The sequence below is a fragment of the Rutidosis leptorrhynchoides genome, chromosome 10, assembly GCF_046630445.1.
Source record: "Rutidosis leptorrhynchoides isolate AG116_Rl617_1_P2 chromosome 10, CSIRO_AGI_Rlap_v1, whole genome shotgun sequence".
NCBI classification, from domain to species: domain Eukaryota; kingdom Viridiplantae; phylum Streptophyta; class Magnoliopsida; order Asterales; family Asteraceae; genus Rutidosis; species Rutidosis leptorrhynchoides.
Window position 1 is genome coordinate 144035132 of NC_092342.1, and position 72089 is coordinate 144107220.

Consider the following 72089-nt stretch of genomic DNA (forward strand, 5'->3'; position numbering starts at 1 on the left):
ACTATAAAACCAAGAGTATAGTAGAAGTAAATAGATTCTTCCTGAGACATATGAAAAAGAAGAGCTACAGATATGAAAGTGAGGAGTATATCAAGAATCAGCACTGGATGAAGCATATTGACAAATACTTTAAAATATGAGTTGAGAAGGTGTGAGTTGTAAGAAAATAAATGAAGTGGATTTATAGTGAAATATCCGACAGAGAAATCAAAATGGATTCTCGCATTAATTCGAAGAGGATCATAATTTCCTTAATCGCCGAATAATCAAATCCAATATAGATTACAAAGATTTTCCTTTCGAAGATCAATCGTGATGACGTCAAAAGATACGACGAATCACTATTATCTTATTTTATTCATTTACGATAACTTCACTCACACGCTTCGAGTAATCGAATTATTTTATCCATTCTTCTTAAACATGATAAAACTCTATAATCGTTATAATAATATTCTCATTGTTAGTCATGACGACCTCTATCAAATTTCGGGGACGAAATTTCTTTAACGGGTAGGTACTGTGACGACCCGGAAATTTCTGACCAAATTTAAACTTTAATCTTTATATTATTCCGACACGATAAGAAAAGTTTGTTAAGTTAAATCTCAAGAATTTTAAACTGTGTTCATACATTCATTATAACCTCGACCAAATTCCGACGATTCATGAACCGTTATATATAAATAGATATGTATATGTGTGTATATATATATATATATATATATATATATATATATATATATATATATATATATTATAACTTGAGAATATTAATAAAGTATTAAACGTATAATACTTTACACGAACGTATTTGTTTCAATATGATTTTTGACGAAATTAAAAAAAATATATTAAATGATTGAATTATCAGAAACATTGAATTATGATTACAAGTCTCTGTTGAGAGGTCCACTATGATTTGAGAAAATCTATTCCTCTTAACGATATTCAGAATAATTTGTAAAGCTATTTATAAAAACAAAAAGTGTCATTTACGAAAGTTAGACAAAATTTGTGGAGAATTGGTTTTCATAATATTCTATTAATCTATTTTCAAACGTACAAAGACGTTTTCAGTTTAAAAAAGAACTTTATTATTAAAACGTATATAACTTTTATAAATATCTAGAATCACTTTTGACAACTCATTACTTAACCAGTATAATAAATATAACGATATTTATATTTTATTTCATTAAATATATATAACGATTTAAATTAATATTATATATATTTATACGCGTATTATACATACATAGTTTTTATACTTTTACTATACTTTTACTTTACTTTAACTTTAATAATTCACTTTAATAATTCATACTTTAATAATTCACTTTAATAATTCATACTTTAATAATTCATACTTTAATAATTCACTTTAATAATTCATACTTTAATAATTCACTTTAATAATTCATACTTTAATAATTCACTTTAATAATTCATACTTTAATAATTCACTTTAATAATTCATACTTTAATAATTCACTTTAATAATTCATACTTTAATAATTCACTTTAATAATTCAAAAATCTATTATAAATAGAATTCAATAGGTTTCATTATTTCATAGAAACTTGAAAATATATTTCTCTAAACTCTCTCAATCGATTTATATATATATATATATATTTGCTCTGTATTATTTCAAGATATTATTAGTATATATAAAATATTACGACGGAGTGCTGTCCGAGTGATTTCAAAATAGTTTTTTTGAATGAGTCGAAGCTAAGAAAATTATGGGTTATAGCTATGGAGGTGATGGGTATGGTTCATGGGTATGCTCGTGAGGTCAATCTAGTGTTTATCATCTCCGTTGCATCTACGTACTTTCCTGCAATATTGAATCTCAATATTGATACGTTCGTGAATCCGAGGCCAACCTTGCACTTGTTAAATGTCGTTATATGTATTTTTACTACGAAATACAGTATTGTGAGTTTCATTTGCTCCCTTTTATATATATTTTTGGGACTGAGAATACATGCGCTATTTTTATAAATGTTTTACGAAATAGGCACAAGTACTAAAACTAATTCTATGTGGGTTTAAACCAGAAATATACCCTTAGCTTGGTAACATTAAACTACTTGTCTATGTACGGTAGGCTCGAATCCTAAAGATAGATCTATTGGGCCTGACAAACCCCATCCTGACTATGGGATGCTTTAGTACTTCGAGGTTATTTTAAACACACCTGATCTGGTGTACTTCAGAGGGTAAAACATGAACGTTAAGGCTTGTTACCGAGTGCCTACAACTTATAGAATACTTTTATACACTTGCGAGTGTACATATATTTATAAACGGAAATCTTGTGGTCTATTAATATATTGAAATGATTGTTATGATAAACATATGAACTCACCAACCTTTTGGTTGACACTTTAAAGCATGTTTATTCTCAGGTATTAAAGAAATCTTCCGCTGTGCATTAGCTCATTTTAAGGATATTACTTGGAGTCATTCATGGCATATTTTGAAAGACGTTGCATTCGAGTCATTGAGTTCATCAAGATTATTATTAAGCCAAATTATAATTGGATGTATTATGAAATGGTGTGCATGCCGTCAACTTTTGTTGTAAAGAAAGTTTTCTTTTAAAAACGAATGCAATGTTTGTAAAATGTATCATATAGAGGTCAAATACCTCGCGATGTAATCAACTATTGTGAATCGTTTATAATGTATATGAACGGGTCATTTCATTATGATTCCTTATCGATCACTCAAGCTATATGAAGCTTCAAATCCGATTGAGAAACAACACAGAAGTACAGATTTCGAAGTCAAACTTTTGTTCTTCGTGGTCAACAATGTGATTCGAACGATTCGTGATGTTTCTGTTTAATCAATTGATTTGAGAGTGATAAGATGATGATATGGAGCGATTTTCATGAAGGATTCATGGTCTAAAACAGTCCAAAAATTGAGTTTGATTTTTTTGAAGATCATCTTCATGTTCATGACTGTTCATCGATTTAATTTGCAGATGTTGTTTATGATCGAAGTTTGTTACAGGAACATCTTAATCGCTGCTGTTGGAACTCATCTCAATCAGTTGCAGTTCCTTATTCAAACTATTGATGATATTGATAACGTGTAAAGAGATAGAGATATATACCCAGTATAAATACAGAGATAGATATATACCTGGTATATATGTATGTACAGAAAAAAGAGGGTTGTCAAAATAAAGACTTTTTTGCTCCGTTGGTCCTTCAATTATACACGAAATTGCAATCCGAGTCCCTCAAGTTTTTTTTGAATTTTCGAGTCCTTAAAATTGCAAAATTTTGCAATCCGAGTCCCTCCGTCAGTTTGCCGTCTAAATTAGCCGTTAACCCTTGACATGTGCCATGCATGTGAGGGAAAAATCATCTTTTTACTCTTTTGTTCAACTTTTTTGCTCCGTTGGTCCTTCGTTTATAGACAAAATTGCAATCCGAGTCCCTCGAGGTTTTTTTTTTTTTTTGGTTAAAAGGCCAAGCATAATATATTATATATATATAAATTAAAGGTACAAAGAGGACTCGTACTTGAGAATAGTATGAGTCAAAATAAACACAAAGTTTTTCATCTAATTGGATCAAGAATCTTGTTTTAACATACAATAATAAATAATAATTGACACTTCACCACAAACAGGTATGATTTAAGAGACGATCAGAAGCTTCTTGAAAATGTAATATTACATATTTTTTCTTATTAGTGGAATTCTACCCGTTTTCTACAATAATAATAATATTCAGGTGAGAGACAAGTTTCTTCATATACAAGGTTTTACTGGCAAACTGATGTGCTCATCGATTTTATTCAGTTACAATGAGGTAATATGACCAAAAACTCCAAGATTTGCATTTATATGGTTTTAACTTCGGATTACACGTTCTCTTACCATCGTTATATATCGGTTAATTAAATATTAGTAACTTCTTCTTTAGTTTGATGTATTTGTATTCAGCTTTAATGATCAAATTCAAGATGCCATTCTTGGTGGTTTCTTCACAGGATTATCTTTGCAAGTAATGTGAATGTAACATTTTTATTTCCATTCTATGTGAATTTGAATTATTCAATCACATTGTTATGTTTTACTGTTTCAAAAGTAAGATTTTACCCTCATCAGTGGTAACTTTTTTACAGCAAAAAGTAATGACCGTGATACTGAGGCGGATACAGCAGATATGTTAGCTTTACCCAAGGGTCATATTAAGCTGAAGTACCCTTCTTTAGTTAATAACAAAATAAAAGAATAAATGTTTCTAGATAATTATATCTTTATATCTTGATATGCTTTCTTATCCAGTCTTTACAAGTTCAAATATTTAGGTTGGGAAGTGAAGAAATGCATACAAAACATCGGATTAACACTTTAACCAAAATTATAGACGATCCTTGAATATTATAATTGAATCAGTAGAACCAAATAAAGATTAGCACACACGATTGAACCCAATAAGGATTGCAATCTATCACAATTACAAAGATAAACACTAAGAAGAATAAGACAGCAATAACACGATAGATCAGCTGATCAACTTAACATGAAGATGATGAAGATGATAACTATTGTGAATGTATGAGAGGAGCGTATTATCAATTGTGTCTGCAACAGAACCCTAGCCTCCCTTTTTATACATAATGCCAGCTAATAACCTTGAGGATCCATAAGTGCACCTTTAGCCCCTCAAACTCTAGACATTGACAGAAGGCACCAAACTCTTGTTTATTCCAAAAGAGATAAAAACTACAAAAAAAGAAGTAATAAGAAAAAAGGAAATAAAGATAAGATTGCAAAGTGGATATAAATTTAACACCCTCCCTCAATCTTATCTTTGTACACATTGATAATGCCCAGCTGTTCACTCAAATATTTATGTTGAGTTTTATTTAAAGCTTTTGCGAAGATGTCTGCTACTTGTTTAGTAGTATCTATATATTCAGTTTTGATAGTGCCTGCCATACATTTTTCTCTAATAATATGAACATCAGTTTCAAAATGTTTGGACCTTTCATGAAACACTGGATTAGCAGCCAAAAGAAGGGCAGACTTGTTATCACAAAAAAGCTTAACAGGTAGCAGAGTATTTACTTTAAGATCAGATAGCAATTTCACAACCCACAAAATTTCACAGGTTGTCAAAGCTAAGGATCTATATTCAGACTCAGTTGAGGACCTTGAGACTGTGGGTTGTTTTTTACTTTTCCAGCTAACCAATGACCCTCCCAAGTAAAGGCAATAACCAGAAACAGACCTTCTTGAGGCCAAACATTTTCCCCAGTCAGCATCAGAGTAAGCAATGAGATTTAACATACCAGATTGTTTTGTAATGTGAATGCCAGCACCTGGACTGCCCTTTAAATACCTCAGTACTCTAAATGCAGCTTTAGCATGAGATTCAAGGGGATCATGCATGTATTGACTAAGACATTGAACAGAATAAGAGATGTCTGGTCTGGTCAGGGTCAAGTAGATTAACTTTCCAATTAACTTTTGATATTTAGAAATGTCATCAAGCCTCTTGACATTTTCAGATTCATCAGATGCAAGAACAGAATTAGGTTCCAAGGGTGTAACCATAGGCTTGGATCCTAGCATGCCAAATTCACTTAACAACTCAAGACAATATTTTCTTTGGTTTAAACACAAGCCATCTTTGGTTTTCACCAACTCAATGCCAAGAAAATATTTTAATTCCCCCACATCCTTTATTTTAAATTTAGACTTAAGAAAAGTCTTAACCTTTTCAATCTCAGAGTTATTGTTCCCAGTAATAATAATATCATCAACATACACAAGTAATGCTATAAAGATATCATTTTTTGAGAAAGTATAGAGGGAATAATCATTAGCACTCTGCACAAAGCCATACTCATTCAGAAAAGAGGTCAACTTTTCATTCCATTGCCTTGGTGCTTGTTTTAGACCATATAATGACTTGATCAACTTACACACTCTATTATCAGATTTATCAAAGTAACCATCAGGTAAAGTCATGTAAACATCTTCAACAAGATCACCATAAAGAAAGGCATTATTAATATCAAGTTGAAACAGAGACCACTCATTTTTCACAGCTAAACTTAGAATACATCTAATGGTAACCATTTTAACAACAGGAGAAAATGTCTCCTCATAGTCAATACCCTCCCTTTGGCTGTACCCCTTTGCAACTAACCTGGATTTATATCTTTCTATTTCTCCATTTGATTTATATTTTATTTTATAAATCCACTTACACCCAATGGGTTTTCTTCCAGGTGGAAGATCAGAGATAACCCAAGTGTTATTTCTGTTTAATGCCTCTATCTCATCATTCATTGCATTGACCAAACATTCATGTTGAGAAGCTTCATAATAAGAAGAGGGTTCAACAGATTTATCAAGATTAGAAACAAAGCTCTTAGCAACAGGGTCCAGATTGTCATAGCAGACATAATTGCTTAAGGGATACAAACACTTAAAAGAAGCATAGTTATTTTGAGGATAGTTGACTTTAGTTTTAACTTCAAAGTCTTTAAGTTTAGCTGGAAAGGTTCTGGCTCTTTCTGACCTTCTTAGGGTTCCCTCATCATTGATATTGTCAGTATGTTCATTAAAATTCCCACTAGTCATGCCCTCAGGTATAGATGTTTCTTCTTCTTGTGCAGAGATGGTATCACTACCTCCAGATGAAGACTCTTCATCTTGTACAGGGGTGGTATCACTACCTCCAGATGAAGAGTCTTCATGGCTGCTGTGATCAGTGCCATCTCCTGCACCTTCATGTGTTCTCTCATCATCATTGGGGCTTACAGACTTGGGGTTTTCAGAAAATATTTCAAAAAAATTTAAGTGATTCAAAACATTTTGACTCTCAGAGGTACTTTGACCTTTAGACTTTATATGAAGAGGGAAAACAGTTTCATAAAATTTGACATCTCTTGAAAACAAAATGCTATTTGACTCTAAGCTAAGCAACTTGTAACCCTTCTTAAAACTTGAATAACCAATCAAAATACATTTTTCAGATCTTTTTTCAAACTTATCACTATTATTTAAAATAGTTGCAAAACAAAGACATCCAAAAGCCTTTAAGTGAGAAAAACTTGGTTTTTTTTCATATATGATTTCAAAAGGAGATTTGCCACCTAGAACAGATGAGGGAAGCCTGTTGATTAAATAAGCAGCAGTTAAAATACACTCAGTCCACAGATTAAGAGAAATGCCACTTTGAAAAAGTAAAGCCCTAGCAACATTAAGTAAATGTCTATGCTTTCTCTCAGCAATGCCATTTTGCTGAGCAGTATAAGCACAACTAGTTTGATGGACAATCCCTTTGTTTTTACAGAATGTGTCAAACTTGCTATTTACAAATTCAGTCCCATTATCAGACCTTATTATCTTCACATGTTTATCAAACTGATTTAAAAGCAAGTTAGAAAACATTTTAAACACATCAAATACATCACTTTTGGACTTAAGCAGGTAAACCCACACAGCCCTAGAGTAGTCATCCACCACAGTGAGAAAATACTTATACCCATCTCTAGAAGTGATCTTATATGGCCCCCACAAATCCAAATGTATTAGGTCCCCTAAAGTAGTGGATTTGTGATCACTTAAGGGAAAAGGCTCCCTGGTTTGCTTTGCCTTATGGCATGTGTCACAAATGTGATCATCAGAATCACCACTCCACTCAAGATCAGGTTTTAAAAGGTCAAGAACAGGCTTGGCAGGGTGTCCAAGCCTGCAGTGCCACAGATTAAAAGACACATAGCACTTAGTCACATAGTTGGAATAATCACCTTCACGCACATCAAATAGGTATAATCCATTCTTCACACTACCAGTCCCTACAATCCTCTTTTCCAATAAGTCCTGAATGTAGCATTTAGAGTCATTAAAACCAACAAATATTCTTTTATTTTTTGAAAGCTGATGAACAAAAAGAAGATTAACACAGTATCCAGGAATAACCAACACATTTGATAAGGTAATGTTTTTATTTAGAGTTAAATCGCCAATTTTGGTAATCAAGGCTTGAGTACCATTAGGATGACCAACAGTCATTCCTAAGGTTGAAACATCAAAAACATTTTTCATGTTAGACACACTACCAGTCATATGTTGAGTTGCCCCAGAATCAATGATCCAACCAACACACTCATTAAGATTGTTACCAGAACTGTTGGATTTAAAAAAACTTTCAAAGTTGTTATTGAAGATAACATTCATATTTTTAAAAGTACCTGCAACATTAGCTTGGGCACTTCCAGAGACAGACGTATCATTTATCAAACTCATAAGCTTGTTGATTTGATCAGAGGTAAAGGGTGTTCCCTGGTTATTAGTAGTAGACACAACATTGTTACTAGTAACATTCCTATTTGTGTTATTATTTCTTTTAACCCAACCAGGAGGATAACCCACTATTTCATAACACCTGCCAATAGTATGCCCTGTCATATCACACTTAGTGCACTTCAGATTGGTGTTAGGACCTCTACCAAATTTCTTTTTGTTGTCAAAAGTTTTTGACACAAGAAAGCAGACTGTTGTGGCTTTAAGGTAATGCCAGAAGAAGAATTTCTGTGAGATTCTTCTCTGGACACAATAGGAAAAGCAGTTTGAACAGAAGGAAGAGTCTCTCTGGTCAAAATATTACTCCTAACAGCTTGATAACAATCATCCAGACCCATTAAAAATTGCATAAGTTTAATTAAATCATTATGATTTTTAAACTCAGTATTAGAACAACCACAAGAAGGCAATTTAACAAGGGCATCAAACTGTTTCCACAAAGCATTTAACTTATGATAGTAGTCAGATAAAGAATCTCCATTTTGAGAAATAATGTTAATCTTTTTATGCAGATTAAAAGTGATTGACCCATCTATCTTGTCATAAGTTTCTTTTAACTCATCCCATACAGTTTTAGCAAATTTAGAAAAAACTTGACCAGAGAACAATTTTTCACTTATAGAGTTTAGTATCCAAGAAAGTACCACAGAATTGCATCTATCCCATTGTGAGGCAAGAACTTCATCAGTAGTACTTTTAATTTTAGACCCATCAATAAAACCAGTTTTATTTTTAGTTTGTAGAGCTAATAGCATAGCTCTACTCCAGATATTGTAGTTTTCGGTTCCCTTTAATTTCATGGAAATAAGGGCATTAATACTAGTATCACTACTATGCAGGTAGAGTGGGTTACCAAAGTCAAGGTCACTCACTTGAGTGACCTTGGTTCCACTAGAATCATCACCAGCCATAAGGAAATAACCACAATAGCAGGCAACGGAAAAGAGAACCAGAAAAAGATACAAAACAACTTCAAGTAATGAGAAAAAAAGGCAACAAAGCAAGACAAGTAGCACAGACAAAAAAACAGATACCACAGTACAGACACCTGTAAGGTAGAAAACAACTTACAGAACTCCAAAAGTAACAAGGTTATAAACCAAGTGAGCCCTGCAAGTTAGTATAAATTCAAGACACAAAACGGGTCAAGAATCAAACTATGTGCTTGATCAGGTATTCATGGATCTCATGGATCCAGATCAAGAGTTGGGCACAGAGGATTCAGTCAAGGGTAAAAAGGAAAAACACGAATAAATACGAGACTCCCCTTTGTAGATAGAAGAGGCAATGAAAAGGAACAGCGGAAGACTATGATCAGAACAGCCCCAAGCAATAAGAACCCTAACCCTAATTTTAAAGAATTAGGATTTCTTCAATACACCTTCAGAGAAGGAAATCAGAAGCCACAGGTCCACGACGAACCCAATAAACACAGGAAGACAAGCAAGAATTGAAAGGACCCGTCCTAATCCATCCGGACAAAGTCCACATCGATTATAAACGATTCACAACAGTTGATTACATCGCGAGGTACTTGACCTCTATATGATACATTTTACAAACATTGCATTCATTTTTGAAAAGACAATCTTTCATTACATCTACGGTTGACGACATGCATACCATTTCATAATATATCTTACTATAATTGACTTAATAATAATCTTGATGAACTCAACGACTCGAATGCAACGTCTTTTGAAATATGTCATGAACGACTCCAATTAATATCTCTAAGATGAGCAAAAGCATAGCGGAAGATTTCTTTCATACCTGAGAATAAACATGCTTTAAAGTGTCAACCAAAAGGTTGGTGAGTTCATTAGTTTAACATAAATAATCATTTCATAATTTTAATAGACCACAAGATTTCATATTCAGTTCTCATAAATATACGTCCCATGCATAGAGACAAAATATCATTCATATGGATTGAACACCTGGTAATCGACATTCACAATATGAATATTAGAATATCCACATTATTCCGGGATCCTCCTTCGGACATGATATAAATTTTGAAGTACTAAAGCATCCGGTACTTTGGATGGGGCTTGTTGGGCCCGATAGATCTATCTATAGAGTTCGCGTCAATTAGGGTGTCTGTTCCCTAATTCTTAGATTACCAGACTAATAAGGGGCATATTCGGTTTAATAATCCAACCATAGAATGTAGTTTCGATCACTTGTGTCTATTTCGTAAAGCATTTATAAAAGCAGCGCATGTATTCTTAGTCCCAAAAATATATTACAAAAGCATTTAAAAAGGGAGCAAATGAAACTCACCTAATGTATTTTGTAGTAAAAATACATACGACTATATTGAACAATGCAGAGTTGGCCTCGGATTCACGAACCTATATCATTTGTATATATATTAAAACGTATTCTTGTAATCGAACAATTTATATATATATATATATATATATATATATATATATATATATATATATATATATATATATATATATATATTATTTTTAATGATATAGTTTTTATATTAGAAACTTATGTATTTCGTCATTAATATATATATTCATTTTTATATGTGAAAATATAGATTTTTGTTAAGTTACTTATATTAATTATCTTATTTATATACTTTATTTATATTACTATAACTTAAATTTTTATGTTATATATCTATTATGTATATATATATATATATATATATATATATATATTCATTAAAAATGATTTTTATATTCGTTTTGTTATATTAGTATATTTATAAATATATGTTTAGTTCTTTATTTAGAACCGATAGTTTGTTATAAGTAAATATTTTTATAAGTAATGTTCATAATAATAATATTAATGGTAATAACTTAATACTAACACTATACTAATACTAATGAAAATAATAATAACCGGTATTATTTTCATAATAATAATAAAAATATAATATTTACTACTTATATTAGTAACAATACCAATAATAATACTAATAATAATAATAATAATAATAATAATAATATTAATAATAATGATAATTATAATAGTAATACTAATCGAATTGATAATAATAATAATAATAATTCTATTTCTAATATCATAATAACATAACTAACCTGATTTATAACAACAACAACAACAACAACAACAACAACAACAACAACAACAACAACAACAACAATAATAATAATAATAATAATAATAATAATAATAATAATAATAATAATAATAATAATAATAATAATAATAATAATAATAATAATAATAATTGAAATAAAGAAAATAAAAGTGTATACCATTTGAAAAGTTTTCTAAAAAGAATTGTCCCATTCGAGACTCGAACCCATGACCTCCTGCTAATCACCAACACCACTAACCACCCGATCTATCTCGTTTTGTGTTGTATCTCCAATCGTAAATCAATATAACCGTTTATTGGCCTAACGAAAAATAAGACACGACCCAGCAACCAATTAAGTTCACGGCCCATTGGAACTTATAAACTCTCAGCCCATCAGATAGCTTAGTTTCATCCCAACCACACAAAAGAAGTATGGCCCAACAGATTCTTATTACAAAAAAAAAAAATTAATGACGTGGGATAGTTTCGAACCTAGGACCTCTCTTCTAAACAAACAGCCCGTAACCATTACTCTGCTAATCCTTTTCTGTTTAAACATACAGATTAAATCTTTGTATCCTATACGTCCATGTTCTTGTTTATACCCACCGTCCTTCTTCATTGTCATCCTCATCATCATCGTAGTCTCTACACAGGATCATCATCATCGTGATCATCATCACGTTCATCATCATATATATCATCTAGTTTTATCATCATCTTCGTGTAATGTTCATCGTTATTTCGATCATCAACACCGTTAACATCATCACCATAAAACATCGTTAACATAATCATATAGAACATGTATTCATCAAGTAATCATCATCATATAATCTATCACGTTTTCACCTATGACACTATTCATCTTCTTCTTCATACGTTATCATCCTCAAACTCAGTCATCACCGTTTTCATCCTCTCTCACATCTTCCCGTCTCACCATACAATCATTCATCATCATTCGATATCATTATATCGTCATCAACATAATTGAAATCACCTCGTCATCTCATCATCTTCTTCATCACTGTAAGAGTAGAACTCGAAGAAAATAGCAGGGTTTAACAGCGGTCTGTGGTGGTAGATGATGTAATTGTTTCACGATGGTAAGAAAGAAATAGAGAAGAGAACAAGGCGAAGGTGGGTGTGGTTGTACCCGGTGATGATTAGGGTGGTTCTCGGCGATGATGGGTGGTGCCAGTGGTGGCTTGGTGTCGAAAGTGGTGATGGATCATGGAGTCGATGGTGGTGGCGGTATAACATGCTGAATCCCACGTCCCCTCTCTATATATATACATCTATCTAATATATATTATATATTATATATTTATATATATACATAATATCAAAGAAAAAAATTACAAATAAAACAACTTTAAACGAATCAAAAATGAACAAAAGAAACATTTAGGAGACAATGACAAAAGCATCTGGCCACAAAAAAACGTATATCTATAATGACATAATTTAATAATTAATAATAATTATTATTATATATTTAATTTAATAGAACGTGGGGAAACACTAGCCGCCTCCAATTATTGCTTAAAATTCTAATTTACGGACTGGATCTCGTGTTCCGATGTTAATCAGTAGCGGATAAAAGTCCTCGGAAAAATTCCAAATTTTTACAGTATCTGTAATTAATTATTCCAGTCATAATGGTATAAAATTTATTCACTAATTTTTAAATAAAAATTACATTAATTGTTCACTCCCAATCCTTAATAGAATATAAAAAGTTTTTAATATTTAACATACTTTATGTAACTCATTTTCGGATCACCGTTTATAATATAAGTTCCTTTTTAATTCGTTTACTTACAATTGAATGAAAAATGAGCGTTTCCGTTGTTTACTAAATAACTTTGAAATTACTTATATATATATATAACATACTTTATATATTCACTTTTATAATAAATTTTATTATATCTTATCTTAATTTACATATTTATTTATAACAATTTGTATATAGTAGTTTATTAATATTCTTATGCATAACTATTTATATTTACTTATTTGTATATATTTATCTATTTACACATACAGGTTCGTGAATCGTCAGAAATGGTCATTGGTAATTTAATAAATGAAAAAAAAATAGTTTCAAAATTGTTAAGACTTCAGCATAAAAGACTTTGCTTATCGTGTCGATTCATAATAAGATTAAGTTTAAATTTCGTCGGAAATTTTCGAGTCGTCACAGTACCTACCCGTTAAAGAAATTTCGTCCCAAAATTTGAGTGAGGTGGTCATGGCTAACAATAAAAATGTTTTCATGACGAATATAAGTTGATAAATAGAGTTTTATCATTATTGATAAATATAGATAAAACAATTCGATTATTCGAAGAGCACAAGTGAAGCTATCACAAAAGAGTGAAATAAAGAAGTAAAGATTTGTCTTAGCTTTTGACGTAGTCAGAGTTGAATTTAGAAAATAAAGTTGATCTTAACTTTTGACTTCGTCTTGATTAAATTCCAGAATTCAAGGGATTTTAAGAAAAATTTCGAAATCTAAAAGATTTGATTCTTCGGCGAATAAGGGAATTGAGATCTCTATAATTAAATACGATGATCTGCCTCAATTACTCTGTCTGATATTTCCATTATAAATTTACTTTTTCCGTTCCATTAGTTTCCACCACTTCTATACCTTCTTTCTCAGTTCATATATCCAAAAGATTATAATAATGCTTAATCCGGTTCTAATCCTTGTTCTTATTCTGACTATCGCAATGATCGTTCTTCTTTTCCAACTCCCACCGGAAGAATCTGTTTATTTTTACTATGCTCTAGGGATTATTGTATTTATAATCCTCCCGTGTCTTTATATTGCTATACGCGCTGATATCCACGGTTTGTGATTTCTGTGTTGTTATTGGGCTTCATATCTTCCCTTACATTTCGATGTCTTTGTTTCTGTAATTCTGTAATTATTGACATCCACAGTTAATACTCTCTCCAATTTACTGTGATTTATACTCCCATTTTTATTTCAGATCTGCATTCTTTTGTTTTCTCTTCCTGACTTTAAATCAAGCGAATAATGATCCAGAATTCGTAAGTACGGAATTTCAAATGAACTTAATGTTCTAAACAAGAAAAAACGTACTAGCATGATTGGATTTGTCAATTTACCAGAATCATTGAGAATAGAACTATCAAGAATATATTTTCTTGATATGTTTAGAAGTTAAGCAAAATGAAAGAGTTATGTAACATGACACATGATGACGGTATGGTCTGTGAATCATCACGTTCCATTAGAAACTCAGAATGACTTACTGTAATATAATCACATTGATCAAGTGTCATTATATTATACTAACTCATGCATCAGTTCCCAACATTACTTCAATAACGTTCATATTTTAAATTCAAGGGTTCGCAGAATATACAAACTAAAACAGTTTCCTTTTATGATATTATACGGGTAGCGCAGAGAGATAATTAATATCGAACAAGAATATTTATAAAGATATCTTCAGAAATATTGAGTATATTAATAAAGAAAGGTACGATGATATCTTAGGATTTTAGAATCAAATTGTGATGAAGAAATTCATTCACGATAATTTAGAGTGGTTAATATATGTAAATTTAAGTTATAGTACACACACACATATATATATATATATATATATATATATATATATATATATATATATATATATATATATATATATATATATATATATATATATATATATATATATACTATAACTTAAATTTACATATATTAACCACTCTAAATTATCGTGAATGAATTTCTTCATCACAATTTGATTCTAAAATCCTAAGATATCATCGTACCTTTCTTTATTAATATCCTCAATATTTCTGAAGATATCTTTATAAATATTCTCGTTCGATATTAATTATCTCTCTGCGCTACCCGTATAATATCATAAAAGGAAACTGTTTTAGTTTCTATATTCTGCGAACCCTTGAATTTAAAATATGAACATTATTGAAGTAATGTTGGGAACTGATGCATGAGTTAGTATAATATAATGACACTTGATCAACGTGATTATATTACAGTAAGTCATGCAGAGTTTCTAATGGAACGTGATGATTCACAGACCATACCGTCATCATGTGTCATGTTACAAAACTCTTTCATTTTGCTTAACTTCTGAACATATCAAGAAAATATATTCTTGATAGTTCTATTCTCAGTGATTCTGGTAAATTGACAAATCCAATCATGCTAGTATGTTCTTTCTTGTTTAGAACATTAAGTTCATTTGAAATTCCGTACTTACGAATTCTGGATCATTATTCGCTTGATTTAAAGTCAGGAAGAGAAAACAAAAGAATGAAGATCTGAAATAAAAATGGGAGTATAAATCACAGTAAATTGGAGAGAGTATTAACTGTGGATGTCAATAATTACAGAATTACAGAAACAAAGACATCGAAATGTAAGGGAAGATATAAAGCCCAATAACAACACAGAAATCACAAACCGTGGATATCAGCGCGTATAGCAATATAAAGATGCGGGAGGATTATAAATACAATAATCCCTAAAGCATAGTAAAAATAAACAGATTCTTCCGGTGGGAGTTGGAAAAGAAGAACGATCATTGCGATAGTCAGAATAAGAACAAGGATTAGAACCGGATTAAGCATTATTATAATCTTTTGGATATATGAACTGAGAAAGAAGGTATAGAAGTGGTGGAAACTAATGGAACGGAAAAAGTAAATTTATAATGGAAATATCAGACAGAGTAATTGAGACAGATTATCGTATTTAATTATAGAGATCTCAATTCCCTTATTCGCTGAAGAATCAAATCTTTTAGATTTCGAAAATTTTCTTAAAATCCCTTGAATTCCGGAATTTAATCAAGACGAAGTCAAAAGTTAAGATCAACTTTATTTTATAAATTCAACTCTGACTACGTCAAAAGCTAAGATAAATCTTTACTTCTTTATTTCATTCTTTTGTGATAGCTTCACTTGTGCTCTTCGAATAATCGAATTGTTTTATCTATATTTATCAATAATGATAAAACTCTATTTATCAACTTATATTCGTCATGAAAACATTTTTATTGTTAGCCATGACCACCTCACTCAAATTTCGGGACGAAATTTCTTTAACGGGTAGGTACTGTGACGACCCGAAAATTTTCGACGAAATTTAAACTTAATCTTATTATGAATCGACACGATAAGCAAAGTCTATTATGTGGAAGTCTTAACAATTTTGAAACTATTTTTTATTTATTTATTAAATTACCAATGACCATTTCTGACGATTCACGAACCTGTATGTGTAAATAGATAAATATATATAAATAAGTAAATATAAATAGTTATGCATAAGAATATTAATAAACTACTATATACAAATTGTTATAAATAAATATGTAAATTAAGATAAGATATAATAAAATTTATTATAAAATTGAATATATAAAGTATGTTATATATATATAAGTAATTTCAAAGTTATTTAGTAAACAACGGAAACGCTCATTTTTCATTCAATTGTAAGTAAACGAATTAAAAAGGAACTTATATTATAAACGGTGATCCGAAAATGAGTTACATAAATTATAGGCTGGGTTTAACAGTGGTCTGTGGTGGTAGATGATGTAATTGTTTCACGATGGTAAGAAAGAAATAGAGAAGAGAACAAGGCGAAGGTGGGTTTGGTTGTACCCGGTGATGATTAGGGTGGTTCTCGGCGATGATGGGTGGTGCCGGTGGTGTCTTGGTGTCGGAAGTGGTGATGGATCATGGAGTCGATGGTGGTGGCGGTATAACATGTTGTATCCCACGTCTCCTCTCTATATATATACATCTATCTAATATATATTATATATTATATATTTATATATATACATAATATCAAAGAAAAAAAAAATTGCAAATAAAACAAGTTTAAACGAATCAAAAATGAACAAAAGAAACATTTAGGAGACAATGACAAAAGCATCTGGCCACAAAAAAAACATATATCTATAATGACATAATTTAATAATTAATAATAATTATTATTATATATTTAATTTAATAGAACGTGGGGAAACACTAGCCGCCTCCAATTATTGCTTAAAATTCTAATTTACGGACTGGATCTCGTGTTCCGATGTTAATCAGTAGCGGATAAAAGTCCTCGGAAAAATTCCAAATTTTTACAGTATCTGTAATTAATTATTCCAGTCATAATGGTATAAAATTTATTCACTAATTTTTAAATAAAAATTACATTAATTGTTCACTCCCAATCCTTAATAAAATATAAAAAGTTTTTAATATTTAACAAACAGCTTCTAAATATATTTTTAATAAGCCTATAATTTATGTAACTCATTTTCGGATCACCGTTTATAATATAAGTTCCTTTTTAATTCGTTTACTTACAATTGAATGTAAAATGAGCGTTTCCGTTGTTTACTAAATAACTTTGACAGTACTTGTATATATATAACATACTTTATATACTCACTTTTATAATAAATTTTATTATATCTTATCTTAATTTACATATTTATTTATAACAATTTGTATATAGTAGTTTATTAATATTCTTATGCATAACTATTTATATTTACTTATTTATATATATTTATCTATTTACGCATACAGGTTCGTGAATCGTCAGAAATGGTCATTGGTAATTTAATAAATGAAAAAAAATAGTTTCAAAATTGTTAAGACTTCAACATAATAGACTTTGCTTATCGTGTCGATTCATAATAAGATTAAGTTTAAATTTCGTCGGAAATTTTCGGGTCGTCACAAGAATTGTGTTAAGCGAATCAGCCACAAAAAACCCTAAAAAATTAGGGTTTCAAAATCTTCAACCGAGATCACGAATCGGTACCAATCAGCTCTGATACCATGAAGAAATGCATACAGAACATCGGATTAACACTTTAACCAAAATTATAGACGATCCTTGAATATTACAATTGAATCAGTAGAACCAAATAAAGACTAGCACACACGATTGAACCCAATAAGGATTGCAATCTATCACAATTACAAAGATAAACACTAAGAAGAATAAGACAGCAATAACACGATAGATCAGCAGATCAACTTAACATGAAGATGATGAAGATGATAACTATTGTGAATGTATGAGAGGAGAGTATTATCAATTGTGTCTGCAACAGAACCCTAGCCTCCCTTTTTATACATAATGCCAGCTAATAACCTTTAGGAGCCATAAGTGCACATTTAGCCCCTCAAACTCTAGACATTGATAGAAGGCACCAAACTCTTGTTTATTCCAAAAGAGATAAAAACTACAAAAAAAGAAGTAATAAGAAAAAAGGAAATAAAGATAAGATTGCAAAGTGGATATAAATTTAACAGGAAGGCTGCTTACTTAAAGGAGTTTGTTCTTACACAATTTTGAAGGTTAAGATGTACAATATATATATACATCGTTACACAATACTCATTTCTATCATCTCAAATTCTAACGTAGTTGTGCATCTTTTATCTTTGGTTTATAGTTAAAGGATCAGATATTTCAACTTATTGTCGACTACACTTTGTTTCTCTTCATATCTGTCTATTTCAAGTATGAGTCCTCTTTGTACCTATAACTCATATATATAATATATTATGCTTGGCCTTTCAAAAAAAAAAAAAAAACCTTGTGGGACTCGGATTGCAATTTTGTCTATAAACGAAGGACCAACGGAGCAAAAAAGTCGAACAAAAGAGTAAAAAGACGATTTTACCCTCGGATGCATGGCACATGTCAAGGGTCAACGGCTAATTTAGACGGCAAACTGACGGAGGGACTCGGATTGCAAAATTTTGCAATTTTAAGGACTCGAAAATCCAAAAAAAAAAACTTGAGGGACTCGTATTGCAATTTCGTGTATAATTGAAGGACCAACGGGGCAAAAAAAGTCCAAAATAAATATAAAAATAAATTATATTTATATAGTTATTATTATTATTATTATTATATATAATAAAGTATTTAAATTTTTTTTATTTTTTTTTAGAAATTAAAAATATATAAATTATAAAAAAAAAATTGCGTCAGTGGTCCCTCTATTTAAGTGAAGAAGATGAAGAAGAAGTAAAAAGGACGATTTTACCCTCACATGCAAGTCACATGACAAGGGTTAACGGACTTTTTTAACGAAAAGTTGACGGATGGACTAGGTATGCTTAAATGTGATAATGGAGGGATGCTGTAAGCAGAAAAAAAAACGAGCTGTCCACTTTTTGAAGTCTAATCGAGGGGCCGGCAAAAAAAAGTCATCAATTTAAGTACAAAACATGCATTTGTCTTGTTGACGTGTTCATTTGCATAAACAGAGTTGTTTCTTTACTAATTTTAAACAACTCAACAGGTCACAGCTGGAATCTTCTTTTCAACCCAACACTGCCTCTTCTAGGTCGTTCACATATGATGTTTTCCTTAGTTTTAGAGGAGAAGACAGTCGCAAGAATTTTGTGGATCATCTGTATGCGAATCTTCTACAACAACAAATCTTCACATACAAGGACGATAAAGTACTTCTTCGAGGTGAATCAGTCGGTTCAGCTCTCGTCCAAGCAATAAAAGAATCACGGATTGTTGTGATCATTTTCTCCAAAAACTACGCCGGTTCTAGATGGTGTTTGGACGAACTTGTTGAAATTATGAAAGCCAGGGATGAGAGAGGGCTAATTGTGATCCCCGTATTCTATCATGTGCAACCATCTGATGTACGAAAACAAAAAGGGGAGTTTGGTGAAGAGTTTGCCAAACATGAGTTGAAAAACAACATCAAAGTTGAATCATGGAGAAAAGCACTTGTTGATGCAAGTAACATTGCTGGATGGGAGTACAACGAATATGTTATCAACGGGTAATTTTCTTCATTCAGTTTTTAGGTATTGGTCGTTACCTATAACATATATATGATGACATATATTGACGGGTAAACTAATAAGATTTTTCTGGTTAGGCTAGCTACCAGGAAATGATAATATTTTACACAATTGTACGCGACCTAATCAAGTTATACCATAACCGTTAGTTGTCCATTTTTCTTAATCATTTCAAGCTATGATACTAATGTGGTTTTAACCTTTCATATCAAGACCCTAATGACTAGTGACATATTATTCAATCAAATATAATTACTACCAGTCGATCTATAACAACATTCTCTGGCTCCATCCTCATAATAAATAATTAAAGATAAAGATATATAAGCTATTCGATATTGTCTTGGCAATTAGTATTTCCATCGAGATGGTGATAATTTTGAAGTACTTGTCTTATTATTATTACTATTTCTGTTTTTATTCCCATACAACACGTCTTCTTTATTAAATCTGGATTGCGTTTATTCCGTATTAAAGGGAAAGTAACTAAGGTATTTACACATGATACTTTTAGTCACTTCTTCGTATAGACTATACATGGCAATTGAGACTCATACTCTCAAATTTAAGTCAAATGGGTCAAGCTTTCGGGTTAATTGGGTCCTGAAAAAAAATTAGGCCTGACAATGTAAACCAAAACTTCAAAAAGGTTCAGTGAGTTTTCCTTTAACCTATTAGGTCTTATACAAAATATAAAAGAACGGGTGAAATGAGCATCAAATCCTAAAGATCAATAAATAGATAAATATGTCTAATGGGTCTTGTGAATGTGTCAAATGGGTCAAGCATAACAATCACTTTATGAAAGCATTAATGGTTATATCAATTATTATCTATATTAATAATATTTTCTTATATAATTATAATAAATAATAATAACTAAAACAATATAATACATGTAAAAAAATAAAATGTAAACGTATATTACCCGTTTTGACCCATTTGATCCATTACCCGTTTCGACGTGTTACCCAGACCGACCCAACCTGACCCATTGTGACCCGTTTGAAACTTTACCCATTTGACCCATGACTCATTTCAACCCAAAACCATTTTGACCCATTACGCAAACGGACCCAACCTGACCCGTTTTCCAGGTATAGTATACACATACAGGTATGCTACAACACAATATTTACATAATAACTTTCACACAGTAATTAACATGACATGATCGTAATAACATAATAAAATTTATTTTCATTTCATCTCATCATTCTGTTCCCTCTTTTATATATATATATATATATATATATATATATATATATATATATATATATATATATATATATATATATATCGGTTCACATCATTGTGCGGACAACTTTATGTAAATATTCAGTGAACATATCATTTTTCTAGATAGATACATGTTACATTTAGTGTAAATGAGCTAACTATATTATAATGTCCACAGATCTGAGTGGGTATTTATCAAGAAGATTGTTGACGATATATCAGAGATATTGCGTAGCTTAATGCCAAGTGTTGAAGAAAGTGGTGGAACAAGCGCGATTCCCCATCAAATTGGGATTGAAACCCGCATGAAAGAGTTGATACCACTTTTAAAAGTTGGATCAGGTGGTGTTCATATGGTTGGAATATGTGGGATGTGGGGTAGTGGTAAGTCTACTCTTGCATTTTCAGTTTACGACGAAATAAAGCATGAATTTGAAGGTTGCTGCTTGGTCAAAAATATTCGAACCGAAACAAGAATGCATGGCTTAAAAATGCTACAAGAGAAAATTCTATCAAGTGTTTTGAAATTGAATGTGAAGCTAGATAGCATTGAACAAGGTATGCACATGATGGGGAAAAGATTACGTTATAATAATTTTCTAATCGTCCTTGATGACATTGACCACATTGATTACCTAAAGAAGTTAGCTGGATCGCCCGACTGGTTTGGTGATGGAAGTCGGATAATATTCACAACCAGAAACCAAAATCTTTTAGATGCTCATAATGTGAATATGATACATAATGTCAGGGAGTTAGATGTTGAAGAAAGTGTTAAGCTCTTTAGTATGCATGCATTTAAAGCTCGTAGACTTGTAAAAGGTTTCGAGGAGGGTTCGCGAAATATGGTTTATAAATTACACGGGCATCCGTTAGCACTAAAAGTCTGGGTGTTGCTCTTTCTCTTAAAAGTCTGCCAAGAAGAAGTCGTGAATTATGACGGGGAAGAAGAAAAAGGGCCGTCCATCTCTTCAGACCTAAAAAGACGAGCAGCACTTGAACAAGACCAACAACAACTACATACTCAAAACCGTAAATTAACTCGTCGGAACCCTAATTCACCCCCCGAAGTTGATTATGATGACGATGATGATGAAAGACAAGAGAAAAAAGTAAAATTAGTTGCTCGGTTACCTCAATTGGACCATTTAATTCGATCTTCAGCAGTTAACTCGGTATCCGATTCGAATGTTGACGTTGATAAGCATAAAATTAACTCTGGAGCTGGTGGTATAGTTACTAATTCTGAGGCTAGTGAGGATGAGCTGAATGTGGACAATGATGGTACAGAGAAAGAAGTTGAATCCTTTCCAGTTGTTAACCCTAATCCTACCACTGTTAGTGATGATTCAATGCAGGGTGACATAGAAGATAAGGAAAAAGATAATACGGTCTCCCACAATGATGATGAGAACAGTGTTCATACGGCTACTGATTCATCTGGTGAATCCGATGATGAACCTATCCGTGATGAATATACCATTACCAATCTTAATGATAAGAACATGTTGAATGGGCATGGAAAGGAGAACAACACTGGTTCGCAAAAAGGGGGTGCTACTGACTTGCATATTGGGTCTACACATACTGTTAACATGGAAGGTCAGGGTCCAAAAAGTGATGATGGTTCCCAGCATAAGGTGGATCAAATCAATGTTCCAAAGGTATCTTATCTTGCAGCTGCTGGTCCCGCACAATCCCGTAAGGTTAACTTTCGTTTCATAACACCCACCAATGTCTTGGAGGATGGAGTGGATGTGGAATTGCCGATTGCTTCAGTTAAAGAAGCTTTTGCTCGGTATAGTAATACTTTATTTGGCTACTTTATTGGTAAACGTATTGCCTTTCCTGTCGTTCAAAATTATGTGACAAATGTTTGGAGAAAGTATGGTCTAGAAAAAGTTATGATGAATTTTAAGGGATTTTTTTTCTTTAAATTCTCAACCGAAAAAGGAATGATTGATGTTATGGAAAATGGACCATGGATTATTCGCACGGTTCCTATTATTTTGAACAAATGGTCTCCCAACGTTTCAATGACCAAAGAGGATTTATCGAAAGTACCCGTATGGGTTAAATTGTATGAGGTTCCATTAACAGGGTTCACGGAAGATGGTTTAAGTATGATTGCTTCAAAAATTGGTAGACCATTGATGTTAGACTCTTATACTAGCACAATGCGTTTAGAATCTTGGGGACGGCCAAATTTTGCACGGGCCATGATTGAAGTCTCAGCTCATTCCGAGCTTAGGGAGAATATACGGGTAGCTACTCCTAGCTTGGATGGTAGTAGGAAAATTGTGGACACTGTTAAAGTTGAGTACGAATGGAAACCGCCACGATGTTCGTGTTGTCAAGTTTTCGGGCACAAAGATGATCAATGTCCTAAAGTAATTGTGGTTGCGACTAATGATCATATGGACCTGAATGACGGGTTCAAGCAGGTGAACAATAAACAATCCAAACAGCCCACTGCTGGTGCAAACCATAATAATAAGCAGGGTGTGCATGTTGGTAAGCCAAAGCAAGTGCTTGTGTATAGAAATGTTCGGAAAGAGAAGGGGGTAGTTAACGTAGTGAATGGAAACAATACTGATGCTGGTCCTAGTAATACAGTGGGTGAGGATCAAGTGCCCACCCATAACACCTTTAGAATTCTCACTGATGTTGAGAGTACAATTGATGGCGGGCTCATTGATGAAGATACTGACATTGAAGAGGATGAATCTGAGATGTCTAAGTTTATTACCGAAAAGTCAATTCCTGAGGGGGCAAGCACTCCCGGTCATCTTGGTTTCCAATGATTAGTCTGGCTTCGTGGAATATCAGGGGTTTTAACCGCATCCCCAAACAAAAAGAGGTTCAAGAGGTGGTTTTAGGAAATAACTTGAGTGTATGTGCCATTTTAGAATCTCATGTTGAGATTTCTAAACTTAGCAACATTTTGTAGCGACCCGACCAAATCGTCATTGACGGCGCCGTCTACTTAGGTCCCGTTACGTGGTCATAAGTCTTTAAAACAACGTTTAACTAAAAGATATGTCGCATTCATTTCAAATGTAAAGGTTGTTCAAGTTTACAAGAATAGTTCCACCACAAGTTACGATACAAAGTTTTAAGTACAAATGAAACTTATGCGACACAATTTAAAAGTATCCAAAAGACGCTCCATGTATGCATATATATACTCGACATCCAATGCAAGTATCAAAATAATGAGCGGAAGCATGTATCATGTATCGTTCAAGGACCTGAGAAAAACATAGAAATCTGTCAACGAAAACGTTGGTGAAATCATAGGTTTAAGTAAGTAAGTACAAGTGAACCACAAGATTTGCATCAATGAAATAATAGTAATACATTCCAAAAGTTTGTTTCACGAGCACCCAATTATCAATGCTTAACATTTCCTTCCATTGAACCCCATCACTTAGTGCTAGAACATACACTGTTTCTCGAAAATATATTTCATTCGTAAACGGTAGCGAACCGTTTGAATGAGGGTTTGTCAAACCCATATGGATCCATACAACATAAGTTCTCGCTTACACCCGGCAAGTGTAACTAATGATAATCGAATTGAGGATTTTGTTCTAAACTCGTATGTAGAATGTTTGTTTTCCTGTACTTGTGTTCACTTAGTAAAAGAAATGTTTATGCTTTCTCATCCCAAATGTAAGTTCAAAAAGAGTAAAAGTGGGACTATGATCTCACCTTGAGTGCACGTACGAAAAGTACTTCACAAAATAGCGTGTGTGAAGGATAGTGCTAGTCTTGACCTAAACAAATAGGTCGTATCAATAACGGTAAACACGATAGGTCAAAGATGTTCAATTAGTCCTATGGCTCGTTACGACTCGATTATTTAGCATGTGAAATCAAATTGTCAAGTTTCATGCAAGATACAAGTATATAAACAAGTTAGGAAGGTTGCAAAATCATTTGGTTAAGTTTGACAAAAAGTCAAACTTTGGTCGGTCAAAGTCAACGAAAAAGTCAACACGTTCGGGTCGTGTCCCGAACTATTTTTCTGATGTTTTTAATCATGTATGAGCATGCTAGGACAAGTTACATGTGAATCGGAGGTGCGTAGCATAGCAAACATTATTCGAAAATTGACCAAGTTGGACAGACCCAAACGGCGCGCCGCGCGGGTATATGGCGCGCCGCGCCAATACCTGTGCAGAGAATTCTGGCAGTTTTTAAGTTTTATGCACGAACCTAACTTCAAACAATCACCATTTATGATCCGCAAACAATCAAGACAAGTATCTTATACCGTTGGGAAGGTAATTTGACGAGGAAAACAACTAAACACATTTCATCAATCAATCTACCTATTACAACAACCAAAACCGCATCTAATGCTTAACATTAACCGCATACAAGTTCATAAATGTAATTCAATGATTCGGGCAACCAATTTACATGAATGATATGCCGTTTCGAAGGTAATCAAGCATACAATCCAACTAAACACTTTCCAATAATAATCCATGGCATTCAATGCATCAAAAGTCCATTTCAAGTTCATCAAACCCTAACCCAAATTCACCAAAATCCATAATCAAGTTCATGAAGTTTTCTAAGGCAACCTACACATCAAATTGAAGCTAGTGATGCTAGTAACACAATTAAAACATCAACTTTTAACATATAACAACATATGATCATCCAAAATTCAAGAACAACACACCAAAATTCAAGTTCATGCTAGTTACACTAAAACAACGAGATCGAGCATATAAATCATATATTCATGTTAGACTTGAGCCATAGACACTAATTAACACTTTTATAAGTTAAAAACATCAAGAACACAAAATCTAGTGATTTTAGAAAGTTACCCAAACGAGATGAAGTTGGTACCAAAATGAAGAGGATGAAGAGAGGATCACGAATATGTAATTTATTTTGTTGTAAGCCTCCTAGATCGAATTTAGATGATGATTGAATGATTTTGGAAAATTGGGTGTGTGTTCTTGCTAGAGAGAAAGAGAGAGATGGAGATGAAAGTGAATGGGTGAAAGGGGTTTGACCCTTTGACCTAGTCAAGGGTTTGATCCCTTGTCAAGTTTAGTCCCTCAACTTTCGTTCAGGTGCGGGAATTACCTAAACGAGATAATTTAAAACGCGTATCAACGGGAGATGTTATAAACATATAACGGACTTTATATTAGTATAACGGAAAAGTAAATGGAAAAAGGCGGGATGTTACACATTTGTAATCTTGTTTTTCCAAATTGGTATTGGTCTTCTAATAATAGCGTTTGCGATAAGGGTACGCGTATTATTTTGGGTTGGAATCCAGATGTTGTCAACCTAATGATTATTACTATTTCGGACCAGGTTGTGCATTGTTTGGTTACTACTGTTGCTGATGGTAGTCATTTCTATATTTCGTTTGTTTATGCAGCTAATCTCTATACTCAAAGGAGGTTGTTATGGAGGGATCTCAGTATGCATAAGCAATTCGTGGGTCAGCATCCATGGGTCATCATAGGTGACTTTAATGTTGCTCTTTCTCTTGAAGATTCTACTGCTAGCACATCTTGAGTCACTTTAGCCATGCGCGAATTCAGAGAATGTGTTGAGTGTATTGGTGTTTCGGACATTAATCATACCGGGTTACACTTTACTTGGAATCAACGTCCGAATGCAGACACGGGTTTTTTAAAGAAGGTTGATCGTATTATGGCTAATAATGAATTTGTAAGTGCATTTATTAATTCTTATGCCATTTTTCAGCCTTACCGTATTTCTGATCATTGTCCAGCGGCGCTTAAAGTTCCCTCTAAAGTGGTGACGAAACCTAAACCGTTTAGGTTTAGTAACTTTATTGTCGAGCATGAGCTGTTTCAATCGACTATCAAAGACGGGTGGAATGTAGAAGTGAAGGGCCATAAGATGTATTGTTTGGTGAAAAAGCTTCGCATTTTAAAGAAACCTCTTCGGAAACTCATGTGGTCGAAGGGCAATATTCATACTCGTGTGATCACAATGCGTGCAGAACTGGACAATGCACAAATTAACTTGGATAAGGACCCGTTGAACACTGATCTTCGCCAAGTACACTCCAGGATCTTAAAAGAATTTAATGACGCGTCGCTTGATGAAGAAAAATTTTTGAAGCAAAAAAAGCTAAAGTTGATTGGTTGCGTGTTGGGGACAATAACTCTAGCTACTTCCATAAAGTTGTAAAGGGTAGGAAGAATAACAATAGAATTCAGGCTGTAGTTGATGGGAATGGTGGATTCGTTGAAGGTCCTGATGTGACAAATATTTTCGTGTAACACTATGATAACTTCCTCGGCACACCTGGTCTTAGTGATACTATTTCTGATCCCAACGGGTTGTTTGTGGATCGTATTCCGTCTGATATATAGCATATAAAATGGTCAAGACTGTTTCCTATAGTGAAATTAAATCGACCATATTTGATGTAGGTGATAACAAGTCTGCTGGCTCGGCCGGCTACTCCTCGGCTTTCATTAAACACGCATGGGACACCATTGGTAATGATGTTGTTGGGGTTGTTCAAGATTTCTTTGCTAATGCGCAGATGCTTAAAGAGATTAATCACACGATTATAACTCTTTTACCTAAAGTGCCGTCGCCTAACAAGGTTACCGATTTTCGTCCTATATCTTGTTGCAATGTAATTTATATATGCATTAGTAAGATTCTAACGAATCAAATCAAGCCGTGTTTGGATATCCTTGTTAGTGAGAACCAATCCGCCTTTATTCCGGGGAGACGGATTTCGGATAACATTTTGCTTACTCAGGAGATTATGAGAAATTACCACTTGACTAACGGTACACCTAGATGTGCCTTTAAAGTCAATATTCAAAAGGCGTATGACACTATTGATTGGTGTTTTCTGGAATCGGTCTTGGTGAACTTTGGTTTTCATCCGACTATGGTTAAATGGGTGATGAAGTGTGTTTCTACTACCTCTTATTCCTTGAATTTTAATGGAAACCTACATGGTTTTTTTAAAGGAAAGAGGGGCCTTCGCCAAGTCTCCCAAAGAGCACGGTTGTTTATTGCAACGTCCCTCAATCAATCAATCAAGAGTCAGATTCAAGGGTTTATGCCTTTCGAGGAAGGTGTTCTATCAGTCAGATACTTAGGTGTTCCCCTGGTTTCTTCTAGATTGTATGTTCGAGATTGCAAGTTGTTGGTGGATAAAGTGAGAAGTCGTATAGAACACATACGCCAGTTTTTAGGACTAGCTGGTTACTACAGAAGGTTCATCCAAGACTTTTCCAGAATAGCAAAACCCTTGACTACATTAACGCATAAAGGGAAGAAATTTGAATGGAAGGATGAACAAGAGAAAGCGTTTCAGTTATTGAAGAAAAAGCTAACTACGGCACCTATATTGTCATTGCCTGAAGGGAATGATGATTTTGTGATTTATTGTGACGCATCAAAGCAAGGTCTCGGTTGTGTATTAATGCAACGAACGAAGGTGATTGCTTATGCGTCTAGACAATTGAAGATTCACGAGCAAAATTATACGACGCATGATTTGGAATTAGGCGCGGTTGTTTTTGCATTAAAGACTTGGAGGCACTACTTATATGGGGTCAAAAGTATTATATATACCGACCACAAAAGTCTTCAACACATATTTAATCAGAAACAACTGACTATGAGGCAGCGTCGATGGATTGAATTATTGAATGATTATGACTTTGAGATTCGTTATCACCTGGGGAAGGCAAATGTGGTAGCCGACGCCTTGAGCAGGAAGGACAGAGAACCCATTCGAGTAAAATCTATGAATATAATGATTCACAATAACCTTACTACTCAAATAAAGGAGGCGCAACAAGGAGTTTTAAAAGAGGGAAATTTAAAGGATGAAATACCCAAAGGATCGGAGAAGCATCTTAATATTTGGGAAGACGGAACCCGGTATAGGGCTGAAAGGATTTGGGTACCAAAATTTGGAGATATGAGAGAAATGGTACTTAGAGAAGCTCATAAAACCAGATACTCAATACATCCTGGAACGGGGAAGATGTACAAGGATCTCAAGAAACATTTTTGGTGGCCGGGTATGAAAGCCGATGCTGCTAAATACGTAGGAGAATATTTGACGTGTTCTAAGGTCAAAGCTGAGCATCAGAAACCATCAGGTCTACTTCAACAACCCGAAATCCCGGAATGGAAATGGGAAAACATTACCATGGATTTCATCACTAAATTGCCAAGGACTGCAAGTGGTTTTGATACTATTTGGGTAATAGTTTATCGTCTCACCAAATCAGCACACTTCCTGCTAATAAGAGAAGATGACAAGATGGAGAAGTTAGCACGACTGTATTTGAAGGAAGTCGTCTCCAGACATTGAATACCAATCTCTATTATCTCTGATAGGGATGGCAGATTTATTTCAAGATTCTGGCAGACATTACAGCAAGCATTAGGAACTCGTCTAGACATGAGTACTGCCTATCATCCACAAACTGATGGGCAGAGTGAAAGGACGATACAAACGCTTGAAGACATGCTACGAGCATGTGTTATTGATTTCGAAAATAGTTGGGATCGACATCTACCGTTAGCAGAATTTTCCTACAACAACAGCTACCATTCAAGCATTGAGATGGAGCCGTTTGAAGCACTTTATGGTAGAAAGTGCAGGTCTCCGATTTGTTGGAGTGAAGTGGGGGATAGACAGATTACGGGTCCGAAGATTATACAAGAAACTACCGAGAAGATAATCCAAATTCAACAACGGTTGAAAACAGCCCAAAGTCGACAAAAGAGCTACGCTGACATTAAAAGAAAAGATATAGAATTTGAAATTGGAGAGATGGTCATGATTAAAGTTGCACCTTGGAAAGGCGTTGTTCGATTTGGTAAACGAGGGAAATTAAATCCAAGGTATATTGGACCATTCAAGATTATTGATCGTGTCGGACCAGTAGCTTACCGACTTGAGTTACCTCAACAACTCGCGGCTGTACATAACACTTTCCACGTATCGAATTTGAAGAAATTTTTTGCTAAAGAAGATCTCACTATTCCGTTAGATGAAATCCAAATCAACGAAAAACTTCAATTTATCGAAGAACCCGTCGAAATAATGGATCGTGAGGTTAAAAGACTTAAGCAAAACAAGATACCAATTGTTAAATTTTGATGAAATGGTCGTAGAGGACCCGAGTTCACCTGGGAACGAGAAGATCAGATGAAGAAGAAATACCCTCATATATTTCCAGAAGATACGTCAACACCTCCAACTGCTTAAAATTTCGGGACGAAATTTATTTAACGGGTAGGTACTGTAGTGACCCGAACTTTTCCATGTTTATATATATATTAAATAAAATTGTTATTTACATGATTAAGTGTTTCCAACATGTTAAGCAATCAAACTTGTTAAGACTTGATTAATTGAAATAGGTTTCATATAGACAATTGACCACCCAAGTTGACCGGTGATTCACGAACGTTAAAACTTGTAAAAACTATACGATGACATATATATGGTTATATATATAGTTAACATGATTTTATTATAAGTATGTATCTCATTAGGTATTTTAACAATGAGTTATATACATAAAAATGAGACTATTAATTTAAGAAACTCGAAAACGATATATATAACGATTATCTTTATAACAACGTCTTACTAGGTACATATGAATCATATTAAGATATTGATACACTTGGTTAATTATGTTAAATGATAAGTAATTATATTATTAAGTGTATTGACAATGAAATACATATGTAAAAATAAGACTACTAACTTAATGATTTCGAAACGAGACATATATGTAACGATTATCGTTGTAACGACATTTAACTGTATATACATCATACTAAGATATATTATATATCATAATATCATGATAATATAAAAATTTAACATCTCATTTGTTATAATAAACAATGGGTTAACAACATTCAACAAGATCGTTAACCTAAAGGTTTCAAAACAACATTTACATGTAACGACTAACGATGACTTAACGACTCAGTTAAAATGTATATACATGTAGTGTTTTAATATGTATCCATACACTTTTGAAAGACTTCAAGACACTTATCAAAATACTTCTACTTAACAAAAATGCTTACAATTACATCCTCGTTCAGTTTCATCAACAATTCTACTCGTATGCACCCGTATTCGTACTCGTACAATACACAGCTTTTAGATGTATGTACTATTGGTATATACACTCCAATTATCAGATTTTAGCAGCCCATGTGAGTCACCTAACACATGTGGGAACCATCATTTGGCAACTAGCATGAAATATCTCATAAAATTACAAAAATATGAGTAATCATTCATGACTTATTTACATGAAAACAAAATTACATATCCTTTATATCTAATCCATACACCAATGACCAAAAACACCTACAAATACTTTCATTCTTCAATTTTCTTCATCTAATTGATCTCTCTCAAGTTCTATCTTCAAGTTCTAAGTGTTCTTCATAAATTCCAAAAGTTCTAGTTTCATAAAATCAAGAATACTTCCAAGATTGCAAGTTTACTTCCAAATTTTCTAAATCCATTCCAAGTAATCATCCAAGATCAAGAAACCTTTGTTACTTACAGTAGGTTATCTTTCTAATACAAGGTAATAATCATATTCAAACTTTAATTCAATTTCTATAACTATAACAATCTTATTTCGAGTGGAAATCTTACTTGAAATTGTTTTCGTGTCATGATTCTGCTTCAAGAACTTTCAAGCCATCCAAGGATCCTTTGAAGCTAGATCTATTTTTCTCATATCCAGTAGGTTTATCCAAGGAACTTGAGGTAGTAATGATGTTCATAACATCATTCGATTCATACATATAAAGCTATCTTATTCGAAGGTTTAAACTTGTAATCACTAGAACATAGTTTAGTTAATTCTAAACTTGTTCGCAAATAAAAGCTAATACTTCTAACTTGACTTTTAAAATCAACTAAACACATGTTCTATATCTATATGATATGCTAACTTAATGATTTAAAACCTGGAAACACGAAAAACACCGTAAAACCGGATTTACGCCGTCGTAGTAACACCGCGGGCTGTTTTGGGTTAGTTAATTAAAAACTATGATAAACTTTGATTTAAAAGTTGTTATTCTGAGAAAATGATTTTTATTATGAACATGAAACTATATCCAAAAATTATGGTTAAACTCAAAGTGGAAGTATGTTTTCTAAAATGATCATCTAGACGTCGTTCTTTCGACTGAAATGACTACCTTTACAAAAATGACTTGTAACTTATTTTTCTGACTATAAACATATACTTTTTCTGTTTAGATTCATAAAATAGAGTTCAATATGAAATCATAGCAATTTGATTCACTCAAAACGGATTTAAAATGAAGAAGTTATGGGTAAAACAAGATTGGATAATTTTTCTCATTTTAGCTACGTGAAAATTGGTAACAAATCTATTCCAACCATAACTTAATCAACTTGTATTGTATATTATGTAATCTTGAGATACCATAGACACGTATACAATGTTTCGACCTATCATGTCGACACATCTATATATATTTCGGAACAACCATAGACACTCTATATGTGAATGTTGGAGTTAGCTATACAGGGTTGAGGTTGATTCCAAAATATATATAGTTTGAGTTATGATCAATACTGAGATATGTATACACTGGGTCGTGGATTGATTCAAGATAATATTTATCGATTTATTTATGTACATCTAACTGTGGACAACTAGTTGTAGGTTACTAACGAGGACAGCTGACTTAATAAACTTAAAACATCAAAATATATTAAAAGTGTTGTAAATATATTTTGAACATACTTTGATATATATGTATATATTGTTATAGGTTCGTGAATCAACCAGTGGCTAAGTCTTACTTCCCGACGAAGTAAAAATCTGTGAAAGTGAGTTATAGTCCCACTTTTAAAATCTAATATTTTTGGGATGAGAATACATGCAGGTTTTATAAATGATTTACAAAATAGACACAAGTACGTGAAACTACATTCTATGGTTGAATTATCGAAATCGAATATGCCCCTTTTTATTAAGTCTGGTAATCTAAGAATTAGGGAACAGACACCCTAATTTACGCGAATCCTAAAGATAGATCTATTGGGCCTAACAAACCCCATCCAAAGTACCGGATGCTTTAGTACTTCGAAATTTATATCATATCCGAAGGGTGTCCCGGAATGATGGGGATATTCTTATATATGCATCTTGTTAATGTCGGTTACCAGGTGTTCACCATATGAATGATTTTTATCTCTATGTATGGGATGTGTATTGATATATGAAATCTTGTGGTCTATTGTTACGATTTGATATATATAGGTTAAACCTATAACTCACCAATATTTTTGTTGACGTTTAAAGCATGTTTATTCTTAGGTGAATACTAAGAGCTTCCGCTGTTGCATACTAAAATAAGGACAAGATTTGGAGTCCATGTTTGTATGATATTGTGTAAAAACTGCATTCAAGAAACTGATTTCGATGTAACATATTTGTATTGTAAACCATTATGTAATGGTCGTGTGTAAACAGGATATTTTAGATTATCATTTAATCTACGTAAAGCTTTTTAAACCTTTATTTATGAAATAAAGGTTATGATTTGTTTTAAAAATGAATGCAGTCTTTGAAAAACGTCTCATATAGAGGTCAAAACCTCGCAACGAAATCAATTAATATGGAACGTTTTTAATCAATAAGAACGGGACATTTCACCTCTGGTGTTGTGATTTTCGTGTGTATGGTTCTCACAGTGTATTCCTAGCCATGCGTTTGTGACTTGGCTTCTATTGGGAGATCGTCTTAAAACTCGAGAAAAATTGAAACCTTGGGATTTGCGTGGAAATCCAGACGGATACACGCCTCGGTGTTTCCTTTGCAAGTCGCAGATGGATATGCAAGCCCACTTTTTCTTTGAATGTCCATTTTCTAGAGAGATTTGGATTAAGTTGGTAAATCCTATTCAATTTCCAATTCATAGCTGTTGTTGGAAAGATGTTATTGTTTTGTATGCGCCTATTGCGAATCATAAAGTTGCAAGGGTGGTGGTGGCCAAGTTGGCGTGCCAGGCTGCGGTTTACTTCATATGGCAAGAGCGGAATAAACGTTTATTTAACGATAAAGCTCGGGAAGTTAACCAGCTGTTTGAAGTCATTCGGGGCATTATACGGATGAAGATCTCTACTCTTCTATTCAAGAACTCCCCTAATGTGCTTAAAATGACATCCACTTGGGATGTTCATTAAGTTTTGTATTTATTTGTTTCTGTTCGTGAGCTTATGCTTAGCTCGTGGTGTCCAAATTTTGGTTGTTGTACTCTTTGGTTAATTTGTGGCCTTTGAGTCTATGAACTTATTGTATCCCTTCTTTATTTTTATAAAATTTACCGGGGAGACCCATTTACCCAAAAAAAAAATATAATATTCTATGGGTTAATGATTTTGTTATAGAAGCTAGTGACGGAAATCAGACATTTATATTGGGAGGGCCAAAAATTTTCTTAATCCTCATCTTCATATATATAATTAAGTTAACTTAAACAAAAGCTTAAATGTGAATATGTTGTAAGGTGGGCACTAAGTTTAAACTTTTGGCAACTTTTACTTGAACCCTCGACGGGAGACATAAATGAAACATGTAAAAAAATTTGTTAATCGTGTTAGGGTGAATCACCTATGTGAGGGAGAAGTGGGCTCGCTTCGAAAGGTATTGTTTTGGCACAATACTTGATAAGCTCTCGTAGAACCAGGCTAATGTTCATGACCATAATGAACATAACTATGAGGACTTGACTTTGTGAGAGAGAGTCTTGTGTGAAGCGTATAATCGCTTACACGAAACGGCAGACAAGTTCAAAGACATCGATTAAGTGCGTTTCATAAGCGAAGGTATAGTCTCCCTTTCCTTTTATAGATTAGCGAAACCATAGTTAGAGTCCTTTAAATAGAGGCATGTCTTTTTGTTGGAAAAATGATCTGATGAGTCAAAGTGTTTTGCAGGAGTTAGAGTCTAGAGTCCTAGAGTCTGAAGTTGCAGATTCTGATAAAGTCAACGTTTTAATTACTTGATGATTAAGCTATGGAAAATTCTGGAGATTTGTTTAAATATTAAGAAGATTGTGTTTTGATTCTGTGTTATCTCTAGAAGATAAACTTTGCATTGTTTAGAATATTTGTTAGTTTTAAGTTTATCTTTTCCTAAGTTTTAGTCAAGTAGTTTAGGAAACCAAATCTTCAAGATTTGGTTTAACTCTGTATAAATAGGGCTACGGTTTATCATTGTAAAACACCCTTTTGCACGATTAACATTGTCTTTCTTATATCTTCATATCGTGTTCTCTCAATTGTCTATTCGTATAATTCATATTCATTGTTCTATTGAGAGTCTGGTGTTCATAGTTCAATTACTGTGAACTAATACTTTTATATAAAATCAAGTAACAAACAACAATTAAAAATGTAATCTATCAATTCAGTTGATCAATAATTTCAATTTCAAGTTCAATATACAAATATATGATCAATATATTTACTCCATTAATTTACAACAACGTGTCGTCTTCATTCAGACATAGGGGCATCGCTTTTGTCTGTCGTGCACGGAGTAACTTTTCGTCAATTTAGCTCTTAAAGCTAGACTTCGAGCCACCTCTGAATGCAAAATGATTTTCCTATCAGAAATAGCCTCTCGTACCAAAGGACCTTTGGCCATCAATATCAAGGAGCCCCCTAACCTTAAGGTTATGAGTTCGAGTCCTGCTTAGTGTATTATTTGTGTAAATATCAGCGCTTGTGCGCTTTGGTCAGTGGTACCCCGGTTATCCGGGTTTTGGAGATTGCGACACGTCCCTCGTTCAAACCTCATGGGAGGTTTACTTGAACTGTGCAGATCATTATAATCAATCTTTCTATCTGGTTCACCTATATAATTAACTCCCATTTGTTAATTTAAGCTGTTTTTTTTTTTTTTTTTTTTTTTCCTTTTTTTGCGATAAAACTTCAACTATATAACTATGGACTTTCATTAACCTATCAAAGAATCCATCAAAAACATATAGACCAAACCCTTACACGCCTCTCTTAACAAAAGCTAACCTACTAATCAATACAACACAAAAAGAAAACAAACTATCTAGCAGCGAGTCGTGCCTAATCGGACAGCTCTAAATAAGGGAATCAAATAAAAAAACGCCACATAAAACTGCGGCATAATCAACCACAAAAAACCCGTAACAGAGCCTAACGCCCTAGGCAACAAACAACATAAGAAAACAGAGATAAAAACAAATAACACGAATACCCGCAACAAGAGAAACCTACTTTCCTTTCCTTCTCGAACCATTCTTTGAAGTCTTCCCATCAACCTTAATTTGCTGCTGGCTTCCTGATTGTCCGAAATTTGCTCCATATTCAGTTTTCCGGGGGAATCATCTGTATCATTTTTTCGCTTCTTTGCTGTATCAGTGAACCTGGATTAAAACAAAACAATCGCAGAATCTTATAAATAAAATCAGCTATGAAGCTAAGAAGTTACAAAAAAACTTTTATATCCTACAAACCTTGAAGTTTTGTACCACAGCCTCCACATTCGTACAACAGAAGTCCCGAAGGCTCCTGTAGAAGCTTTCGACACGTTGGGCATTGAACTAACCGGACTTCAGTGTTCATCATTTTGTCACTATATAATTTGAACGTGAAACCCGTATACCTTGGTTGTTCTTGGTGATGATCAGTATCATACTCATACTCATCTGCGGCCTGTAACATAAAACCAACCAAACAAAATTATAGATTCAGAAATCTGCCATACTTCATTTTGTAATTTGAATTGAATTATTTTTATTATTAGGATCGAGGTGGTAAAAGGGCCTTTCAGGTTAATATTCAGCACCAAAAGTTATAATATGATGAGTGCTACAACTTACTCGCTGAATATCAAGAGCTTTCTGTAGATTTATAACAACCTCCTTCATTGTTGGGCGTTTATGTCCACTCATCAAACATTGATAGGCAATATTTGAAAACGTAAGTAATGAAGCTTCATTTACTTGATCACGTATAGCAAAATGAACAATCTCTTCTAATGTTCCGCTTTCATAATGCTTTCTGACCAGAACTTGTAAAAATTCACGATAGTCTTTTTCCTCGTAAGTTGTAACACGTGCGGGCCTTCCACATAGAATTTCAAATAATACAATCCCAAAAGAATAAACATCAGTTTCTTTTGTGAGATAACTGTGAAGGTAGTAATCTGGATCCATATACCCATGGGTCCCACAAGGACTGGATATCAGAAAGGTAGTCTGCATATCCACAGGGGCTATTCTTGCCAACCCAAAATCAGAAACTTTGGCGTTCCAATTCTCACCCAGTAGAATGTTAGCACTCTTTATATCACGATGAATAATACTAACTTGCGGTTCTACATCATGGTGAAAGTACTTTATCCCTCGGGCAACGTCTAAACAGATCCTAAGTCGTTGGATTGTCAAGACTTCCATTGGGTTCGAACTTATAAACTAGTATCATCTCTCCGTCTTCCACACAATATCCAACAAGAGATACAATGTTTCTATGCTCATATTTTGAAAGCAACGCAATTTCAGTTTTGAATTCATGCTCTCCATGCCCATTTTCACGAACTACCAATCGCTTTATGGCCATGATGCCATGTTTTTCAGATTCGCCTTTGTATACCTTTCCAAAGCCAGTGTTTGCAGCAATTACATTATTCTCAGAGAACTCGTTAGTTGCCGATGATAATTCTTGGGGAGAAATATGAACTAGAGACGGCATGATTATTTGTTGGTTGTAAATTATTATGTTAATGTTAATATGGATGGATCAAGAAAAGTGCAATAGCTAACAATGAGTAGATAATAAGTTTAGAATGAGCAAAGGAATTAAAACAGACGACTTTCCTTTTATGTTGTGGAATATTGCCGCGTTATTTGATAAGAAAAATATTTCTAGAACTTTATTGTAATTAATTATTATTCGAATAAAATTTCTTGAAAAGATTTCAATCAGGACCACTAGGCCAACTAGTATGGTTATGGTTCGTTATACATTGAAACATAGGTATAGTAAACCTTCAACTATTCTTTGTTTGGTTCCAGTAATTAGATGACGTCTTAACTATGTACTAAAATGATCATTTTTTAACACTAAAGCATGTATTGATAAAACCTGTATGATCTGTACATTTTCATATAATTAAATTTAACAAGTAGACAATCTTCTAAGGATTCTGTCTTCATTGACCTCGTATGTTTCGTCGTCAAGTAGAAAACCACAAACACAATTTAAAGGAAAATACTTTCCAAAATCACGATTTTAATAAGAAATTCCGACATTCAACTTGTTAATACAAAGGCAACCAAAAAAAAAAAAAAAAAACATCATTTGAAACATGATAAGGATATATACATGCTATTTATACCAATACATGAGACATTCACAACAGCAGCTTTGACGGATTCCATGCATCTGTTCAAGCATTATCATCACCGGTCTGGTCTTGTTGGGGATCATATGGGACCTCATGTCTAGGTCTATTGTACTTCTCACGTAGCTGCTTCACAGGAATAAAGTCTCCAGCTGAATCCATACCGTAGAATAAGAAAGATGCATAAGGGTGATCAAACTTAGCCTGCCACACAATAGAATCAAATTGTAAGCATTAAAATTAAAAGGCGTAATTTTGACCAAAGGGCCTTTTGATTAGTTGTATGTTAAGAACCCTTCAACTGCGAGGTTGTCCCTTCAAGTCTCATTAAAGACAACTTTGCACATGTTTTTTAATCTACATAATAAGTGGGGCAGGTCAATGATAAGAAAAATTAGAGAGGCAACGTTGACTCAGTTACCTAAAGATGGATTAATTTGGGTTATGTTTCATGTCTAATAATGGGTCGCGATACAGAAAGGAAATCGGTTGAAAGTTAACAGAAGTGCATTGAAATGCATAAAAACTTCATGAGTCACCGTATCCATACATGTTTTGATACTCTCTGGAATAATATAGTCTCTGTAATAACCATATTTAGCATGCCAATTATTGATAAGATTCCAATATATTAGGTAAGGGTTTGTACAACAACAACAACAATACCCAATTCCACTAAAGTGGAGTATGGGGGAGGTTAGATGTAGACAGTCATTTCCTCTACCCTAAAGTAAAAGGGAAGTCATTCCTCCACCCACGGATACCTATCGGTCCCCAGGTAGAGGAAGTCGTCCCTCCCTATTCTGTAGAGCAGAGAGGCTGCTTCCTAGGGACCTCCGGCCAGAAAGAACCATGAATTCCGATATATGCAGTAAAAATATACAAGTACAATTGATAAAATAGAAACTTTACCATGAATAATGTATACTCCAATACGATATGTATAGGTAAAAAGAGCAGGTAACAATATAATGTAATATAACATAAAAGTAAAATAAGTGAGTGTCAAATATGCAAGTATAACAAGTCATGTAAGTACAATAAGTATACGTAAACATGTTGGTAAAAAACATGTAGGTATAATATGCATTATAAAGTAGATGGTATATAATGTAAGCATAGACAAATAAGTATACTATGTTAGCATAAAAACATGTGATATGAAAGTACGTATAATTAAATTGCTATATAATGTAATACAAACATGTAACCATATAGAGCAATAAAGCATGTGAAAATGCTACAATAAGTATAGATATTTTATATATCCAAAAAACATGTACAGCCAATACGAAAAGTCCCACGCAAAAAAAAAAAAAAAAAAAAAAAAAAAAAAAAAAAAAAAGACATAAATGAAGTGCACACAAGCAAGTAGGCAGGGAATATAAAATAAATATATAAAATAAATAAACAATATGTAGAACCTAGTCATCTATTCTAATTCTACTCCTCCACAAATTCCTATCAGAGGTCATGTCCTCGGTCAATAAGAGCTCCTTCATGTCAAGCTTCAATCTATCCTCCAACCTACGTCTGGGTCTAACCCTTTTCCTTACGCCCCCAACAACGAGGGTCTCGACTCTCCTAACCGGGGCTAAAAGTGGACGCCTCAAAACATGTCCAAATCATCTAAGTCGTCCTTCCCTCAGCTTGTTGGTTATGTTCCCAACTTCCAAGTTCTCCCTAAAAACTCCATTTGGTATCATATCTAGCATAGTCTTACCACACATCCACCTAAGCATCCTCATTTCTGCCACCTCCATCCTTCTCTCATGGGCTTTCGTCATTGGCCAACACTCCGATCCGTACAACATGGCCGGTCTGATTGCCACCTTGAAGAATTTCCCTTTCAATTTAAGGGGTACCTTCTTGTCGCACAACACCCCTTTCGCTGCCCTCCACTTCAACCATCCTACTCGTATACGGTGTGTCACGTCCTCATCTATCCTTCCCGATTTGTGGAGTATCGAGCCTAAATATCTAAAGGACTCTTGTGGAGGTAAAAGTTGATCCCCAATTCGGACATCCACTATAACCTCTTGTTCCTCTTCGCTCGTCCTGAAATCGCATCTAAGGTACTCCGAATTAAGTCTGCTAATCCGTAGGCCATTTGATTCTAGGGCGATCCTCCATTGCTCTAGCCTTCTGTTAAGCTCATCTTGGGAATCCGAAACTAATACAATATCGTCCGCGAATATTAGGCACCATGGGATGTTATCTTGTATCCTTTGAGTCAGTTCGTCTAGAATCAAAGCGAAAAGATATGGGCTAAGGGTCGATCCCTGATGTAAACCTACCTCTACTGGGAAAAACTCAGTGTTTCCTACCGTCGTACGTACATGAGTCTTCGCCCCCTCATACATATCTCTAATAGTTCTTATATATCTACTTGGGACACCCCTAACATTAAGAGTCTTCCAGATCAGCTCACGCGGGACACAGTCATAAGCCTTTTCCAAGTCTAAGAATGCCATGTGTAGGTTCTTTTGTTTTTCCCTATACTTCTCCATAAGGCTTCTAACGATGTGGATCGCCTCCATCGACGAGCGTCCTGGCATGAAACCGAACTGATTCTCTGAAACCTTTGTCTCACGTCGGAGCCTCGTATCAATCACTCTCTCCCAAAGCTTCATTGTATGACTAAGTAACTTTATGCCTCTATAATTACTCCATTAAGGTAAGGGTTTGTAGTTCTATCCAAATTAAAAAAAAAAAAAAAAAAAAAGAAAGAAAGAAAAAAGGTGTCTGGTTAGAAGGCATTACCCAACCCTCTGACCAAATTTTCTTGATCTTGCCACTTACAATAAAGATATTCAACAACTAAATGTCGTATACGCATTCTTCCAGACTATCATGTGTTTATAAAGGAAGCAATATAGGAACAGTTACCTTGTCCGGCTCTTCTGGGGCCAGTAAATTTTCTTCCGGGACTACAAAAAATAAAAATGAAAGGTACATCTTAAGGTATCTTGAAAAAGTATATTAGTAATCATTCATTTTAAATTGTTAAAAATATAACATTACAGTTGCACAAACTATCAATTTTAAATAACATGCAACACTTACTCATAAAATAAGTTAATTTAACTGAATTTTCTTCATAAATAACAGAATAATTTTTTATAATTTTCCATGTTAATGTTCTACAGGATAAGGTACATCCACCACACGGAAGATAATAATCATAATCATATGAATAAAAATATTATCAGGATTCAGCTACTTACCATATGCTACTAATAGATTGGGGTCTTCATGTACATCAACTAAAACCTGAAACAAGGTAAGTGAAATAAAATAAAACCCCTCTACGTACTACAAAAATTAACTTGGATCTTCCATTATAAAAACCTATTTAAAAGCTTGCAAAAAGATCTAAAAAAATAGATACATGGAGGAGTTCAGGACCTGATAATAAGGCTGATCAGCACCACGGGTCAACTGGTCAACATGTGCATTTTCCATCCATGAGCTTGTTTCACAGCACACTGGATCCATTCCACAAACCACCGCTCTGTATCCTATTGACCACATGACTCACTTTAAGAAAATAGTTGACCAACTTAATTGAGACTTTGGAATTCATTCATGCATTCAATAAATGTAAAATGCTAGAAGGCAAGGCTCCAAACATACAGTACACATTAATTAGACGTGATAATCATTGCTTGAATGCGCTGTTGTTAAACTTATTGTGATGCATCTAACTGTACACGAAACGTATCACTATCGTATGTGTTCACCTTACAAATGTCCTATTGTATGTACTCAACCTCAAAAACAGCTATTGTATATACTGAGTAACCTGAAACATGCTCGCTGCTTACATGGAAACATTCACTGTGACATGTTGATGAGCTGGTGTGACAAGATTGCTGATGTGGCGATTTTACACAGATTTTCACTTAAAAAATTTGAAAAGAAAAAAAAAAAAAAACCAGTTACCTGCTAAGCAGGTTACCGGATACATACAATAGCCGTTTTTGTAGGTTGACTACATACAATAGGACATTTAAAAGGTGGACAGATACGATAGTAAAATGTGTATAGTTAGATACATAAATAAACTATAAACCCAAAATTATGAAAAAGGCATATCCAACATAATAAATCTGACCAAATTTATCCAGCAAAAATAAATAAAAGGGTCAAAGATGGCAATGGAAATGGCCAAATGGTTAATTTTTGGGCGTTTCTGCTGATACTTTCTTATCTTCCGGTAACAAAATACAATTAATTTATCATCCAAAATAGATGAGAGGGTATATATTTATGTTGTTAAAGTCACAGTTTCTCACATTTACTTATTAAAGGGTTGATAATGTATTATATTTGAACACTCAAACGAGCAAATACAAAACAAATTAGGTTAAATGAGTCTAACGTGTCGAAAGTCACCCAACATAAAAATCTAATGCATAAAACCAGCCAACCACTCAATCGTTTTTTGCATAAAATTCGTTTTACATTGTAGTATTGTAGTTTGTAATCATATCTAGCACAAATGCACAATAGTTATTTATGCAAGGAAAAAAAATCACTTAATATTTAGGACAAAAGTAATTCAGATCAACCCAACTTGTCTTGAGCTGAATCTAAAATGATTGTTTTGAGTTTTGACTTGTTTCCCAACCCACCCAATTGCAACATCTAGTTGTAACAAATAACAAAAAACTCTCTAAAGAAAAAGAAAAGGTGGAAGAGATGAGAAGTATATACCAAACTTTTTATGCCTCACTTTCTGGCCTAATCGAAACTCAAATTCAGCTTTTTCAAAGGCTTGGGCTTTTATTGTTGCAGCCAATGAATCTGCCTCCAACTTAGAAATTTGATCACGAATTCCAGCCGCCAATGAATAGTTTTCATTCTCTATTGCATTCTGCAGGTCTGCTCTGCAAAAGAAGTCATATAAGCATAGGAAAATAATATATCCTAACAAGTACCACATTTAATGATATTGAACTAAAAAAACCTCAACACCAATTAGGCTACCATAAAAAAAAAAGAAAAAAAGAAAAAGAAAAACAAGTGTGGAACTTACCGCAAACGCAACAAGCTTATACCCTTGTCTTGAGCTTCACTTTTTGAAGATGAACCCCTCTTCATTTCTCTCTGCTTGATAACTTCCGCTTCAACCTTTTAAAACATTAAATAAAAAGCTTAAATTGCTACATGATTTACCAGATTACCGTTGTCGTATTTAGATACAAATCGTGGTGCTGATATGGGTCCAATATTTCTGTCTATCTGTTGTTATGAGTGTAAATTTTGTTTATTATTATATCTGATACATTGTCAAACAACTCTTTAAACTACATGACAACTGATATGTCACTTCAACTATGAGAAGAAGAGAGAAACAAGAACATAGATAATCAAACCTCATTGAGCTTGTTTCTCAATTGTTTTGCAATATCATATTCTTCCAAATTCAATGCATACTGCAAAAATAAGATAACATGGAACTTGATAAACAAAATCACACTTTTGAGTGAACAAATCTACTTAAAACGTATACAATCCTTACAAGAACAAAAGCACACAGCATTAGATGTGGCCACTACAGCTCATTTACGTACAGAATCGGTCAATCAGGGTTGTGTTTATCTCAAACAGGTCAAATCAAAAACTTCAGCCAAAAGGAGAACATTTGGAAAGTCGCACCCAGTCTATTTTGCAGATTTAGATTTTCATTATAACAATATTATTTTTATGATTATAATAAAGAAACTACTATATACTATATTTACATAAGTAGTGTTAGCCGGTCACCCTATCCAACCCGAAATTAAAAGGTGACCATTCTTAGCCCAAACGCATTTCAACCAATTATCCCGCCACAAATTGTTCAAACTTTAATACCCTTACAAGTTACAATAACAATAATAATACAATAAATGAGGCGTGTAACAACCTGCACTCTAGTAGCCAAATCCAACTGGTAAAAGAATATCAATATATCTTCATTAGCACTCTCGCTACGCTCTAATCTCGCATCCGAACCCTGCTCACCTCCTCCTTTAAAAAGCCACCCCGCTTCAACCCGTATACATCGTTGTCCACATTCATTCGAGGGTTTCGTAAACCGGAAATTTTGTACGCATTGGTTCGAAAGGTATCTTTTTTCAGTCCCAAAAAGTATGTGACTTCTCCTTAGTCTCAAACAATTTGTTGTAGCATTAGCAGACCCACGCACACTACTACTATTTGTAGATGCTGTTATGGCAGTTACTGACATCCTATAAATGTGAACTTTTATACTTCGCTTATGGATATATATGATATGTAGTTGTATGTATATATACGAGCCTGGTGTAAGATTATATTTGGTGTAGTTAATATAAATACAAGAAAAATGAAATTGTGTATTAAAAGATGTGAGAACTGTGGATTTATATGGAAGAAGAGTGTGATTACTTACGCGCAAACTGGAAATCGTAACTGATTGAATTTGAATAGCGAATGGTTGGAACCCTAGAAAGATATTGGGGGGTTTGATTTGTGTTCGAGTTTGAGCCTCAGAAATTAACTGGTGTATATCGAACTGCTGTGTACACTGGGGATCTTACTTCAATTTGGGGAGCTAATATTCCGTATTCCGTATAACATTAAAATAGTTTGTTAATTAGACAAAAAAAAATTATCATATTTTATTTACACTAATATTTATTTATTATTAATATATGAATAAGTGTATGTACATGTGTTGATATTGATTTTTTTTGTGAATTTTAATTAAATGTACTATATATCATATTAAAAAAAGTGGCATTTGACCATCTTTATCACGCTCGTGTTACACCCAATGTGTACCCAACACACCACAAGCACAACACACCACAAGCACGCTGCTAACGAGACGTGTTGGTGGATTTTGTCGACAGCATGCTGGAACCAGGCATGGAGAAGAAGGCCGTGTGCAGGGATGGTTTTGTTGACATGGTGGCTTGTGATTTGTTATTTTGCAACGAATACATGGATATATGGATATATGCATCGGATTTATTTAAAGATCAGATTTATTTAAAAATTTGCTATATATACACATACATGTAAATTCACATCTCCGCACATACATATACATTATATACATTATGATTATTTCACATACAAATACATTCTGATTATGGCACCGATGAGGGTTTCGTTCGACGTTCATTTTGAAGGTAATACAACGAAAGACTAGAAGTCATGTTGGCGGAACGAAAATGGAATTTAATGACTTCTAAATTAATAACTTTGATTTTTCAGAGTTGGGGAAGTTACTCAAAAAAAAAAATACCGGTCCCATTTTCGAGTATTTGGTATTTAGACGAAGAGAAGACATGAGTGATGTTCCTGTGTAATGACGTATGGAAAAAGTTCAAAAAAACGAGCCAGAGAAAATGGTAATCGAATTCAATTATATGTTATGGATTTAAGCACGTGGAAAACTAATCAAGTTCTTTTCAATTCTGAAAGTAGTTTCGAATCAGGAGCGTCGATGGAATGAGACTTTTAACAATTGTAACTTCCGTTTTTAAGACTTAATAATTTTAGGACTTTTAATAGTGCTTTTAGAAAATTTTAAATTATTGTAATCGTTTGCTTAATTTTAAGTGTGTTTTATTAATATAATTTGTTTTTATAATTACAAAATAATACTATAATTAATTAAACAAAATAAAAACTAAAATCATTTTATATAATAAGAAAATGAAAAAAAAAAAAAAAAAAAAACACACTCATACCCATTAACACGTCACTAAGTACGCCGCTCATTATTTACCAGCACACCCATCAAACACATCACCCATACGGCCATACCTATCAACATGCCCGTCACCATTAAAGATGGTCTTATTATGTACAGAGTATTTATCTTATTCTACTGTATGTCTGTATGCCCATAAACACGTAAAGTAATAAGTATAAATAAACAAAACAACATTACTAAATTACCATTGGAATTTATTTAACATGGTTCTAAACAATAACAAATTTATCATACAAATCTGCATACAGCAAAATGTCATAACTCTACAGGGAGATGAGAAACAAAAAATTACAAAAATTAAATACATCACAACTCATATTTGTAAAGGAACGAATCTTGCAATAAATTAAACATAAACTTTGCTACAGAGCGTGTGCGAATCTTGTGACAGGGAGTATTGCCGTTATCAGGTCACAGTTTTGAGACATAACATAACAGCTTCTTTGCAAATATGCAAACGAACGACTATACAATGGCGTCCTCTCATTAATCGTTTGTGAAATTGAAGAGTTTTGACCTACTGTTTTCCATGGCTTGCAAGGTCAACGTAATGTCTATGTCTATGGTCGATGGTATACGTATTTTGTTCTCGGATCCACAATTAGTCCTTTTCCACCATTCACTTCCAAATCGTGCCTACATACCAAAACACAAAGTTAACTAAAGGTATCAATTTTAGACCAAATAATTACAGATTTATAAAATTAAGAAGATGTTAAGACTCAACTGGAACACGAAGTCAGGGATTGTTAGCTGCTCACGAGGAACGTATCTGAAAAGCTGAAGAAGTCGATCTACGTATACAGCTTTCTTCCACACCTATCAATAAATATAAACAAATATCCATTTTTTTAAAAACTAAAATTATAACTAAATGTGACGGATAATCAAGTACATTTGTGAATACAATATACCATGCCATCCACCAATAGTTGCAACGCAAGTATTGCAGCCTTCAGTCCAAAGGTCGGGTGTAGGATATATATTGCCTGCATGTGTGGGGAATAAAAACATAAATAGTCAAACAATAACTTTGTAATAACTCTGAAATAGATACACTTTCAATCAGTAAGCTGCTACATTCCAGCATTTACATCTTCTTCTTGAAAATATTTCAAGTTAGACCACGAATTTTAGGAATTTTTTTTAATGAAAACAAAAAAATAGCTTACATGAAGATTCCGCTGGCTTTTTCTACCAAGTATTTGTTGTAATCTCCTCATAAATCCCAGATCTGGCTGCCTGGAAAAGTGATCCAAAAGTGAAAAAACAATACATAACATATACAAGAAAAAACGAAAAATGAAGATAAAAAACAATTCTATATATTAAGATGAGATTAAGAAAGGAGTACTAACACTTGTAAAGATGCAGCAGAGTGGAAGTAAACAATGCTATACGGTTTCTGGATCAAGGGTTCAAACTCCTGAAATTTTGCAAATTCGAGATATGAATCATGTTCTATATACACTCCTAAAATGTCAAAAGTACATTAACAACATGTTTCTAGAATTGTTTATAGTATTATACCTTTATTACATGAAGAACAAATCTTTCAAGATCAAGGCACCGGAGGAGAAAATGTGCTCCAACAACAACCATTACTGGACGACCTTCACTATCAACTCCTCCCCGATACCTGAAATATAAGTAGCTTATAAGAACTCTACAGGAGGCTGTTTGGGCGGGTCGGTGTGGATGGATTGTGTAATGGGTTAAGTTTGTATCAGTAAGGGTTGGATTTTAGCACCAGTTGAGCTGACCCACAAGCACCCTTTGTATCTTATCTTTATTAACTTTTATAAATCATCAATCTGATAAACACTATCACAGAAACTACTATGGTATAAATAAATAAATATCCCATATAAAATACTTATACATTTTGTGCAACTCCGGTAAACTTTCACACGTTTTCAATTATCTCAGGGTGCGTTTGGTTTACATTTCATATAGACCGATCCCCCAACTTGGGTTTCAAAAAAAACCTCATTAGGAGGGTCTCATTCCCATATTTTATAGCCCATATCCCATAAACAAACACCTTGTATCATTCCCTTTCATTTTCCATTCCCATTTCCACATACCAAAACCCTTCAACCAAACACACCCTCAACTTCTCTAAGTTTACCCATCTGACACATTTGAAAAAGAGCATTATCCAAATAGATCTATTAACTGATTCACCCTTCAAGTGCTACTTACAGAATTTTCATTTCCGCTATTTCAGAAAGATTAAGAGAATTTGCTTTTGCGAGGTATCTAGAATGTAGAGAATATTCTTCAGCGGCAGAAAGAGCGGGACCCCCAAGATCACCAAAACCTAAAAGTTTAGCAAAGTTGAACCCATTTTGTGCCCGAGCAGTTCTTTCCCATTGTTCTGTGCGCCGTTGATCAGGATCTTTAATTATGGACATGAAAGCAGGATCTAAATATGATTCCAAGTATGAAGAGTTCCTGTAATGAAAATAACTTTGAACATTAGAATATATACGATTAGACAAATATACAAGGTTATACTTCTAAATTCTGTATTTCTTATTTTGAGGTTCCTACTAAATTCTTCTCATTTGAAGTAGAAATCACATAATAAATGAGTTCAAGGGGTGTTTGGATGAGAATTCTGAGGCTGTTTATCTTACATGTTCATAAATGATGGTGAATTTCTGATCATTTTGAGAATGAACAGATAAAACGACCAAAGATGACAACTTTTCAAAAAAAAAGGGCAGACTTCGTGTGAAGTACAATAGAAGTAAAACTAAAACAATTCATGTTAGAAGCAGCTGTGAATAGGCAAGTAGGTTTTACTCTAAAAATACTGAATAATGTTGCATCTAGCATGAAACTAATAATTTGACCCTAAAACAATCACATTATCAGACACAGATTTTGTTGATCCAAACATTAACTTATTTAGATAATCAGTACCAAAATGAAAATCAAAACACCCCTTAAATGGCCTCTACAAGAAAAAGGTTGAAATGCTAAAAGTTGAGAGTAAAGGTGACTCACCGTCTAGTTAATCCTTGTTGATCACTAACAGGAACATCAAGTGAAGCTCGGGGTGGTTTAGGAACAGTATTCTTGATATTCGGTAATGGTTTTATTCTGATTTTTCGTTCATCTATTACTGTTTCACCATTTTCATCTCCAACATCAGCAGGAAGCTTTGAAATGGCAATTTCTTCCTCCTTTTTATCTCGGGGAAAGTATAAAGGAAGCAATCTACATATGTACAGCAAATAAGGGTGTTTGTGTGTTTACATCAGTATCATCATAACAGATTTACCAGCAAACACTTTGTGTACCCTGTTCTATAGAAGACAACCGGTTTAATTATGGTGACAAAAAACATTTTATATTCAGATTAGGAAGAAATACACAAAATGTTTCAAATAAACACAACCCAAATGTCCATTTTATAACTAAATGTATGAAAATGCACATGTAGTAAACATGGAAAATAAGCAGATCCACCAGCTTACCTCTTATATATTTCTGTATCATTTGTTGTCGTTAAGCAAAAGACTACGCCTGATATTTCATTCTTTTGTTTCTCAAGAAACCGGCGCACAGTTCCTGATAGACTTAATATTAGGACTTTATAATGATGTAGCAATAGAGTACACGTAATATACAAGCATATATAAAGAATAAAGAATAATGTATAATCAATAAAACTTTTCAAAGCATATACATGTTTACATGCTTTCTTAATATTATTTAATCTGCAATATGTTCATCAAGAACTACTTACTTATTGCCACGTGGGCAGCTGGTTCCCGAGGGTAATTTTTGGCCTCTGTGTATATACAACCCATTGCAATGCTGCATTCACCAAATTTCAGGGTATGATTAGATGAAAAGTTGCATGATATAGATAAAATCATATATGCAGTCTATGAATTTGAATAAACCTTTGAAGCCCATTCTCAATGAGGAGTTCTAAACAAGAACGATAGCAGTGACTCAAAGCATTTTCTGCTGCAGTATGATATTTCACAGCGTACTTAGGCCCAACTGTATGTATAACTCTCCTGAAAAAAAGAAAAAAAAAACACACGTAACTTTGTATGTCATTGAACAAATTTAAGGTATTAATTGTTTTTAGAATACCATATACTGGGTGGTAAATGGATGTGCAAAATTGCAAACGTACTTTCTATATGTATTCATTATGTTGCAATCTCTTACTGTTAAGTGATCCCTTTAAAAAAAATTAATGCAATCTTTTATAAAATGTCTGGACGAAAAAATAAACCAAAAATAACCTTGCAGGAAGATCGTAAGCATTAGTAACTTTAGCCATTCCTGTTCTGCAACCACCCTGTGAAGCAAAAAAGTTGTATTACTTTCTTTAATTCTTTCAAAAATCAACAATATGTCATAAATTATGCATTTTCATTCAAAATATTTACTATTAATAGAAAGGTTGTGTTACCAATGTGGCACATTCTTCAGCAAGACCAGGCCCAGCTGCAGCATGTAAACCAGGACTGCAATGAGCTTCATCCAAGTTCTGTAAATACAAAAATAGATATTGGTCAATAACATCAACTCATTAGACCGTATATGTGATTAAAACTTAAGTTATGTGATATACAAATTATAAATTCATCAATCATATTGTCACTTGTCAGCATTATTAATTGATTACCTCATTTGTAGAATTGACAACAGCATCTACCTCAAGATTCCATGGATTACCTCTCCAAAGATAAATCTTCGAATTAACTTCATGATCAACTGGAAACCTAGAAACTTTTCCACTAATTTCCGCCCCAGAAGACGACGCTAACGGATCAGGAAAATGCATGTTTGGAAAATTAGGATCTTCAATTTCATAAGAATATCTAAAATCTCCATCACTCCATTTAGGAACTTGATCAAGAGTCACCACTGTGTCACCACTATCACTCGGCTGTCCGCCGCGAGTAACAATCGCCGTTGACGCCATATGCCGGTTGTACATCTATTTCCTATCAAATCTCCACCACCTTCCTTTATCCAGCAAAAAAACAACAATCAAACAATTATTTTCTTACTTTCCTCACTCAAAAAACTCATATAAGCTCAATAAACTAACATTACAAGCTTTTAAGCCCTAACAAGTTTAAACTTTAGAGAAATTAGGGTTGTAGGCAAACTGCAGAAATACAATCATAATCATAATTAATTAACTTAAATGTAAAACTGAAAAACATATATCAAAACAGAATCCTTATTTGCTAGTAATTGCAGGATTTTATCAATTTGAATTCGAGGTTTTAGTATTTGAGGTGAATTAATTATTTGAGATGGATTGATTTTAGCATCATATTGTGATCGACCGAAATTGTATATGAACAAATAAGCAGAAATTGAGAAGCTTTTGCGGTTCTAATAATAACTGAATTTCAAATTAAACGTATGTATGTTGAGGTGTTCAAATTAGCTTAGATTGATAGATTCATATATACATATAGAAAGATAGAAATAGATAGATAGATAGATACATACCTGGTAATCGGTGAGAGATTTGGGGATGTTTACGGGAGAGAGAAGAGAAATTGACAAATTATTGGCTGGACCTGGGTTGTGTGTAATTTACCAAATTTTTTTAGTTTTATTTTTATATTTTAAAATTAAAAATCGATAATAAATACAAACATATGGACTATGGAGCTTCATTGTCCTTTTGTATTCTAGGAAATCAACAATTAATAATTGTAAAATTTGATATTTTTATTTTTAATATACACTAAATGTTTCTATAAATAAATTGACGATTGAATTTGAATTTTGTTATAATAATAATAATAATAATATAGATATGGATAGTCAATTTTGGTGTATACATATAGTCAATTTTGGTACACAAAGTATGTATTTTTATATTGAGATTTTAGGCTATAAATACTCATGAATGCAAGCATTAAACTTGCACCATTTCACACACTTACAAAGTGTTTCTTTCTTTCTCCATTATCATCTTTGTTCTTACACTTCATTAATAGTATTCTTAATCAAGAATCAAATCACTAAAGGTAGTTATAAGCCTACTGAATTATAACACGTTATCAGCACGATAATCTTAATACTAAATATGGTTGGCTCTGCCACCAAAATGATATATGGTCGGTTATACCACCAAAATGATATATGGTCGGTTATACCACCAAAATGATATATGGTCGGTTATACCACCAGAATGATATAGGTCGGTTATACCACCTGAAAAAATATATGGTCGACACTGTCGCCAAATTATCATTTATGTTTACTAATATTTATATTTTTGTTATATAACATTTATTTATGATTGCTTACACATGGTCGACACTGTCACCTACTTATCATTTATGTTATATTAAATTTATGTTTAATGTTTATATACTTATGAATATAAATTGACTCTAATTTATCATGTTGTTTGTTTTAATTTTTGATAATAGAAAATGTCGAATCTGGAAAAGCTTAAATTTACTCCTTTAGAATCAACTGGAAACAACTACATGCCATGGGTTATAAAAGTAAAAATGCATCTTAAATCAATGGGCATTCTTGAAACCATAAATGAAAACAACACTTGTTCTGAAAAAGAACAAGCTACGGCATGTTGCTTTATTCATCAACATATTGATGAATGCTTACAAAATAATTATGTGACTGTAGAAGATCCCCATGTTTTATGGGAAGGTCTCAAAAGCAGATTCAATAATCAAAGAGAAATTTTACTTCCAGCTGCAATGGAACAATGGAGAACATTAAGGTTCCAAGACTTTAAGAAAGTAAATGAATACAGCTCAGCTCTGTATAATACATGTTCACAACTTAAATTCTGTGGACATGAAATTAGTGATGCAGACATGATGGAGAAAACTTTCTCCACAATGAATGCTGCAAACATCACAGTGCAAAGAAATTTGAGAATGCTAAAGTTCAAAACATATCCTGAACTTAATTCATATCTCTTAGTTGCAGAGCAAAATGATGAGCTATTAATGAAAAATCAGCAATCCCGCCCTACTGGTACACTTGCAATCCCTGAAGCAAATACTGCAAATAATTATAAACAGGGACAAGGACGCGGGCAAGGTCGTGGTTATAATAACCATCACCATCATCATGCCAAAAGCCATAACTATGGTAGAAACCATCCTTATGGTAATGGTAATGGGCGTGGACGTGGTCGTGGTCGTGGCCGTGGTGGTCAAAGAAATAATAATCCACGAAAATATAAATATCAACCACAAAACAAGCCCACTAAACAAGATGTTGAAGAAAATTCTTCTAAAAATTCTGAAGAATCTTGCTACAGATGTGGTAGAATGGGCCACTGGGCTAATACTTGCCGAACATCTAAACATCTTGTTAAGATGTATCAGGATTCGCTGAAAGGTAAAGAAAAGGAAGTAAATTTTGTGGATAATATTGATCCAACAGTCACTGAGCAACCATCCGATTTATATGAAGATTTCTTGAATTAACTTAATATGTTTCTTTTATAAATAAACGATTTAACCTTTGTCATCATGTTTTGTCAAATGTTTCAGTTCTATATGTTTTATCAAATGTTCCAGTTCTATGTTTGATGTTTCAATTCTATGTATGTCAAATGTTTCAGTTTTATCTATTTGTGTGTAATAAACATTTTGTGTAACATTTATATACTTACTGTTTGTTTCTTATATATGAAGTTTAATATGAATTCTGCTGGAACACAACATCAATCAAGTGGTGGAGATCTCTGTATAGCAGACAGTGGAACTACACACACTATACTTAAATCCGAGAAATATTTTATTGATCTAAAACCAACGGAAGGAACTATACATACAATATCAGGACCTGCTAACTTGATAAAGGGGATAGGAAAGGCAAATTTCATACTACCAAATGGTACGAAATTTTTAATAAATAATGCCTTATTTTCTCCCAAGTCAAGTAGAAATTTATTGAGTTTCTCCGACATATACCTTAATGGGTATGATTATCAGTCGGTAACAACAGAAAATGAGAAATATTTAAGTATCACTGACAAGAGTCATGTGGTTGAAAAACTGCCAAGACTTAGTTCTGGATTACATTATACACATATAAATGTACCAGAAACACATATGGTAGTTAATGAAAAATATATTGATCCTGGTGTATTCAGTTTATGGCATAACAGATTAGGCCATCCAGGATCAACAATGATGAAAAGGATTATTGAATGTACTCATGGACATCCACTAAAGGATAGAAAAATCCATCGTGATACAATGGTTCCATGTACATCTTGCTCTCTTGGAAAATTGATAACTAGACCCTCACCACTTAAGGTTGAGAAAGAATCACCAATGTTTCTTGAAAGAATTCAAGGTGATATATGTGGACCAATTCATCCACCATGTGGACCATTTAGATATTTCATGGTTCTAATTGACGCATCTAGCAGATGGTCTCATGTTTGTCTGTTATCAAGCCGTAATGTGGCATTTGCAAAATTTCTTGCCCAAATTATTAAATTGAGAGCACATTTTCCTGATTACACCATTAAAAAGGTGAGACTTGATAATGCTGGTGAGTTTACATCTCAAGCATTTAATGACTATTGCATGTCTATAGGAATTGTTGTTGAACATTCTGTTGCTCATGTGCATACACAAAACGGTTTAGCCGAGTCACTGATTAAACGTTTACAGTTAATTGCTAGACCATTGATAATGAGAACAAAACTCCCTGTATCTATATGGGGTCATGCAATTTTACATGCTGCTGCATTGATTCGCATCAGACCGAGTGCAAGTCATAAATATTCCCCCCTACAACTTGCTTTTGGTCAAGAGCCAAATATTTCCCACCTTAGAACATTTGGTTGTGCAGTGTATGTTCCAATTGCGCTACCACAACGTACAAAAATGGGTCCTCAAAGAAGGTTGGGAATATATGTTGGATATGAAACATCTTCAATTATAAGGTATATTGAACCTATGACAGGAGATGTTTTTACAGCACGTTTTGCTGATTGTCATTTTAATGAAACATTGTTCCCTAGATTAGGGGGAGAAATGAAAAATAAAGAAAACGATGTTTCATGGTGTGAACCTCAATTAAATTATCTTGATCCTCGCACAAAAGAATGCGAGACAGAAGTTCAAAAGATAATGCATATACAAGAACTTGCAAATCAATTGCCTGATGCATTTACAGATACAAAAATGGTGACAAAATCATATATACCAGCAGTAAATACTCCAGCTCGAATTGAAATTCCAAAAGCTGGCAATAACGTCACTCATGAATCTTTGCCACGTCAGAAACGTGGAAGACCAATTGGTTCAAAAGATAAAAATCCTCGAAAAAGAAAATCAGCTGATAATGAGGTAAAAGAAAGTGTTCAAGAAGAACCAAAAATCAGTACTCCTACTGCAGAGGAGATTGATGATGTCAATATAGAAATTGCAATCAATTATGCATATTCAAAAATATTATGGAACCGAAATGAAATGAAAAATCTTGATGAGAAATTTTCATTTAATGTTGCGTATGACATCATGAATAATGATGATGATCCAGAACCAACATCTATGGTTGAATGTCAAAATAGACATGATTGGGCTCAATGGAAAGAAGCAATACGAGCTGAATTAGAATCACTCAATAAAAGAAAGGTTTTCGGATCCATCATTCTCATTCCTAAAGATGTGAAACCTGTAGGATACAGATGGATTTTTGTCCGAAAAAGAAATGAGAAAAATGAAGTTACAAGGTATAAAGCTAGACTTGTAGCTCAAGGTTTTTCTCAAAGACCAGGAATTGATTATGAAGAAACTTATTCCCCTGTTATGGATGCAATTACTTTTAGATACTTAATCAGCCTGGCAGTTTCTAAAAATTTAGAAATGCATCTCATGGATGTTGTGACTGCTTATCTATATGGATCACTTGATAGTGATATATATATGAAGATACCTGAAGGATTTAAGGTACCAGAAGCATCAAATGCAAAACCCAAAGAAATGTATTCGATTAAATTACAAAGATCTTTATATGGGTTAAAACAATCGGGACGTATGTGGTATAACCGATTAAGTGATTACTTGATAAGCAAAGGGTATACAAATAACCTTACTTGCCCTTGTGTTTTCATTAAGAAAACAACATCCGGATATGTGATCATAGCTGTTTATGTTGATGATCTTAACATCATAGGTACAAATAAAGAGATCCATGAAGCCATTCAACTTCTAAAGAAAGAATTTGAAATGAAAGATCTCGGAAAAACCAAGTATTGCCTTGGTTTACAAATTGAGCATATGCCTAATGGTTTACTTGTACATCAAACAACATATACTGAAAAGATTTTGAAACGTTTCAATATGGACAAGGCAAAGCCATTAAGTACTCCTATGGTTGTTAGATCACTCAATGTTGAAGCTAATCCATTTCGTCCATGTGAAGATCATGAAGACATTCTTGGACCAGAAGTACCATATCTCAGTGCAATTGGAGCTCTTATGTATCTTACAAATTGTACAAGACCTGACATTTCTTTTGCAGTTAATTTGTTGGCAAGGTTCAGCTCTGCTCCTACCAAAAGACACTGGAATGGGATCAAACACATATTTCGATACCTTCGAGGAACTACTGATTTAGGATTATTTTATTCTAACGAATCAAAACAAGATTTGGTTGGTTATGCAGATGCAGGTTATTTATCTGATCCACATAAAGCTAAATCTCAAACTGGATATGTATTCCTAAATGGAGGTACTGCAATATCATGGCGTTCTCAAAAACAAACACTTGTTGCTACATCATCAAATCATGCCGAAGTGATTGCATTACATGAAGCTACTCGAGAATGTTTTTGGTTGAGATCAATGACACAACTCATTACTGATTCTTGTGGACTAGAACGCGATAAAAGTCCAACAACTATCTATGAAGATAATGCAGCTTGCATAGCACAGATGAAAGAAGGGTATATCAAAAGTGACCGAACAAAACACATACCACCTAGATTCTTCTCATACACTCAAAATCTCATTAAGGACAACCAGATTGAAATGAGATATGTGCAATCCAGCAAAAACTCTGCTGATCTTTTCACGAAAGCACTTCCAACTGCTATTTTCAGAACACACGTTCATAACATTGGCATGAGACATGTTCAAAAGATGTAACAGCTGAAGCGATGTCTAATTGAGGGGGAGTCAACTCCATGCTGCACTCTTTTTCCCTTAGCTAAAGTTTTTTCCCACTGGGTTTTCTTTAGCAAGGTTTTTAACGAGGCAGTAATTTATAGTTGATCTTCAACAAAATAAAATTGCTATCCAAGGGGGAGTGTTATAATAATAATAATAATAATATAGATATGGATAGTCAATTTTGGTGTATACATATAGTCAATTTTGGTACACAAAGTATGTATTTTTATATTGAGATTTTAGGCTATAAATACTCATGAATGCAAGCATTAAACTTGCACCATTTCACACACTTACAAAGTGTTTCTTTCTTTCTCCATTATCATCTTTGTTCTTACACTTCATTAATAGTATTCTTAATCAAGAATCAAATCACTAAAGGTAGTTATAAGCCTACTGAATTATAACAAATTTAAGTATAAAAACTAATTTTTTTTATATTTATATAATATGAAAAGTTAACACTTCGAAATAAATGTTTAATTAGGGTTACGTTTAGCATTCTTCATTTATCAATTTATCGACTTTAGACATTCAACTTTGGTTTAGTTATGTTGTTATAACCACCCTTCATCTTTTCAATCTTTGTAGTTTAGATCCCTCACGTTAGATATATTTACAAAATAATGAATCAAATGCACCAAATAGCACTTTAATTACATCGTAATACGAACAATTCTACTTGATTCTTGAACACAAAGATCCCTATCTACGGACCTGGGTATGAGAGTAGAAGCGCCCAATCAAGCGCTTTAGTTGACATGCTCATGCGTGGCAGCTAGTATAGATGAATAAAGGCGGACCGTTTGAATGAGACCGTACTCATTTGCAGAGAATGCATAAACAAGACTATCAAGTCTACATGTTTATCCTTTTTTGAGTTTTCTATAAGAATATAATCACGTCATTTTATGATTGTAAGACCCTAATATTTATTGTACAAAATTGTAAATAAGGTACATGAAGTGTGGGAAGCTGTGTGTAATTAAACTATGATCAGAGACGGTTCAGATCATTGTGCGCGCCGCGCACATGTATAGGAGTGCGCCACGCACCTTTCCAGCTGGCAGATTCTGTTTCTTTTAATTTGATATTTTAGAAGGGCTTTTTGGTAAATTCACTTGGGGACGAGTTAAAGGCCACAAGATCAGTTGATGGAGTGTCATAACTCCATTTCAACCACCTTCATCTTTCTACTTCAAGTTTAGAGAGAGAAACCCATTTGAGAGAGAGAAAGCTCAAATTAAGAAGGAAGAAGTTGATTTCGGGTCAAATCGCGTGTATTAAAGTTGTTCATCTAGTCACTAGCTACGTCGTGGTTGTGGTGGTAAGCTCTAATCTTGATTTCCTTAGTTTGATTTGGTTAAGGGTTAGGGTTTGGGTTAGTGATGAACATAAAATCCATTGTGGGTGATTTTGGGGGTTTTTGGGTAAGATTGAGTCATAAGGACTCATGATTGACTAACCTAGGGTTTCAAAGTAATAAATAGTGTTAATGAGTCTTAGATGGTTAGTTAAATCACTAGCTCACTTGTGTTGTTAGTGATTAGTTGGGGATTTGGACCTCGGTTGAGTGATTCTAGTGCAAATGAGTCATAAATACCCTCTTGGGTCATAAATGCACTAGTGAGGTTAGTTGGTGTACAATCCAACTTGTTATGTGAATTAATTGGGCATTAATTATATTTAGGTGACTTGCTTTGAAGGTTACAAGTTGTTGGAAATTTCACCAAGACGACAAGGTGAGTGGAATACTTATGTATGTATGTATATGATTTATATGCCCATGTTAATTGTGTACATAGCCGTTTTGTGCACATGGTTGTGAGTAATGGCCATTATTAAGTGATGCCATAGCCATTTTGGGACACTTTGGGGGAATACCATAGCCGTTTTGGGATACCTCGGGGTTAGCATACCATAGCCGTTTTGAGAGCTAATCGAATAACCGGTTCTTACTCACACGTGATCAAGTGATGCCATAGCCTTTTTGGAACACTTAGGGGTGATGCCATAGCCGTTTTGGAACACCCCGGGGGTTAGCATACCATAGCCGTTTTTGGGAGCTAACGGTTATTATGAACACCGATGACTTGTTCGCGAGGTCATTCCCTTGCGATATTGGTTAACCATGGTTTATACTTGTTGATGTTTAGCATTTCATTATTATTATGATTATTATGCTTTAGATATTGCTAGTTGTACGTTTTGATGATACTAGCTTTTGTTACGAGATGATATGCGATTATATGCATTAAATGATGTTGTGGATGCGAGTAGGTAAGTGGTATATGCATGTATATATTTATTCTACTCACTAAGCGTTAGCTTACCCTCTCGTTGTTTACCTTTTTAGGCTCCGGCGCGGACAAGGGCAAAGGTATCCTTTTGGATTAGTAGTGACTCTCGAGGGCTTAGCTTTTGGAAGTTCAACCAAGATATGGGTAGTTTAACCCAAAACACCATGCTCTAAGTGTCGTTTGGAAATTAAACTTTTGTGGTCGAAACTCGTACTTTCGTACTTAAGGGTAATTTGGGCATATGTAGGCCCCGCGTTGTAAAACTCATTTTATTATTGGAACGTGTTAGTTTTACTTATTATAACATGTTGTAAAAAGCGTTTCGTCTAAAAGTGCCGGGAAGTGGGAGATATTTAAACGAAAATGACAAATTTTGGACAGCGGGCTGTCCGGCAGTCTGCGCGCCGCGCACAGACTGGGCTGCGCGCCGCGCACCCAGTCTGGGCAGAACTGTTTCAATTTTTTTTTTATTTCATATTTTTGGTTGGTTAACGGGTTGGGTCGTTATAAGTGGTATCAAAGCATGGTCTAAGGAATTTAGGTGACTTGAGATAGGCGCCTAGACTTAGACTTTTGTGTTGTAATTTTAAATGCGGGACTTGTAGTACTACGGGTCGATACGGGTTTTGGTTAGTGCATTGATGAATAGGTAGACTAACTATGCTAATGTTATGTTGTTACTAATCATGCGTTATTGTTTTGAACATCGAGCAAGATGGTTGTGGGACGTTTGAGCATGGCACGGCATGCGAGCGTAATAGTGAGTCGCGACCACTATTACGGCTGCAAGTCAAGTCAAGCAAGGACGTGCGATGAAATGTCCCGTTCTTATTGATTAAAAACGTTCCATATTAATTGATTTCGTTGCGAGGTTTTGACCTCTATATGAGACGTTTTTCAAAGACTGCATTCATTTTAAAACAAACCATAACCTTTATTTCATCAATAAAGGTTTAAAAAGCTTTATGTAGATTATCAAATAATGATAATCTAAAATATCCTGTTTACACACGACCATTACATAATGATTTACAATACAAATATGTTACAACAAAATAAGTTTCTTGAATGCAGTTTTTACACAATATCATACAAGCATGGACTCCAAATCTCGTCCTTATTTAAGTATGCGACAGCGGAAGCTCTTAATAATCACCTGAGAATAAACATGCTTAAAACGTCAACAAAAATGTTGGTGAGTTATAGGTTTAACCTATATATATATCAAATCATAATAATAGACCACAAGATTTCATATTTCAATATACATCCCATACATAGAGATAAAAATCATTCATATGGTGAACACCTGGTAACCGACATTAACAAGATGCATATATAAGAATATCCCCATCATTCCGGGACACCCTTCGGATATGATATAAATTTCGAAGTACTAAAGCATCCGGTACTTTGGATGGGGTTTGTTAGGCCCAATAGATCTATCTTTAGGATTCGCGTCAATTAGGGTGTCTGTTCCCTAATTCTTAGATTACCAGACTTAATAAAAAGGGGCATATTCGATTTCGATAATTCAACCATAGAATGTAGTTTCACGTACTTGTGTCTATTTTGTAAATCATTTATAAAACCTGCATGTATTCTCATCCCAAAAATATTAGATTTTAAAAATGGGACTATAACTCACTTTCACAGATTTTTACTTCGTCGGGAAGTAAGACTTGGCCACTGGTTGATTCACGAACCTATAACAATATATACATATATATCCAAGTATGTTCAAAATATATTTACAACACTTTTAATATATTTTGATGTTTTAAGTTTATTAAGTCAGCTGTCCTCGTTAGTAACCTACAATTAGTTGTCCACAGTTAGATGTACAGAAATAAATCGATAAATATTATCTTGAATCAATCCACGACCCAGTGTATACGTATCTCAGTATTGATCACAACTCAAACTATATATATTTTGGAATCAACCTCAACCCTGTATAGCTAACTCCAACATTCACATATAGAGTGTCTATGGTTGTTCCGAAATATATATAGATGTGTCGACATGATAGGTCGAAACATTGTATACGTGTCTATGGTATCTCAAGATTACATAATATACAATACAAGTTGATTAAGTTATGGTTAGAATAGATTTGTTACCAATTTTCACGTAGCTAAAATGAGAAAAATTATCCAATCTTGTTTTACCCATAACTTCTTCATTTTAAATCCGTTTTGAGTGAATCAAATTGCTATGGTTTCATATTGAACTCTATTTTATGAATCTAAATAGATAAAGTATAGGTTTATAGTCGGAAAAATAAGTTACAAGTCGTTTTTGTAAAGGTAGTCATTTCAGTCGAAAGAACGACGTCTAGATGGCCATTTTAGAAAACATACTTCCACTTTGAGTTTAACCATAATTTTTGGATATAGTTTCATGTTCATAATAAAAATCATTTTCTCAGAATAACAACTTTTAAATCAAAGTTTATCATAGTTTTTAATTAACTAACCCAAAACAGCCCGCGGTATTACTACGACGGCGTAAATCCGGTTTTACGGTGTTTTTCGTGTTTCCAGGTTTTAAATCATTAAGTTAGCATATCATATAGATATATAACATGTGTTTATAACCCAATGTTAATCCTTCTAACTTGACTTTTAAAATTAACTAAACACATGTTATATATCTATATGATATGCTAACTTAATGATTTAAAACCTGGAAACACGAAAAACACCGTAAAACCGGATTTACGCCGTCGTAGTAACACCGCGGGCTGTTTTGGGTTAGTTAATTAAAAACTATAATAAACTTTGATTTAAAAGTTGTTATTCTGAGAAAATGATTTTTATTATGAACATGAAACTATATCCAAAAATTATGGTTAAACTCAAAGTGGAAGTATGTTTTCTAAAATGGTCATCTAGACGTCGTTCTTTCGACTGAAATGACTACCTTTACAAAAACGACTTGTAACTTATTTTTCCGACTATAAACCTATACTTTATCTGTTTAGATTCATAAAATAGAGTTCAATATGAAACCATAGCAATTTGATTCACTCAAAACGGATTTAAAATGAAGAAGTTATGGGTAAAACAAGATTGGATAATTTTTCTCATTTTAGCTACGTGAAAATTGGTAACAAATCTATTCCAACCATAACTTAATCAACTTGTATTATATATTATGTAATCTTGAGATACCATAGACACGTATACAATGTTTCGACCTATCATGTCGACACATCTATATATATTTCGGAACAACCATAGACACTCTATATGTGAATGTTGGAGTTAGCTATACAGGGTTGAGGTTGATTCCAAAATATATATAGTTTGAGTTGTGATCAATACTGAGATACATATACACTGGGTCGTGGATTGATTCAAGATAATATTTATCGATTTATTTCTGTACATCTAACTGTGGACAACTAGTTGTAGGTTATTAACGAGGACAGCTGACTTAATAAACTTAAAACATCAAAATATATTAAAAGTGTTGTAAATATATTTTGAATATACTTTGATATATATGTATATATTGTTATAGGTTCGTGAATCAACCAGTGGCCAAGTCTTACTTCCCGACGAAGTAAAAATCTGTGAAAGTGAGTTATAGTCCCACTTTTAAAATCTAATATTTTTGGGATGAGAATACATGCAGGTTTTATAAATGATTAACAAAATAGACACAAGTACGTGAAACTACATTCTATGGTTGAATTATCGAAATCGAATATGCCCCTTTTTATTAAGTCTGGTAATCTAAGAATTTGGGAACAGACACCCTAATTGACGCGAATCCTAAAGATAGATCTATTGGGCCTAACAAACCCCATCCAAAGTACCGGATGCTTTAGTACTTCGAAATTTATATCATATCCGAAGGGTGTCCCGGAATGATGGGGATATTCTTATATATGCATCTTGTTAATGTCGGTTACCAGGTGTTCACCATATGAATGATTTTTATCTCTATGTATGGGATGTGTATTGAAATATGAAATCTTGTGGTCTATTGTTACGATTTGATATATATAGGTTAAACCTATAACTCACCAACATTTTTGTTGACGTTTTAAGCATGTTTATTCTCAGGTGATTATTAAGAGCTTCCGCTGTCGCATACTTAAATAAGGACGAGATTTGGAGTCCATGCTTGTATGATATTGTGTAAAAACTGCATTCAAGAAACTTATTTTGTTGTAACATATTTGTATTGTAAACCATTATGTAATGGTCGTGTGTAAACAGGATATTTTAGATTATCATTATTTGATAATCTACGTAAAGCTTTTTAAACCTTTATTGATGAAATAAAGGTTATGGTTTGTTTTAAAATGAATGCAGTCTTTGAAAAACGTCTCATATAGAGGTCAAAACCTCGCAACGAAATCAATTAATATGGAACGTTTTTAATCAATAAGAACGGGACATTTCAGTTGGTATCCGAGCGTTGGTCTTAGAGAACCAGAATTTTGCATTAGTGTATCTTATCGAGTTTGTTAGGATGCATTAGTGAGTCTGGACTTCGACCGTGTTTACTTGAAAAATGATTGCTTAACAAATTTTGTTGGAAACTATATATTTTTAACATGTGAATGTTATGTGATATATTAATCTCTTAATGCGTTTGATATTATGTGATAGATGTCTACCTCTAGAACAAGTCCCATTGACTCACCTAATAATAATGAAGAGTCAAATATAAATTGGAATGATTCGTGGACTGATTCACAAGTTCCCGAAGAGGAACCGGAAGAAGAGTCGGAACCGGAAGAAGAATCGGAACCGGATGAAGAAATAGAACCGGTGGGGGAAATAATAAAACGGTTAAGTAAAAGAAAATTCTCAACCAACCGACCAAGGTTAATTATGGTCAATGGTGTTTCCGCCAAGGAAGCAAAATATTGGGAGGATTACCAATTCTCCGATGAATCGGATTCCGACGAGAATTCCGATGATGTTATAGAAATTACCCCAACTGAATTTAAAAAGGCAAAAGAAAATAATAAGGGAAAGGGTATAAAAATAGAGAAATCTAATTCCAACCCCGATGAACTTTATATGTATCGTCAACCCCCGAAGTCCTTAAGTTGTAACAATGACCCGGGAACCTCTAAACCACCAGGTTTTTCTAAACCAATGTGGAAAACGACGGCTCGTATTAGGGGAACATCATATATCCCTAGAAACTTGGCAAAACGAACCAAAACCGAAGAAGAAGAAGAAACAAGCTAGTCGGAATAAGATAGTTGTATTCGTGTGGTGTAATATATGTAATATAGTGTGCTTATGCTTTATGATATATGTAAAAATTGCTTGTATTAATAAGTATTTTTTTTATGAATCTAACTCTTGTTCTATTTTACAGTATAAAAACACAAAATGGATAGACAACCCAATATTTTAAGAGACCTACCCGGAGACATGATTGATGAAATCTTGTCTAGAGTCGGTCAGAATTCTTCGGCACAACTATTTAAGGCGAGATCAGTTTGTAAGACATTCGAAGAACGTTCCAAGAATGCCTTGGTTTATAAAAGGCTTTCGTTCGAAAGATGGGGGATATCACATTGGGAAATCCATAAGTTACGATGTGTTTACTTTGACGCATATATTGCGGGGAACCCAAATGCTATTTTACGCAATGGGTTAAGAAATTATTTTGACTCAATATATCCGAATATTGGACTTCGTGATTTAGAAAAAGCGGCTAACATGCAACATAAAGAAGCATGTTATGCTTACGGATTAGTAATGTTCGCTTCTCACCAAAGTGAGAACAAGAACATCGGGCTACAACTATTAAACAAAACGTTCCCACAAGTGACGAAGTCGGTAATTGGGGTAAGAAATGAAGTTTTTAGATTGTTACAGGACTGTTGGACATTACGTAACCCTCGTCCCTTTGACGAAGTTACAACACGCTGTCTTACCAACGGCCATAACGGTTATGTTTCACAAGACCAAGGATGGGAAGTAATCCTAGTAAAACCAGAATGCATGACTTGTTTCTGGACGTATGAATTACGTGTCTTTAGTGCCTTTGCTGAACGACTTGTGTACTAGCTAGAATTATCTTCACAACCATCTTGTATCAAATTTATTATGTGCTATATTTCATGCTATATGTAAAATAAGCGGTATTGTAAGTTTGTAAAATATTGTGTAAAAGTTTGAACGCGAAATATTATTATAATCAGTTTTTCATATAGAATTGTAGTAGTTGAATTGTATATTAGCTACTAAGTATGAACTTAACGGGTAGGTACTACCCGAATTTAAACTTATAAAACGCTAATATGAAGAAAAAGCTTTTATAAATGAGTTCATATTATGCTACGAAATACTATTAACTACTCTTAATATTCTGTATGATTAACTTGTTCCATTTGACTATTTTGAAGGAAATGGCACCGACTACTCGACACACCGTGAATATGAATGAAGAGGAATTCCGTACTTTTCTAGCTTCAAACATAGCCGCAGTACAGGCTGCGCTACATACCAACAATAACCTTGGATCTAGCAGTACAGGAAATCGTGTAGGATGCACCTACAAAGAATTCACTGCCTGCAAACCTTTGGAATTTGATGGAACCGAAGGACCGATTGGATTGAAACGGTGGACCGAGAAGGTCGAATCGGTGTTTGCCATAAGTAAGTGTACTGAAGAGGACAAAGTGAAGTACGCTACGCATACCTTCACAGGTTCTGCGTTAACATGGTGGAATACCTATCTAGAGCAAGTGGGACAAGACGATGCGTACGCACTACCATGGTCAGCATTCAAGCACTTGATGAACGAGAAGCACCGTCCCAGAACAGAGGTCAATAAGCTCAAGACAGAACTTAGAGGGTTACGAACCCAAGGATTTGATATTACCACGTACGAAAGACTATTCACAGAATTGTGCCTATTGTATCCGGGAGCATTCGAAGATGAGGAATAGAAGATCGACGCGTTTGTGAAAGGATTACCGGAAAGAATCCAAGAAGATATAAGTTCACACGAGCCCGCCTCCATACAACAGGCATGTAGAATGGCTCACAAACTAGTGAACCAGATTGAAGAAAGAATTAAAGAACAGACTGCTGAAGAGGCCAATGTGAAGCAAGTCAAAAGAAAGTGGGAGGAAAACGGTGATAAGAATCACCAATACAACAACAACAGCAATTACAACAATAATCGCAACAATTATCCCAACAATCGCAACATCAATCGCAATTACAACAAACGGCCCAACAACAACAATAATAACAACAACAACAACAACAACTACAACAATCATCCCAACAACAATAATAACCGCAACAACAACAACAATCAGAAGCAGCTATGCCAAAGGTGTGAAAAGTATCACTCGGGGTTCTGCACCAAATTTTGCAACAAGTGTAAAAGAAATGGTCATAGCGCGGCGAAGTGTGAGGTCTACGGACCAGGGGTTAATAGAACGAAAGGAACAAATGGTGTCGGAACGAGTAATGGCGGAGCAAGTAGTGTCGGAGCAAGTTATGCCAATGTAGTTTGTTATAAATGTGGAAAACCGGGCCACATTATTAGAAATTGCCCAAACCAGGAGAACATGAATGGACAAGGCCGCAGAAGAGTTTTCAATATTAATGCGGCAGAGGCACAGGAAGACCTGGAGCTTGTTACGGGTACGTTTCTTATTGACAATAAATCTGCTTACGTTTTATTTGATTCGGGTGCGGATAGAAGCTATATGAGTAGAGATTTTTGTGCTAAATTAAGTTGTCCATTGACGCCTTTGGATAGTAAATTTTTACTCGAATTAGCAAATGGTAAATTAATTTCAGCAGATAATATATGTCGGAATTGAGAAATTAAACTGGTTAGCGAAAAATTTAAGATTGATTTGATACCAGTAGAGTTAGGGAGTTTTGATGTGATAATCGGTATGGACTGGTTGAAAGAAGTGAAAGCAGAGATTGTTTGTTACAAAAATGCAATTCGCATTATACGAGAAAAAGGAAAACCCTTAATGGTGTACGGAGAAAAGGGCAACACGAAGCTACATCTTATTAGTAATTTGAAGGCACAAAAACTAATAAGAAAAGGTTGCTATGCTGTTCTAGCACACGTCGAGAAAGTACAAACTGAAGAAAAGAGCATCAATGATGTTCCCATTGCAAAAGAATTTCCCGATGTATTTCCGAAAGAATTACCGGGATTACCCCCACATCGATCCGTTGAATTTCAAATAGATCTTGTACCAGGAGCTGCACCAATAGCTCGTGCTCCTTACAGACTCGCACCCAGCGAGATGAAAGAACTACAAAGCCAATTACAAGAACTTTTAGAGCGTGGTTTCATTCGACCAAGCACATCACCGTGGGGAGCTCCTGTTTTGTTTGTCAAGAAGAAAGATGGTACATTCAGGTTGTGTATCGACTACCGAGAGTTGAACAAACTTACCATCAAGAACCGCTACCCACTACCGAGAATCGATAACTTATTTGATCAACTACAAGGCTCGTCTGTTTATTCAAAGATTGACTTACGTTCCGGGTATCATCAAATGCGGGTGAAAGAAGATGATATTCCAAAGACTGCTTTCAGAACACGTTACGGTCATTACGAGTTTATGGTCATGCCGTTTGGTTTAACTAATGCACCAGCTGTGTTCATGGACCTTATGAACCGAGTGTGTGGACCATACCTTGACAAGTTTGTCATTGTTTTTATTGATGACATACTTATTTACTCAAAGAATGACCAAGAACACGGTGAACATTTGAGAAAGGTGTTAGAAGTATTGAGGAAGGAAGAATTGTACGCTAAGTTTTCAAAGTGTGCATTTTGGTTGGAAGAAGTTCAATTCCTCGGTCACATAGTGAACAAAGAAGGTATTAAGGTGGATCCGGCAAAGATAGAAACTGTTGAAAAGTGGGAAACCCTGAAAACTCCGAAACACATACGCCAGCTTTTAGGACTAGCTGGTTACTATAGAAGGTTCATCCAAGACTTTTCCAGAATAGCAAAACCCTTGACTGCATTAACGCATAAAGGAAAGAAATTTGAATGGAATGATGAACAAGAGAAAGCGTTTCAGTTATTGAAGAAAAAGCTAACTACGGCACCTATATTGTCATTGCCTGAAGGGAATGATGATTTTGTGATTTATTGTGATGCATCAAAGCAAGGTCTCGGTTGTGTATTAATGCAACGAACGAAGGTGATTGCTTATGCGTCTAGACAATTGAAGATTCACGAACAAAATTATACGACGCATGATTTGGAATTAGGCGCGGTTGTTTTTGCATTAAAGACTTGGAGGCACTACTTATATGGGGTCAAAAGTATTATATATACCGACCACAAAAGTCTTCAACACATATTTAATCAGAAACAACTGAATATGAGGCAGCGTAGGTGGATTGAATTATTGAACGATTACGACTTTGAGATTCGTTACCACCCGGGGAAGGCAAATGTGGTAGCCGATGCCTTGAGCAGGAAGGACAGAGAACCCATTCGAGTAAAATCTATGAATATAATGATTCATAATAACATTACTACTCAAATAAAGGAGGCGCAACAAGGAGTTTTAAAAGAGGGAAATTTAAAGGATGAAATACCCAAAGGATCGGAGAAGCATCTTAATATTCGGGAAGACGGAACCCGGTATAGGGCTGAAAGGATTTGGGTACCAAAATTTGGAGATATGAGAGAAATAGTACTTAGAGAAGCTCATAAAACCAGATACTCAATACATCCTGGAACGGGGAAGATGTACAAGGATCTCAAGAAACATTTTTGGTGGCCGGGTATGAAAGCCGATGTTGCTAAATACGTAGGAGAATGTTTGACGTGTTCTAAGGTCAAAGCTGAGCATCAGAAACCATCAGGTCTACTTCAACAACCCGAAATCCTGGAATGGAAATGGGAAAACATTACCATGGATTTCATCACTAAATTGCCAAGGACTGTAAGTGGTTTTGATACTATTTGGGTAATAGTTGATCATCTCACCAAATCAGCACACTTCCTACCAATAAGAGAAGATGACAAGATGGAGAAGTTAGCACGACTGTATTTGAAGGAAGTCGTCTCCAGACATGGAATACCAATCTCTATTATCTCTGATAGGGATGGCAGATTTATTTCAAGATTCTGGCAGACATTACAACAAGCATTAGGAACTCGTCTAGACATGAGTACTGCCTATCATCCACAAACTGATGGGCAGAGCGAAAGGACGATACAAACGCTTGAAGACATGCTACGAGCATGTGTTATTGATTTCAGAAACAGTTGGGATCGACATCTACCGTTAGCAGAATTTTCCTACAACAACAGCTACCATTCAAGCATTGAGATGGCGCCGTTTGAAGCACTTTATGGTAGAAAGTGCAGGTCTCCGATTTGTTGGAGTGAAGTGGGGGATAGACAGATTACGGGTCCGGAGATTATACAAGAAACTATCGAGAAGATCATCCAAATTCAACAACGGTTGAAAACCGCCCAAAGTCGACAAAAGAGCTACGCTGACATTAAAAGAAAAGATATAGAATTTGAAATTGGAGAGATGGTCATGCTTAAAGTTGCACCTTGGAAAGGCGTTGTTCGATTTGGTAAACGAGGGAAATTAAATCCAAGGTATATTGGACCATTCAATATTATTGATCGTGTCGGACCAGTAGCTTACCGACTTGAGTTACCTCAACAACTCGCGGCTGTACATAACACTTTCCACGTCTCGAATTTGAAGAAATGTTTTGCTAAAGAAGATCTCACTATTCCGTTAGATGAAATCCAAATCAACGAAAAACTTCAATTCATCGAAGAACCCGTCGAAATAATGGATCGTGAGGTTAAAAGACTTAAGCAAAACAAGATACCAATTGTTAAGGTTCGATGGAATGCTCGTAGAGGACCCGAGTTCACCTGGGAGCGTGAAGATCAGATGAAGAAGAAATACCCGCATCTATTTCCAGAAGATTCGTCAACGCCTTCAACAGCTTAAAATTTCGGGACGAAATTTATTTAACGGGTAGGTACTGTAGTGACCCGAACTTTTCCATGTTTATATATATTAATTGAGATTGATATTTACATGATTAAATGTTTCCAACATGTTAAGCAATCAAACTTGTTAAGACTTGATTAATTGAAATATGTTTCATATAGACAATTGACCACCCAAGTTGACCGGCGATTCACGAACGTTAAAACTTGTAAAAACGACATGACGATATATATATGGATATACATACGGTTAACATGAGATTATGATAAGTAAGTATCTCCATAAGTATATTTACAATGAGTTATATACATATAAACAAGACTACTAACTTAAGGATTTCGAAACGAGACATATATGTAACGATTATCGTTGTAACGACATTTAAATGTATATATATCATATTAAGATATATTAATATATCATAATATTATGATAATATAATAATTTAACATCTCATTAGATATAATAAACAATGGGTTAACAACATTAATTGAGATCGTTAACTTAAAGGTTTCAAAACAACACTTACATGTAACTACTAACGATGACTTAACGACTCAGTTAAAATGTATATACATGTAGTGTATTTAGATGTATTAAAATACTTTTGGAAGACTTCAAGAAATATATCAAAACACTCATACTTAACGAAAATGGTTACAGTTACTTTCCCATTCTTTTCTTTCATCAAGAATTCTAGTCGTATTCTTACCCGTATTATACACAGCTTCAAAACGTACTTACTATGGGTATATACCAATAGGAACTAGCATGGGATTCCACTCTTGATTATGTCATGTATGACTAATCAATTTTAACTTCTACCATGAGCTAGTCAACTAACTAGAACTCCTTTTAACC

The 72089-nt window shown here is 34.0% G+C and overlaps 4 protein-coding genes across 7 annotated transcripts; 1 reads left to right on the top strand and 3 right to left on the bottom strand.

Annotated features, from left to right (window-relative positions):
* Positions 1-27117: 27117 nt before the first annotated feature.
* LOC139870668 (uncharacterized) lies at positions 27118-27750 on the top strand. The gene has a single exon (XM_071858449.1). It carries the CDS (start codon positions 27118-27120, stop codon positions 27748-27750), a length of 633 nt encoding a protein of 210 aa, XP_071714550.1.
* Positions 27751-36553: 8803 nt separating this feature from the next.
* LOC139873247 (putative receptor-like protein kinase At5g39000) lies at positions 36554-38436 on the bottom strand. The gene is made up of 3 exons (XM_071861181.1): positions 37495-38436; positions 37129-37327; positions 36554-37038 (listed from the first exon to the last, which is right to left on the bottom strand). Exons 1-3 carry the CDS (start codon positions 38068-38070, stop codon positions 36980-36982), a joined length of 834 nt encoding a protein of 277 aa, XP_071717282.1. The 5' UTR covers positions 38071-38436; the 3' UTR covers positions 36554-36979.
* Positions 38437-38798: 362 nt separating this feature from the next.
* LOC139872214 (clp protease adapter protein ClpF, chloroplastic) lies at positions 38799-45586 on the bottom strand. Of its 2 annotated transcripts, none has more exons than XM_071860055.1 (9): positions 45439-45586; positions 44932-45256; positions 44399-44458; positions 44059-44153; positions 43737-43909; positions 42426-42538; positions 42245-42290; positions 41907-41947; positions 38799-39221 (listed from the first exon to the last, which is right to left on the bottom strand). In XM_071860055.1, exons 2-9 carry the CDS (start codon positions 45253-45255, stop codon positions 39063-39065), a joined length of 1011 nt encoding a protein of 336 aa, XP_071716156.1. In that variant the 5' UTR covers position 45256; positions 45439-45586; the 3' UTR covers positions 38799-39062. The 2 variants fall into 2 exon arrangements, with proteins under 2 accessions (XP_071716156.1, XP_071716155.1); XM_071860054.1 differs by having other exon boundaries at positions 44932-45326.
* A 1366-nt stretch (positions 45587-46952) lies between these two features.
* LOC139871817 (uncharacterized) lies at positions 46953-52398 on the bottom strand. Of its 3 annotated transcripts, none has more exons than XM_071859553.1 (15): positions 52276-52398; positions 51434-51777; positions 51218-51295; positions 51048-51103; positions 50694-50813; positions 50534-50604; positions 50262-50355; positions 49789-50001; positions 48979-49230; positions 48304-48412; positions 48132-48199; positions 47946-48015; positions 47688-47762; positions 47501-47592; positions 46953-47409 (listed from the first exon to the last, which is right to left on the bottom strand). In XM_071859553.1, the coding sequence occupies exons 2-15, from the start codon at positions 51746-51748 to the stop codon at positions 47334-47336; spliced, it is 1689 nt and encodes a 562-aa protein (XP_071715654.1). In that variant the 5' UTR covers positions 51749-51777; positions 52276-52398; the 3' UTR covers positions 46953-47333. The 3 variants fall into 3 exon arrangements, with proteins under 3 accessions (XP_071715654.1, XP_071715656.1, XP_071715655.1); XM_071859555.1 differs by having other exon boundaries at positions 51434-51773; positions 52276-52376; XM_071859554.1 differs by lacking the exon at positions 52276-52398 and having other exon boundaries at positions 51434-52029.
* Positions 52399-72089: the final 19691 nt, after the last annotated feature.

Coding starts and splice junctions, on each gene's coding strand:
- LOC139870668 (XM_071858449.1), top strand. CDS start 27,118: ATGCGCGAATTCAGAGAATGTGTTGAGTGTATTGGTGTTTCGGACATT.
- LOC139873247 (XM_071861181.1), bottom strand. CDS start 38,070: ATGGAAGTCTTGACAATCCAACGACTTAGGATCTGTTTAGACGTTGCC. Junction 37,328..37,494: donor AAGCTCTTGATATTCAGCGA/GTAAGTTGTAGC, acceptor TTTATGTTACAG/GCCGCAGATGAGTATGAGTA. Junction 37,039..37,128: donor CTGTGGTACAAAACTTCAAG/GTTTGTAGGATA, acceptor GTTTTAATCCAG/GTTCACTGATACAGCAAAGA.
- LOC139872214 (XM_071860055.1), bottom strand. CDS start 45,255: ATGTCAGTAACTGCCATAACAGCATCTACAAATAGTAGTAGTGTGCGT. Junction 44,154..44,398: donor TGAGAAACAAGCTCAATGAG/GTTTGATTATCT, acceptor ATGTTTTAAAAG/GTTGAAGCGGAAGTTATCAA. Junction 43,910..44,058: donor ATAAGCTTGTTGCGTTTGCG/GTAAGTTCCACA, acceptor CTTCTTTTGCAG/AGCAGACCTGCAGAATGCAA.
- LOC139871817 (XM_071859553.1), bottom strand. CDS start 51,748: ATGTACAACCGGCATATGGCGTCAACGGCGATTGTTACTCGCGGCGGA. Junction 50,605..50,693: donor ATTGAGAATGGGCTTCAAAG/GTTTATTCAAAT, acceptor TGGTGAATGCAG/CATTGCAATGGGTTGTATAT. Junction 48,200..48,303: donor TTGTTCTTCATGTAATAAAG/GTATAATACTAT, acceptor GCAAAATTTCAG/GAGTTTGAACCCTTGATCCA.